This window comes from Anomaloglossus baeobatrachus, unplaced genomic scaffold (genome assembly GCF_048569485.1).
Source record: "Anomaloglossus baeobatrachus isolate aAnoBae1 unplaced genomic scaffold, aAnoBae1.hap1 Scaffold_223, whole genome shotgun sequence".
Lineage (NCBI taxonomy): Eukaryota > Metazoa > Chordata > Amphibia > Anura > Aromobatidae > Anomaloglossus > Anomaloglossus baeobatrachus.
In genome coordinates, this window is record NW_027441994.1 from 359,410 (window position 1) to 422,136 (window position 62,727).

The window sequence follows — 62,727 nt, forward strand, 5'->3', positions numbered from 1 at the left end:
CACTTAATAACTTTTTCAACTTGTCATCATATGGGAGGCCTTCCATTCCTTGTAGTAGTCTAGTTGCCCACCTTTGAACTGACTCTAACTTCTGAATGTCCTTTTTAAAATGTGGAGCCCAAAACTGGTTCCCATATTCCAGATGTAGCCTTACAAGTGATTTATAGAGGTGTAACAATACGTTGGGATCACGGGATCTAATCTCCCTTTTTATACACCCTAAAATCTTGTCCCAAGCAGCATTCCATCAGCCTCTGGAAGGTTCCTGGCGCATTGCACAGCTCGAAGGGCATGCTTTTGAACTCGCAGAGACCCATAGGGGTGGCGAAGGCGGTCTTCTCCCGGTCTGCCTCAGCAACGGACACTTGCCAATAGTGACTAGTGAGATCAAGGGTAGAAAAATAATTTGCAGTTCTCAATGCAGCTAGCGATTCCTCAATACGGGGAGTGGTGCCGTCCTTCTTTTTTAACAGGATCAACAGAGCTGCCCAAAGGCTACAACTGTCACGGATAACCCCAGCCGCCTTCATGTTGCTCAACATGTCCTTGGTACACTGGCAATGTGAAGGTGGTATTGGCTTATAGCTCTCTTTGATGGGTGGGTGTGCACCTGTGGGGATGTGGTGTTGGACCCCTTTTATTCCCCCAAAATCTAGCGGGCTTCCCACCGGTAACCCGCTCCCCAGCTTGGATGGATGCTGAGGGAGCCCCTTTTGCCCGCAGGCTCTGGCCCTGGGAACTGTAGCCTTGGCGGTGACTGTGCTTCCCTCTACGGTGTGAGCTGTTGCCTTCAATCGGGTCTTGACTGCTGGGAAACCCTGGAGGTTCCTGTCGCTAACGGATTTGACCGGTTTTACGGCGACTCCTAGCCTGGTCGGGGTCCGTAGGCCCTGCCGGATGGTGCTGGCTTCTCTTCACTCCCCGATCTGGTACCGGCGGGCCACCGCCCATCCCCGGTCCGTACGGTTCACTCCAATCAGCCTCTCCTGCAGAAGGTCACCACCGTCTGCCAACCTTGCTGAGTGCCCGGGCCACACACCCGGACACGGTCAGTCTCCTCTCCTCTTCACTTCTCTAACTCCAAAACTGATCTCTAATCTGACTCCTTTTCCCGCCTCCAGGACTGTGAACTCCTCGGTGGGTGGGATCAACCGCCTGGCCCACCCCCTGGTGTGGACATCAGCCCCTGGAGGAAGGCAACTAGGATTTGTGTTTAGCTTCGGTGTGCCTAGCCGGAGTGTAGAGTGTGTTGGTGTAGTACCTGTGACGACCTGGCTTGTCCAGGGCGCCACATTCCCCTATAGTAAAATGCAGACCGTCCGCGGGCTGCCCGTCCATCACCGGTTTTATTTTCACAACTGAAAAAGAATAAAACGGTAAAACATGTAAAAGCATCATAAACATTTTACAACGGTACAGCTTCCGCTCTTCTCCCACCCAAACAACCTGGCCCTGATGCTGCCCCTAAGAAGCGGGCAGCACCCCTTGACCCCAGTCCAGCACCAAGTTGCCCGAGCGGGTTCTGTCTCTTTCAGGGGGCCCACGTCCAAGGGGACCCCTGAACCCCCGGAGGATCGCCACCGGTTACGGTAGTGGCGGGCCTAGGCCATCCCTTTCCTCCAGGCCCATCCTCCCAAATCAGCCTCTCCGGAGGCGGTAACGGTGTCAAGCCAACAAACATTTTTATTTACATTGCACTAAGTTTGTGGTTGCCCTGCAAGTTCTCGGGCTTGTCCGTAAGCAGTTCCTTACGCAATGGTTGCACAGTCCCTACGGGGACAACAGTTGCCGGCAACGGCCGGTTTAATCACGGTTCAATCAGGTAAACTTCTTTGGTTGATCATCTTTACTTATCATTTAAAACTTTCAAACTGGTACACTCAACACATAAAGCCCCCCCCCTGTTAAAGAGTAGTTTCCCTGTACCTAAGTGGGGGTCTACCTAGGTTGGGGCGAGTGGACCTTCGGGGTCCGGTGTCAGTGGTGACAGGCAGTGGGGCAGAGGGAACAGTCAGTTCCTCCTCCCTGCTATCATGTGGGGCAGGCGGAGGCGTAGGGGAGCTGGGTACAGGTACATCCCTGGGCACTGGCTCGCGGTTAACCGTTTCCATCATTTCTTCATCCACGGGTTGTGGGAACAGTATCACTGGAAGGATCACCGCACCGTTCTGTGTAGGCCAGTCTGCTGGAAAATCACCCATCATGGTGTGGATTACCTCTTTTTCCTTCTCCACTGGACTGGGAACTGGAGCCTCATCCGCTACTCTCAATGCTGGTGGGCACTTCTTCAGGTGGTCTCGGGAAACCGTGGCCAAAGTCCCCCCCTGGTCACGGCTGATCTGGTAGGCCTTCTCATTCTCCCATCCTGTGGGCTGGACTACATACGGGGTTTTTTCCCATTGATCATCCAGCTTGTGGGCCCTTCTTTTCCGCTTCAGCACTACATCCCCAGGTTGGAAGGAACCGGCAGGCGCCTTCTTGTTGAAGCACTGCTCCTGTTGTCCCCGACTCCGGCACAAGTTCTTTTCAACATACTCCTGGACTTGTCGGTACTGTGTCCTCCGCCGAGTGTCCCATTCAGCTGTCGACAGGAGTGCTTCTGAAGCTTCCAAGCCCATTTCCAGATCCACTGGTAGCCGGCCGGGACGAGCTCTCATCAGGTATGCTGGAGTGCATTTCGTAGAGCTGGAAGGGATGTTGTTGTACATATCGACCAGGTCAGGTAGCTTCTCCAGCCACAGGTTCCGCTCTTCCAGTGGTAACGTCTTGAGGAGGCCCAGGACCAAGTGGTTCATCTTTTCACAAATGCCATTGGTTTGGGCGTGGTAAGGCGTGGTCCGGATTTTCTTGCAGCCGTACAACTGGCAGAATTCCTGGAATACCTCTGCTTCAAAGGCCGGACCCTGGTCGGTAAGCACCCTCTCCGGGTACCAATGCGGTCAACAGAAATAAGCCTGGAAAGCCTTAGCAGCGGTGCGGCCGGTTAAGTCCTTAACTGGGACAACCACCAGGAACCTCGAGTAGTGGTCTACGATGGTCAGAGCGTAGGTGTACCCACTTCGGCTGGGGGTGAGCTTTACATGGTCAAGGGCAACCAGCTCCAGCGGTTGGTGTGTAATGATCGGGTGTAGGGGTGCCTTCTGGCTGGCCTCGTCCTTCCTTCTCAATGCGCAAGGGCCACATTCTCGGCACCAGGCCTCCACAGATTCCCGCATTCCACTCCAATAGAACCGCTCTCTTAACAACATCTCTAGCTTCTTCCACCCGAAGTGCACTGCACCATCATGGTATGCTTGCAGGACGGTGGGCACGTTAGCCTGGGGAATCACCAGCTGGCGGATCTTCTCGTGAGTCTTTGGATTAATCAGCTCGCGATACAACTTCCCCTGGTGTAGGTATAGCCGGGTCCGTTCTTGCCACAGACGTTGGGCTTCGGCAGGGGCAGCAGGGTCTATCCCAGCAGAACCCTGTTCCACTAGAGTCTTGACCAGGCGGACAGCAGGTGCCTGGTCCTGAGCTTCCTGCCAGTCCTGTCGGGGCAGCGGATCCAGGTTCACCCGTTGTTGGTAGACGTGCACCTTCTCAGTGAATGGCCGGTGAAATGCAGGCAACTCGATCTCTTCGAGGTCATCATCCTCTGGCCCCTCTTCCGACAGGTGGGGCATCCGGGAGAGTGCATTGGCATTGACGTTGGTACGGCCGGCCCGGTACTTGATGGTGAAATCGTAGTTGGCTAACCTGGTCACCCACCGCTGCTCCAACGCGCCCAGCTTGGCCGTATCTAGATGGGTCAGCAGGTTATTGTCTGTGTACGCGGTGAACTTGGCTGCTGCCAGGTAATGGCGGAACCGCTCGGTGATAGCCCACACCAGTGCCAAGAGCTCAAGCTTGAAGGAGATGTAGTTCTCAGGGTTCCTCTCAGTCGGTCGGAGTTTTCGGCTAGCATAAGCTATTACCTTTTCCCTTCTGTCTTGGACCTGGGATAGAACAGCCCCCAAGCCCACATTGCTGGCGTCGGTGTAGAGGATGAATGGGCGGCTGTAGTCAGGGTACGCTAGGATTTCCTCTCCGGTCAGGGCTGTTCTCAGCTGGCGGAAGGATTCCTCATGCTTTTCTTCCCACACCAATGGGGCTACTAGGGATCTACCACCCTTGGTCTGTCCTATGAGGAGGTCTTGCATGGGGGCAGCCATCTTTGTGTACCCCTTAATGAAGCGACGGTAATATCCCACCAGGCCCAGAAACTGCCTCACTTCCCTCACTGTGGTCGGTCTCGGCCAGTCTTGGATGGCGGTGATCTTCTCGGGGTTGGGGGCGACACCTTCCGCACCAACCACATGTCCTAGGTACTGCACTCTGGGTTTCAGCAGATGACACTTTGAGGGCTTCAGCTTCATCCCATACTTGGCAAGGGACGCGAACACCTCGGCTAGGTGCTCCAGGTGGGCTTCATACGTCTGTGAGTACACAATCACATCATCCAAGTACAGCAAAACGGTCCCATAGGCAGTCTTCTCTCGGTCTTCCGGTGCCACGGCCACCTGCCAGTACCCGCTGGTGAGGTCAAGGGTGGAGAAGTAGTTAGCGGTTCTCAGCGAGGCCAGGGACTCTTTGATGCGGGGCAGAGGGTAAGCATCCTTATGCGTTATCTGGTTAATCTTCCGGTAATCCACACACATCCGCATGGTGCCATCCTTCTTCTTAACCAGCACCAACGGAGCGGCCCAGGGACTACAGCTGTCCCTAATAACCCCTGCCTCCTTCATGTTCCTCAACATGTCTTTGGCGCATTGGTAGTGCGCAGGGGGAATAGGCCTGTATCTCTCTTTAATAGGGGAGTGTGTACCGGTAGGGATGTGGTGTTGAACCCCTTTAATCTGCCCAAAATCTAGAGGGTGCTTGCTAAAAACCCGCTCATACTCCTGTACCACCTGGTAAACCCCTTCCTTGTGGTGTATGGGGGTATCATCAGTGCCGACATGTAGCTCTCGATACCACTCGCCTAACTCCCCCAGGGATGAGTGGGAACCGGCAGCAGGCGGTGTGACCGGGGGAACGGCTTCATGGATCGTGTGGGGATCTAGAGTGAGCAATTTGGCAAGGGTAGCGTACCGGGTGGTGCATGAATGCACACATATTGGTTTTATAATCTTATTGTATTACTTTATATTCTTATTTCATTTGTGCATATCTCCACCATAATCCTGGCTACGAAATATAGCTTTTTTTGGGGTACACAGGTAGTAAGGTCTTCTTTCTATTTCTTTAGGGGTGATATAGCCTGGTGGAACTCTAGACCTCTAACATTATATATGCACCCTTTTTCTTTATGGTTCTTGGACACCTTATAACATTCTTCCATACATATATATCTTTCTCATAAATTATAAATAATTAGGCATTTTTATATATTTTATTTACATTTTCATAAATAACTTTTTACAAAGCATGGGGGACATTCTCACATACATATAATTTTCATGTACGCATTCTGAAAATTTACGCATAAACCGTACACACTCCTTTTTGTAACAATTTCTATAACTCATTCGCTGAACTCTCATCCCGGATATTCATTCTTACACCGAATTTCCTGTTATAACACAACATTCATGATTTTTATTCAATTTATTTTTATTTTTTAGGTTTATTAGTAGTGATGAGCGAGTACTAAAAAGCTCGGGTGCTCGAAGCTCGGGCCGAGCCTCCCAAGATACTCGTGTACTCGGCCCGAGCACCGAGCCCAATGTTATCCTATGGGAGACCCGAGTATTTTTGTGAAATGACCACCGGCAGCATGTAGAAACCCTAAAAATGGCACAAAAGTCTCCGAAGAGTGCTCAAATGACATGGCAACAGCATGGGGAAGACCCCTTGAAGCATTTATCACTCAAAAGTCACAGCTGTGAATAATTTTGTCCGCGTTTTACGCCATTTTTACGGACTCACCAGAAAACCTTCCAAAATGACACCAAAATGATTTTTCATAGCGGAAATGTTAAGGGCACATACCCAATAGTGAGATAGAGCTAATGTATGTTACTTTTTGAGATCAATACATGAAAGATTTTACGTAAAACATTGTGTGGCACTCCGATGTCCCTGAGAAGAGACGTACATAAAGGCCTCTGAGTCTAATGTGCCCATTTTGAGGAACTGAGTCTTTGTAGTATTTTCCTTTGCCAGGGCAGTCCAAAATTGTGAGGTTCACCAATGCCCCTGCATACAGACGTGCATGATGGCCTGTAAACCTGAAGTGCCCATTGTAAGGAAGTGGGTCTATTGTAGTATAGCCCTTAGGCAGGGCAGCCAAAAATTGGGAGGCTCCACGTTGTCCCTGGATAGAGACGTGCATGAGGGCCTCAAAACATTAAGTGTCCAGTGTCAGGAAGTGGGTGTATTATAGTATAGCCCTTAGGCAGGGCAGCCAAAAATTGGGAGGCTCCACGTTGTCCCTGGATAGAGACGTGCATGAGGGCCTGTAAACCTGAAGTGCCCATTGGAAGGAAGTGGGTCTTTTGTAGTATAGCCCTTTGGCAGGGCAGCCAAAAATTGGGAGGCTCCACGTTGTCCCTGGATAGAGACGTGCATGAGGGCCTGTAAACCTGAAGTGCCCATTGGAAGGAAGTGGGTCTTTTGTAGTATAGCCCTTTGGCAGGGCAGCCAAAAATTGGGAGGCTCCACGTTGTCCCTGGATAGAGACATGCATGAGGGCCTCAAAACATTAAGTGTCCATTGTCAGGAAGTGGGTGTATTATAGTATAGCCCTTAGGCAGGGCAGCCAAAAATTGGGAGGCTCCACGTTGTCCCTGGATAGAGACGTGCATGAGGGCCTGTAAACCTGAAGTGCCCATTGGAAGGAAGTGGGTCTTTTGTAGTATAGCCCTTTGGCAGGGCAGCCAAAAATTGGGAGGCTCCACGTTGTCCCTGGATAGAGACGTGCATGAGGGCCTCAAAACATTAAGTGTCCATTGTCAGGAAGTGGGTGTATTATAGTATAGCCCTTTGGCAGGGCAGCCAAAAATTGGGAGGCTCCACGTTGTCCCTGGATAGAGACGTGCATGAGGGCCTCAAAACATTAAGTGTCCATTGTCAGGAAGTGGGTGTATTATAGTATAGCCCTTAGGCAGGGCAGCCAAAAATTGGGAGGCTCCACGTTGTCCCTGGATAGAGACGTGCATGAGGGCCTCAAAACATTAAGTGTCCATTGTCAGGAAGTGGGTGTATTATAGTATAGCCCTTTGGCAGGGCAGCCAAAAATTGGGAGGCTCCACGTTGTCCCTGCATAGAGACGTGCATGAGGGCCTCAAAACATTGTTCCCATTGCAAAGGAGCGGGTCTCCTGTCGTTGTAATGTCCATTCTGCAAAGAATGGGCGAAAAAATTTACCACTGGGGGTATACCTGAAACAAAGGCCTAACTCTTGTAACGGTCATCATGGTGGCGCATGAGGAGAAGGAGGAGCAGTCCAGCGATTATCCAAAGTCCAGAAGTGTGTACCCATGGGTGACTGGAGGTACATGGCAAATTCCCGTTACAAACTTTAAATTCCGCTCTCATTTGCTGGTGGTGTGGTGAAGTCTGGCCCAATCCAACCCTTGTTCATCTTGATCAGAGTCAGCCTGTCAGCATTTTCAGTTGACAGGCGGGTGCGTTTATCTGTAATGATTCCACCTGCGGCACTAAAAACACGCTCTGACAAAACGCTAGCGGCAGGGCAGGCCAGGACTTCCAAGGCGTAGAGAGCCAATTCATGCCACGTGTCCACCTTGGATACCCAATAATTGTAAGGCACAGAGGAATGTCGGAGTACAGTTGTTCGATCTGCAAGGTACTCCTTGAGCATCTGGGCAAACTTAGGATTTCTTGTGGCACTACCCCGCACCTCAGGGGCTGTGGTACGTGAGGGGCTGAGAAAACTGTCCCACATCTTAAAGACTGTTCCCCTACCTCTGGCGGATTGGACTTGTGCCTCTCTCGGCTGTACGCCTTGGTTGTCCACTGATTCCTGACCTATGCCGCTAGCGTTTTGTGAGGGGAATGCTTTGCCTACTTCCGTGACTATGGCCTTCCGGAACTGCTGCATTTTGGTTGACCTCTCCGCCTCGGGAATAAGAGACATAAAGTTCTCCTTGTAGCGTGGGTCTAACAGTGTTACTAACCAGTAATGATTGTCGGCCAAGATGTTCTTAACGCGAGGGTCACGAGACAGGCAGCTTACCATAAAGTCAGCCATGTGCGCCAGACTCTTAACAGCCAGGACTTCAGTAGCCTGACCAACACGTTGACTGAACATGCTGTCCTCCTCCTCCTCCTCCTCCTCCTCCTCATCTACCCTGTCCTCTGGCCAGCCACGCTGAACCGAGGATATGACTGGTGTGCATGTCATATCCTCAATTTGGCCGGAGATTTGCTCCATGTCTTCATCCTCCTCCTCGTCATAGTCCTCCACTGCACGTTGTGATGAGACGAGGCTGGGCTGTGTGTTATCACCCACACCCACTACTGTTTCTTGCTGCAACTCATCGCGCTCCGCCTGCAATGCATCATGTTTGGTTTTGAGCAGAGACCGTTTTAGAAGGCAGAGTAGCGGTATGGTGACACTAATAATGGCGTCATCACCACTCACCATCTTGGTGGAGTCCTCAAAGTTTTGGAGGATGGTACATAGGTCGGACATCCATCTCCACTCCTCAGGTGTTATGTGTGGAGTTTGACCCATTTCCCGACGGCTTAGGTGATGCTGGTACTCAACAACTGCCCTCTTCTGCTCACATATCCTGACCAACATGTGCAGAGTTGAATTCCAACGCGTGGGGACATCACACACCAGTCTGTGAGCCGGAAGATGCAAACTGCGCTGAAAGCCGGCAAGGCCGGCTGAAGCAGTAGGTGACTTTCGAAAATGTGCAGACAGGCGGCGAACTTTTACCAGCAGATCAGACAGCTCTGGGTATGACTTTAGAAACCGCTGAACCACGAGGTTGAGCACATGGGCCACGCATGGAACATGTGTCAGCTGGCCTCGCCTCAAAGCCGCCACCAGGTTCCGGCCATTGTCACACACGACCTTTCCTGGCTTTAGGTTCAGAGGTGTGAGCCAGTGATCTGCCTGCTGTTTCAGAGCTGTCCACAGCTCTTCTGCATTGTGGGGTTTGTCACCTATGCAGATTAGCTTCAGCACAGCCTGTTGCCGCTTCGCCGAGGCAGTGCTGCAGTGCTTCCAGCTTGGGACTGGTGTGGAGGGTACAGTGGATGAGGATGCGCAGGAGGAGGAGGAGGCTGAAGAGCATGACATTCCGGAGCTGTAGAGTGTGGGTGAAACACTGACTGAGGTAGGGCCTGCAAACCTTGGTGTGGGAAGGACGTGTTCCGTCCCTCGCTCAGACTGGGTCCCAGCTTCCACAATATTAACCCAGTGTGCCGTCAACGAGATGTAGCGGCCTTGCCTACAAGCACTTGTCCACGTGTCTGTGGTTAGGTGGACTTTGGGTGAAACAGCGTTGTTCAGGGCACGTGTGATGTTTTGTGACACGTGGTTATGCAACGCGGGGACGGCACACCGGGAGAAATAGTGGCGGCTGGGGACCGAGTAACGTGGGACAGCTGCCGCCATCAGGTCGCGGAATGCTTCTGTCTCCACCAGCCTAAAAGGCAACATTTCCAGCGCAAGCAGTCGCGAAATGTTAGCATTTAGAACTGTGGCATGTGGGGTGTTGGCAGTGTATTTGCGCCTGCGTTCAAAGGTTTGCTGAATGGATAACTGAACGCTGCGCTGGGACAAGGACGTGCTTGATGATGGTGTTATTTCTGAGTAGGCAACTGCAGGTGCAGGACCGGAGGAGGCTTGTTCGCAGGCAGCATGGACAGGGGATTGGCTCGCATGCACAACCAGCGAAGACGTAGCAGTGACATTAGCAAGCACTGCTCCTCGACTCTGTTGTACTTCCCACAAAGTCGGATGCTTGGCTGACATGTGCCTGATCATGCTGGTGGTGGTCAGGCTGCTAGTTTTGGTACCCCTGCTGATGCTGGCACGGCAGGTGTTGCAAATGGCCTTTTTAGAATCATCTGGATCCAACTTAAAAAACTGCCAGACTCGGGAAGACCTAACATTTGTACAGGCACCTTGTGTCGTGTTGTTGTTCCGGGGAACGGTTGCCTGACTTCTGCCTGGAGCCACCACCCTGCTTCTTACTGCCTGTTGGGATGCTACGCCTCCCTCCCCCTGTGCACTGCTGTCCTCGCTCTGCATATCCTCCTGCCAGGTTGGGTCAGTTACTGGATCATCCACCACGTCGTCTTCCTCTTCCGCACCCTGCTCCTCCTCCTGACTTCCTGACAATTGTGTCTCATCATCGTCCACCCCTTGTTGAGACACGTTGCCAACTTCGTGAGAACGTGGCTGCTCAAATATTTGGCCATCTGTACATACGATCTCCTCATGACCCACTTCAACATGAGCTGGCGAGAGGCCAGAATGTGCGAATGGAAACGTGAACAGCTCTTCCGAGTGTCCAAGTGTGGGATCATTAATGTCCGAGGACGTGTACTCAGCCTTGTGGTAGGAAGGAGGATCAGGTTCTGAAATGTGCGGTGCAGTATCACGGCTACTGACACTTGACCGTGTGGAAGACAGAGTGTTTGTGGTGGTGCCAATCTGACTGGAAGCATTATCCGCTATCCAACTAACAACCTGTTGACACTGGTCTTGGTTCAAGAGCGGTGTACTGCTGCGGTCCCCAAGAATTTGGGACAGGACGTGCGAGCGACTAGATGTGGCCCTTTGTTGTGGCAAAATTAGAGCTTGCCCACGACCTCGGCCTCTGCCTGCACCACCATCACGTCCACTTCCTTGTTCCTTGCCAACGCCCTTGCGCATTTTGCAATGCTGTGCTGACGTGTATTCACTAGACTTGGGCGTTATATCAAAGTTTGTGCAAATTGTGCACCTGTACGCTGCCACTGACAGGCACACCCGTGCGGTTTTTAAATGCAAGCACGGACGCACTAAGAACCTAACAGGTTTTAGGAGCAAAAATTAATGACGAGGACTCTGACACTATCAGCCACTGCTGACTGACGTGTATTATACACTACACTTGTGCGTTATATAATAGTTTGGTAAAAACGCACACAAGTGCACCTGTACGCTGCCACCGACAGGCACACACGTGCGGTTTTTAAATGCAAGCACGGACGCACTAAGAACCTAACACAGGTTTTAGGAGCAAAAATTAATGACGAGAACTCTGACACTATCAGCCACTGCTGACTGACGTGTATTATACACTACACTTGTGCGTTATATAATAGTTTGGTAAAAACGCACACAAGTGCACCTGTACGCTGCCACCGACAGGCACACACGTGCGGTTTTTAAATGCAAGCACGGACGCACTAAGAACCTAACACAGGTTTTAGGAGCAAAAATTAATGACGAGAACTCTGACACTATCAGCCACTGCTGACTGACGTGTATTATACACTACACTTGTGCGTTATATAATAGTTTGGTAAAAACGCACACAAGTGCACCTGTACGCTGCCACCGACAGGCACACACGTGCGGTTTTTAAATGCAAGCACGGACGCACTAAGAACCTAACAGGTTTTAGGAGCGACAATTGCTGAGAAGTCTGACACTATCAGGACTGTTTTAGACTGTGTACACCAGCCCCAGATATGATGAAGGCTGGTATACGGTCACCACTAGGAATGGCTATATACCCTGCCTGCCTGCCTGCCTGTATACTGCTACAATAGTCCTGACAAGGACTCTTTTGGTCACTAGCCTGTATTCCAACCTGGCTATACCCTGCCTGTATACAGCAACAATAGTCCTGAGAAGGACTCTGCTACTGTACTCCGACCTGGCTATACCCTGCCTGCCTGTATACAACTAGAATAGTCCTGAGAAGGACTTTTGGTCACACTGTTTGCAGCCCTGCTACGGAAATAGCTATAAAGGGCCGCAAACCTTTCCCTGAAGCAGCGACCCTCTCCCTGCACTGACTGTCTGGATAGCTGTGAGCAGAGCACAGCGCGCCCGCCGGTATAAAGGCTCGGTCACGCTGTGCAGGCCGGCCAATCACTGCAATTCCACAACTAACAGGGCTGTGGCATTGCAGTGGTCTGCCAGCCAATCCCTGCATGAGGGCTGGCTCTCAAAAGAGCGCCAACATGCAGGGATGAAGACCACGAGTACAGCACGAGTATCGCGAGATTACTCGGTCCCCGTCGAGTAGACCGAGTACAGTGATACTCGTGCGAGTACCGAGTAGTAACAAGCATGCTCGCTCATCACTATTTATTAGTAAAATGGCTTACACTCCCCTTTTTTCCACTTTTTTCTTCACTACTTTTATAAAGAAATTTTTCCTTTCTTTATTCTTAATGCAATTTTATATAGCAACACCACCATTTTTTGCCACGAACATAATTTTTCTTGTCCGTCATCCCGTTCACCCTTACAGGGTTGTGGACAGATGCACTTGTCACTACACTTCTAAGACTCAATACAGGGTCTGGAGCTCAATGCTCCCTTTTTGTTTTTTTTTTCTTCTTTTTTTTCTTTTTTTCATTTTGTCCTTCTTCTTCTTCTTTTTCTGATTTTTGTCTCAAAAAGCTGATGAAATTTGAAACACTATACCCCAGTGATTTTATAAATGTTTCTCAATATATCACTTGAGAACTTTTATGGCCGGTATTGTAACAGTTGACCATCCCGGCAGTATTTGAAATACAGCAGTCAGTCCTCTGACGTAGCTCCATATGTGTATATATAGAGGTTCTTCCTCCTTTGATTGCATACTGTTCTTTTTTTGCCCTGATGAAGGAGACAGTGATCTCTGAAACACATTGACCGGAAAAAAGAATAAAGAGATGAAATAATTAACATCAGTTTCCTTTGGTGACAGCGCGGCACGCACCCGATTTTCCTCCTATACGTTATTGCTCTTCTACTAGGGGCTGCGGCTGTCGCCATTTGTAACGTGCATTTAGGGGTTGTGACTGGCACAACCTTAATAGGTGAGTGCAACTACTATTAATTATTTGTTACCTTACCAGGTAAGACCCTAATTTGTGCGTCTGCTCCAGAGTTATTTCCCTGATTATTAATATCTGACAGGCAGTGATTGATCCTGCATTCTCACCTTCCTCTCTGTTGCACATTCTTATTGTTCCTATATGCTCTCTATTTCCATCAGACTTTTTTTGTCCTTCGGTGGGGCTCTAACATATGTGCACCATTTATTATTTATTTTTATGGATTCCTTTCTTTTTTCATGCTAGCGTTCATTATGCAGTAGTCATTCATGATATATCTTATATTTGTGAATCCATTAGGGCTCTATATGTCTGGTGCATCACATTGGGTCTTTTCAGTGCACAATAGGCACCTTTTTCTGTTATGCTCTGCTGCCACCTTATGGACATCCTATCAGTGATGCCAGAAAAAAATGGACATGTCTCCGTGCAGCAATCACGGACACGCGGGTACGCCGCACGGAGACACGTGCAGTGAAAAATCACTGATGTGTGAGCAGACCCATTCATTATAATGGATCTGCGTATCTCAGTGATTCTGTTATGTTTAAAAAAAAGCACAAACGTACCAGAATCACTGACGTGTGAAACAGGCCTTATAGTGTTTTGATTTATGTATGTATTATACAACTTCTGTGGATCTTGTATGAGTGACTTTTCTTCATTTTATTGGATTGTTTTAAAATATTGAAATAAAGTCACGCTTCCTATGCATCCTTTTGTATTCTGATTGGCTACTATAATACAGTTTTTAGGCACTGAGATCGATACCAGAGGCATGGTCTTCCGCTTACCAGAGGATAAGCTCAAAAGGCTAAGGGACATAATAGAAGGGTTTAGTGCTGTTAATAAGGTGGCATTAAGATAAATGAAATATATCTTCTCGGTCTTCTCGTTTTCTTGCTGAGTTGTGCCAATGGACAGAGTTTTTTCTAGACATATGCTATTGGAAACTCAGGGAACCAAAGCTCCTGGATAGAGTTGAGTGCGGTTCGTGGTTCGTGGTTCTCCAGTTCTAGGCTCAAGTGATTTTGGGGCATGTTCTAGATCGAACTAGAACTCGAGCTTTTTGCAAAAGCTCGATAGTTCTAGAAACGTTCGAGAACGGTTCTAGCAGCCAAAAAACAGCTAAATCATAGCTTGGTTTCTGCTGTAATAGTGTAAGTCACTCTGTGAATCAAACTATTATCACATTTCAGTGTATAGTGTGCGTGAACAGCGCCTTCAGATCACTGCTGTTTCTATAATGGCGATCGCCATTTTTTTTTTTTTTTCTTGTCTTCCTTCCCTAAGTGCGCGCGTCTTGTGGGGCGGGCCAGCATGTCAGCCAATCACAGACACACACACAGCTAAGTTGACTTTGAGCCAGAGAAGCAACGGCATGTGTGATAGGATCTGCATGTCACATGTCCCTGCATTATAAAACCGGACATTTTCTTCACGGACGCCATTATCTGCCTTCTGCGTCTTTGGTGTCAGAAATCACTGTCGCAGCTCCGTCCTCCTGAGTCCTATAGCCGATACAGCTGTATGCGCTGCATACACAGCGTTAGACAGCATAGGGAGAGCACTTTATAGCAGTCCTTTTAAGGGCTCAAACCGGCAGGGTCAGAGAGCCATAGGTGACAGGTCCTGCAAACAGCAACAGCATCTGTGTAGCCAAGGTCAGGGATTTCCTCCCTGCATTTCACCATTAGGAGGGAATAGAAAGGCAGGCTTCCATTCCTCTACCCAGAGCACCACAATCCTGCCACTGTACCCTTCTGTCCTCTGCACACTCCAACTCATTATAACTAAGCCATTATACTAGCAAACACTCAGTGTACCTAGTGGCATCCTATCTGTGGCTATTGGACTTTGCTATAGTCCCACTAGTGCAAAGACATTTGCAGAGCACGTCTGCCTGCATTGCACACTCCAACTTTTTTAAACTAAGCAATTTTACTAGCAAACACTCAGTGTACCTAGTGGCATCCTATACGTGGCTATTGGACTTTGCTATAGTCCCACTAGTGCCAAGACATTTGCAGAGCGCATCTGCCTGCGTTGCACACTCCAACTAATTATAAGTAAGCCATTATACTAGCAAACACTCAGTGTACCTAGTGGCATCCTATCTGTGGCTATTGGACTTTGCTATAGTCCCACTAGTGCAAAGACATTTGCAGAGCACGTCTGCCTGCATTGCACACTCCAACTTTTTTAAACTAAGCAATTTTACTAGCAAACACTCAGTGTACCTAGTGGCATCCTATACGTGGCTATTGGACTTTGCTATAGTCCCACTAGTGCCAAGACATTTGCAGAGCGCATCTGCCTGCGTTGCACACTCCAACTAATTATAAGTAAGCCATTATACTAGCAAACACTCAGTGTACCTAGTGGCATCCTATCTGTGGCTATTGGACTTTGCTATAGTCCCACTAGTGCAAAGACATTTGCAGAGCACGTCTGCCTGCATTGCACACTCCAACTTTTTTAAACTAAGCAATTTTACTAGCAAACACTCAGTGTACCTAGTGGCATCCTATACGTGGCTATTGGACTTTGCTATAGTCCCACTAGTGCCAAGACATTTGCAGAGCGCATCTGCCTGCGTTGCACACTCCAACTAATTATAAGTAAGCCATTATACTAGCAAACACTCAGTGTACCTAGTGGCATCCTATCTGTGGCTATTGGACTTTGCTATAGTCCCACTAGTGCCAAGACATTTGCAGAGCGCATCTGCCTGCGTTGCACACTCCAACTAATTATAAGTAAGCCATTATACTAGCAAACACTCAGTGTACCTAGTGGCATCCTATACGTGGCTATTGGACCTTGCTATAGTCCCACTAGTGCCAAGACATTTGCAGAGCGCATCTGCCTGCGTTGCACACTCCAACTAATTATAAGTAAGCCATTATACTAGCAAACACTCAGTGTACCTAGTGGCATCCTATACGTGGCTATTGGACCTTGCTATAGTCCCACTAGTGCCAAGACATTTGCAGAGCGCATCTGCCTGCGTTGCACACTCCAACTAATTATAAGTAAGCCATTATACTAGCAAACACTCAGTGTACCTAGTGGCATCCTATCTGTGGCTATTGGACTTTGCTATAGTCCCACTAGTGCCAAGACATTTGCAGAGCGCATCTGCCTGCGTTGCACACTCCAACTAATTATAAGTAAGCCATTATACTAGCAAACACTCAGTGTACCTAGTGGCATCCTATACGTGGCTATTGGACCTTGCTATAGTCCCACTAGTGCCAAGACATTTGCAGAGCGCATCTGCCTGCGTTGCACACTCCAACTAATTATAAGTAAGCCATTATACTAGCAAACACTCAGTGTACCTAGTGGCATCCTATACGTGGCTATTGGACCTTGCTATAGTCCCACTAGTGCCAAGACATTTGCAGAGCGCATCTGCCTGCGTTGCACACTCCAACTAATTATAAGTAAGCCATTATACTAGCAAAAACTCAGTGTACCTAGTGGCATCCTATCTGTGGCTATTGGACTTTGCTATAGTCCCACTAGTGCAAAGACATTTGCAGAGCACGTCTGCCTGCATTGCACACTCCAACTAATTTTAACTTAGCCATTATACTAGCAAACACTCAGTGTACCTAGTGGCATCCTATACGTGGCTATTGGACTTTGCTATAGTCCCACTAGTGCCAAGACATTTGCAGAGCGCATCTGCCTGCGTTGCACACTCCAACTAATTATAAGTAAGCCATTATACTAGCAAACACTCAGTGTACCTAGTGGCATCCTATACGTGGCTATTGGACCTTGCTATAGTCCCACTAGTGCCAAGACATTTGCAGAGCGCATCTGCCTGCGTTGCACACTCCAACTAATTATAAGTAAGCCATTATACTAGCAAACACTCAGTGTACCTAGTGGCATCCTATACGTGGCTATTGGACTTTGCTATAGTCCCACTAGTGCCAAGACATTTGCAGAGCGCATCTGCCTGCGTTGCACACTCCAACTAATTATAAGTAAGCCATTATACTAGCAAACACTCAGTGTACCTAGTGGCATCCTATCTGTGGCTATTGGACTTTGCTATAGTCCCACTAGTGCCAAGACATTTGCAGAGCGCATCTGCCTGCGTTGCACACTCCAACTAATTATAAGTAAGCCATTATACTAGCAAACACTCAGTGTACCTAGTGGCATCCTATACGTGGCTATTGGACTTTGCTATAGTCCCACTAGTGCCAAGACATTTGCAGAGCGCATCTGCCTGCGTTGCACACTCCAACTAATTATAAGTAAGCCATTATACTAGCAAACACTCAGTGTACCTAGTGGCATCCTATACGTGGCTATTGGACTTTGCTATAGTCCCACTAGTGCCAAGACATTTGCAGAGCGCATCTGCCTGCGTTGCACACTCCAACTAATTTTAACTTAGCCATTATACTAGCAAACACTCAGTGTACCTAGTGGCATCCTATACGTGGCTATTGGACTTTGCTATAGTCCCACTAGTGCCAAGACATTTTCAGAGCGCATCTGCCTGCGTTGCACACTCCAACTAATTATAAGTAAGCCATTATACTAGCAAACACTCAGTGTACCTAGTGGCATCCTATACGTGGCTATTGGACTTTGCTATAGTCCCACTAGTGCCAAGACATTTGCAGAGCGCATCTGCCTGCGTTGCACACTCCAACTAATTTTAACTTAGCCATTATACTAGCAAACAGTCAGTGTACCTAGTGGCATCCTATATGTGGCTATTGGACTTTGCTATAGTCCCACTAGTGCCAAGACATTTGCAGAGCGCATCTGCCTGCGTTGCACACTCCAACTCATTATAACTAAGTTGCATTGTCAGGGATATTTATTCTTTATTATTCTGCTGTTAATAAAGCTAGACCACCACTGCAATCTTCACCACCTCTCAATTTTTACTACCACATTTTCAGTCCACAATCTTGTCGCAATCAACATGAGTGGCAAAATGACAGATGCTGGTGGAAAGGGGAAGAGGCGTGGTGGAAAAGGCAAAAAAGGTTTTGTCTGTGGGGAAAGTGGCAAAGCTCCATTATCATCTGCTGAAGATAGACCATCTACCAGAAAAAGTAAGATGTCTACTACTTACCGTGGACAATCCGATGTGCTCCCTTTTTTACGGACACGAACAACAGGAAGAAAGGTAGATGATGGGCAAAAAAGGAAAATGCTTGAATGGATCTCAAGTGGTCCAACAAGTGCCCTCTCAGCCACTTCAAGTACCGCATCCAAAAAACACCAGTCCTCTGAGTTGTCATCCCAATCACACTTGATTTCTCCCAGCTCTGAAGTCTCCATCAGCCCTGCACAGTATGGTGGAACTGAGATGGCTGAGTCTGCAGAGCTGTTCAGTCACACTATAGCCTGGGAATCAGAGGTCTGCTCCCAAGCTACAGTGAGTACAGAACAGGAAATGGTCTGCAGTGATGCCCAGAACCTTTGTGACTCTGATTCAGGCCGTGAGGACCAAGTTTCTGAGCATAATGTTGACCCTTTGTCACAAACTGTAACACCTGTGGTTATAGACAATGAGGAACATACTGATGAAGATGAGACGCAGATACCCGATTGGGATGACAACTTAAATATTCGGTCAGGGCAAGAAGAGGCTCGGTCTGAGGGGGAGGGGAGTGCAAACACAACAATTGATGATGAAGTTCTAGATTCCACCTACTGTCAACCCCCAGTCAGGCACTCGAGGAGGTCAACAGAGGCGGTGGAGGAGGATGCAACCGACGACGAAGTTACCTTGCGCCTTCCTGGACAGAGTCGGAGCACTGGTAGCACGTCTACAACTGCATCCTCAGCCACCACTCTGCCTATGAGCATTATTCGGGGTGGATCAACAGGTCGCATGGCCTCTAAGCCTTGCCTAGCCTGGTCCTTTTTTGACATAGAAAAAGATCGCCCAAATCATGTGATATGTAAAATTTGTCATGATTCTCTTAGTAGGGGTCAAAACCTCAGCAGTTTGACAACTTCTTCCATGAATCGTCACATGAATAAATATCATAGGTCCCGGTGGGAAGCTCACTGTGCTGCAATGCTGCAAGAGCGAACCATCCACCGCCCGCCCCTTCCAGTGCATCCGCGCGCTCTTCATCTTCTAGGACTGTGGGGACAGCTGTCACACCTGTTTTTCCACGCCAAACTTCCACCACTGTAACCGCAACAGGCAGTTTGCTTGTAAGGTCGTCAGTTGGTTTGGAAGGGGAAACAAGTGAGTGTGTACAGCTCTCTCAGACATCGATAGCACCAACGTTGGATGAAGGCAACATCATGTCTCCGCCTGCACTTTCCTCACAAACCTGCATTTTTCCAGGGACACCCTACTCAACACCGTCTACACACAGCAGCCAGATCTCTGTCCATCAGATGTGGTCAAATAAAAGGCCACTTCCTCCGACCCATGACAAAGCTAAGAGGTTGACTCTATCCCTCTGTAAGCTGTTGGCTACCGAAATGCTGCCTTTCCGCCTAGTGGACACACAGGATTTTAGAGACCTTATGTCTGTCGCTGTGCCCCAGTACCAGATGCCTAGTCGCCACTACTTCTCTAAGAAAGGTGTGCCCGCGCTACACCAGCATGTCGCACACAACATCACCGCTTCCTTGAGAAACTCTGTGTGTGAACGGGTGCATTTCACCACCGATACTTGGACCAGTAAGCATGGACAGGGACGTTACATGTCGCTAACTGGGCACTGGGTAACTATGGTGATAGATGGTGAAGGGTCTGCTGCACAAGTCTTGCCGTCCCCACGACTTGTGTGTCAATCCTCTGTCTGTCCAAGTTCCGCCACAGCTTCTGCATCCTCCACCTCATCTGGGTCCTCCACCTCCGCCCCAAGCCTGCCTGGTCAGGCCACCAGCATTCTCACTGCGCAGAAGGAATCACGCACGCCTCATTACTATGCTGGCAGCAGAGCGCAACGGCATCAGGCGGTCTTTAGCTTGACATGTCTTGGGAATAAGAGTCACACAGCTGAGGAGTTGTGGTCAGCTCTGCGGTCCGAGTTTAATAAATGGTTGTCTCCACTCAACCTGCAGCCTGGTAAGGCCGTGTGCGACAATGCTGCAAACCTGGGTGCGGCACTTCGCCTGGGCATTGTGACACACGTACCTTGTATGGCTCACGTGTTGAACCTTGTCGTCCAGCAATTTTTAACACACTATCCCGGCCTAGATGGCCTTCTGAACAGGGCACGAAAACTGTCAGCTCACTTCCGCCGTTCAAGCGCCGCAGCAGAGCGACTTGCATCGCTCCAGAAGTCTTTCGGCCTGCCGGTTCATCGCCTGAAATGCGATGTGGCGACACGCTGGAATTCAACTCTCCACATGTTACAGCGACTGTGGCAGCACCGCAGAGCCCTGGTGCAATACGTCATGACGTATAGCCTGGGCCAACGAGATGCAGAGGTGGGGCAGATCACCCTGATGGAGTGGTCTCAGATCAAGGACCTATGCACCCTTCTGCACAGTTTCGACATGGCGACGAATATGTTTAGCTCTGACAATGCCATTATCAGCATGACGATTCCAGTCATTTACATGCTGGAGCACACGCTAAACACTATTCGGAGTCAGGGGGTGGGACAACATGAAGGGGAGGAACTACAGGAGGATTCATATGCGCAAGGGACAACAACATCACCAAGGTCCAGACGTTCATCATCACCAACGCAGCAGGCATGGGACCATGGGGAACAGGGATCGACAAGGGCGCATAGTAGCAGGCGAAATGTTGAGCAAGGTGCAGGAGAACATGAAGAAATGGAGGACGAACTGTCCATGGACATGGAAGACTCAGCGGATGAGGGAGACCTTGGTCAAATTTCAGTTGAAAGAGGTTGGGGGGAGATGTCAGAGGAAGAAAGAAGGGGTAGCACCTCTATGCCACAAACACAGCGTGGACTTGGTCCGCATGGCTGCGCAAGACACATGAGTGCCTTTTTATTGCACTACCTCCAACATGACAGTCGTATTGTCAAAATTAGAAGTGATGATGACTACTGGATTGCCACACTATTAGATCCCCGGTACAAGTCCAAATTTTGTGACATAATTCCAGCCATAGAAAGGGACGCACGTATGCAGGAGTATCAGCAGAAGCTGTTACTCGATCTTAGCTCGGCTTTTCCACCAAACAACCGTGCAGGTGCAGGGAGGGAATCTCCCAGTTGTAACTTGACAAACATGGGACGGTCTCGTCATCTTCAACAGTCTACCCGTACCAGTAGGACCGTATCTGGTGCCGGTAACAGCAATTTTATGGAATCTTTTCATAATTTTTTTAGACCCTCTTTTGCAAGGCCACCAGAGACAACAAGTCTGACACATACTCAACGGCTGGAGAGGATGATACAGGAGTATCTCCAAATGAACATCGATGCCATGACTGTGCAACTGGAGCCTTGCTCCTTTTGGGCTTCAAACCTAGAAAAATGGCCAGAGCTCTCCAGTTACGCCTTGGAGATTTTGTCGTGTCCAGCTGCCAGCGTTGTCTCTGAACGTGTATTCAGTGCTGCTGGGTGTGTGCTGACAGATAAGCGCACGCGTCTGTCCAGTGACAATGTGGACAGACTGATGTTCATCAAAATGAACAAGTCATGGATCCAGAAGGAATTTACTACCCCTGTGTCATCCTGGGGAGAGTAAATGCTTGTTGATTTGGAATGTGCTTGATGCAAATCAAAACATCCTGTTTGCAACTAGGGCCCAAGTGCTGTCACTGATGGGGTGGGTGTCTGTGTGGCCCAATTTTTGGAAAAAAGGGAGACTCCGCTTGGAGTAACCCTTGCTTGCTGTGTTTTTAAAAGAAGCCAAGATGAACAGAGCTGGGATCAGGAAAGACTTTGCTACCTACCCCGGTGTCATCCTGGGGACGGTTAAGAATAGCGTATTTTTGAATGTGCTTGATGCAAATGTAGCTGTGAAGTGTACAACTGGGGCACAACTGCTGCCACTGAAGGGGTGGGTGTGTGTGGGGCCCAATTTTTGGAAAAAAGGGAGACTCCGCTTGGAGTAACCCTTGCTTGCTGTGTTTTTAAAAGAAGCCAAGATGAACAGAGCTGGGATCAGGAAAGACTTTGCTACCTACCCCGGTGTCATCCTGGGGACGGTTAATTATGGCGTATTTTTGAATGTGCTTGATGCAAATCAAAACATCCTGTTTGCAACAAGGGCCCAAGTGCTGCCACTGATGGGGTGGGTGTCTGTGTGGCCCAATTTTTGGAAAAAAGGGAGACTCCGCTTGGAGTAACCCTTGCTCGCTGTGTTTTTAAAAGAAGCCAAGATGAACAGAGCTGGGATCAGGAAAGACTTTGCTACCTACCCCGGTGTCATCCTGGGGACGGTTAATTATGGCGTATTTTTGAATGTGCTTGATGCAAATCAAAACATCCTGTTTGCAACTAGGGCCCAAGTGCTGCCACTGATGGGGTGGGTGTCTGTGTGGCCCAATTTTTGGAAAAAAGGGAGACTCCGCTTGGAGTAACCCTTGCTTGCTGTGTTTTTAAAAGAAGCCAAGATGAACAGAGCTGGGATCAGGAAAGACTTTGCTACCTACCCCGGTGTCATCCTGGGGACGGTTAAGAATAGCGTATTTTTGAATGTGCTTGATGCAAATGTAGCTGTGAAGTGTACAACTGGGGCACAACTGCTGCCACTGAAGGGGTGGGTGTGTGTGGGGCCCAATTTTTGGAAAAAAGGGAGACTCCGCTTGGAGTAACCCTTGCTTGCTGTGTTTTTAAAAGAAGCCAAGATGAACAGAGCTGGGATCAGGAAAGACTTTGCTACCTACCCCGGTGTCATCCTGGGGACGGTTAATTATGGCGTATTTTTGAATGTGCTTGATGCAAATCAAAACATCCTGTTTGCAACTAGGGCCCAAGTGCTGCCACTGATGGGGTGGGTGTCTGTGTGGCCCAATTTTTGGAAAAAAGGGAGACTCCGCTTGGAGTAACCCTTGCTTGCTGTGTTTTTAAAAGAAGCCAAGATGAACAGAGCTGGGATCAGGAAAGACTTTGCTACCTACCCCGGTGTCATCCTGGGGACGGTTAAGAATAGCGTATTTTTGAATGTGCTTGATGCAAATGTAGCTGTGAAGTGTACAACTGGGGCACAACTGCTGCCACTGAAGGGGTGGGTGTGTGTGGGGCCCAATTTTTGGAAAAAAGGGAGACTCCGCTTGGAGTAACCCTTGCTTGCTGTGTTTTTAAAAGAAGCCAAGATGAACAGAGCTGGGATCAGGAAAGACTTTGCTACCTACCCCGGTGTCATCCTGGGGACGGTTAATTATGGCGTATTTTTGAATGTGCTTGATGCAAATCAAAACATCCTGTTTGCAACTAGGGCCCAAGTGCTGCCACTGATGGGGTGGGTGTCTGTGTGGCCCAATTTTTGGAAAAAAGGGAGACTCCGCTTGGAGTAACCCTTGCTTGCTGTGTTTTTAAAAGAAGCCAAGATGAACAGAGCTGGGATCAGGAAAGACTTTGCTACCTACCCCGGTGTCATCCTGGGGACGGTTAATTATGGCGTATTTTTGAATGTGCTTGATGCAAATCAAAACATCCTGTTTGCAACTAGGGCCCAAGTGCTGCCACTGATGGGGTGGGTGTCTGTGTGGCCCAATTTTTGGAAAAAAGGGAGACTCCGCTTGGAGTAACCCTTGCTTGCTGTGTTTTTAAAAGAAGCCAAGATGAACAGAGCTGGGATCAGGAAAGACTTTGCTACCTACCCCGGTGTCATCCTGGGGACGGTTAAGAATAGCGTATTTTTGAATGTGCTTGATGCAAATGTAGCTGTGAAGTGTACAACTGGGGCACAACTGCTGCCACTGAAGGGGTGGGTGCGTGTGGGGCCCAATTTTTGGAAAAAAGGGAGACTCCGCTTGGAGTAACCCTTGCTTGCTGTGTTTTTAAAAGAAGCCAAGATGAACAGAGCTGGGATCAGGAAAGACTTTGCTCCCTACCCCGGTGTCATCCTGGGGACGGTTAATTATGGCGTATTTTTGAATGTGCTTGATGCAAATCAAAACATCCTGTTTGCAACTAGGGCCCAAGTGCTGCCACTGATGGGGTGGGTGTCTGTGTGGCCCAATTTTTGGAAAAAAGGGAGACTCCGCTTGGAGTAACCCTTGCTTGCTGTGTTTTTAAAAGAAGCCAAGATGAACAGAGCTGGGATCAGGAAAGACTTTGCTACCTACCCCGGTGTCATCCTGGGGACGGTTAATTATGGCGTATTTTTGAATGTGCTTGATGCAAATCAAAACATCCTGTTTGCAACTAGGGCCCAAGTGCTGCCACTGATGGTGTGGGTGTCTGTGTGGCCCAATTTTTGGAAAAAAGGGAGACTCCGCTTGGAGTAACCCTTGCTTGCTGTGTTTTTAAAAGAAGCCAAGATGAACAGAGCTGGGATCAGGAAAGACTTTGCTACCTACCCCGGTGTCATCCTGGGGACGGTTAATTATGGCGAATTTTGGAATGTGCTTGATGCAAATCAAAACATCCTGTTTGCAACTAGGGCCCAAGTGCTGCCACTGATGGGGTGGGTGTCTGTGTGGCCCAATTTTTGGAAAAAAGGGAGACTCCGCTTGGAGTAACCCTTGCTTGCTGTGTTTTTAAAAGAAGCCAAGATGAACAAGTCATGGGTCAGCAAAGACTTTATCTACCTACCCCGGTGTCATCCTGGGGACGGATAAGAATGGCGTATTTTTGAATGTGCTTGATGCAAATCAAAACATCCTGTTTGCAACTAGGGCCCAAGTGCTGCCACTGATGGGGTGGGTGTCTGTGTGGCCCAATTTTTGGAAAAAAGGGAGACTCCGCTTGGAGTAACCCTTGCTTGCTGTGTTTTTAAAAGAAGCCAAGATGAACAGAGCTGGGATCAGGAAAGACTTTGCTACCTACCCCGGTGTCATCCTGGGGACGGTTAATTATGGCGTATTTTTGAATGTGCTTGATGCAAATCAAAACATCCTGTTTGCAACTAGGGCCCAAGTGCTGCCACTGATGGGGTGGGTGTCTGTGTGGCCCAATTTTTGGAAAAAAGGGAGACTCCGCTTGGAGTAACCCTTGCTTGCTGTGTTTTTAAAAGAAGCCAAGATGAACAAGTCATGGGTCAGCAAAGACTTTATCTACCTACCCCGGTGTCATCCTGGGGACGGATAAGAATGGCGTATTTTTGAATGTGCTTGATGCAAATCAAAACATCCTGTTTGCAACTAGGGCCCAAGTCCTGCCACTGATGGGGTGGGTGTCTGTGTGGCCCAATTTTTGGAAAAAAGGGAGACTCCGCTTGGAGTAACCCTTGCTTGCTGTGTTTTTAAAAGAAGCCAAGATGAACAGAGCTGGGATCAGGAAAGACTTTGCTACCTACCCCGGTGTCATCCTGGGGACGGTTAATTATGGCGTATTTTTGAATTTGCTTGATGCAAATCAAAACATCCTGTTTGCAACTAGGGCCCAAGTGCTGCCACTGATGGGGTGGGTGTCTGTGTGGCCCAATTTTTGGAAAAAAGGGAGACTCCGCTTGGAGTAACCCTTGCTTGCTGTGTTTTTAAAAGAAGCCAAGATGAACAGAGCTGGGATCAGGAAAGACTTTGCTACCTACCCCGGTGTCATCCTGGGGACGGTTAATTATGGCGTATTTTTGAATGTGCTTGATGCAAATCAAAACATCCTGTTTGCAACTAGGGCCCAAGTGCTGCCACTGATGGGGTGGGTGTCTGTGTGGCCCAATTTTTGGAAAAAAGGGAGACTCCGCTTGGAGTAACCCTTGCTTGCTGTGTTTTTAAAAGAAGCCAAGATGAACAAGTCATGGGTCAGCAAAGACTTTATCTACCTACCCCGGTGTCATCCTGGGGACGGATAAGAATGGCGTATTTTTGAATGTGCTTGATGCAAATCAAAACATCCTGTTTGCAACTAGGGCCCAAGTCCTGCCACTGATGGGGTGGGTGTCTGTGTGGCCCAATTTTTGGAAAAAAGGGAGACTCCGCTTGGAGTAACCCTTGCTTGCTGTGTTTTTAAAAGAAGCCAAGATGAACAGAGCTGGGATCAGGAAAGACTTTGCTACCTACCCCGGTGTCATCCTGGGGACGGTTAATTATGGCGTATTTTTGAATTTGCTTGATGCAAATCAAAACATCCTGTTTGCAACTAGGGCCCAAGTGCTGCCACTGATGGGGTGGGTGTCTGTGTGGCCCAATTTTTGGAAAAAAGGGAGACTCCGCTTGGAGTAACCCTTGCTTGCTGTGTTTTTAAAAGAAGCCAAGATGAACAGAGCTGGGATCAGGAAAGACTTTGCTACCTACCCCGGTGTCATCCTGGGGACGGTTAAGAATAGCGTATTTTTGAATGTGCTTGATGCAAATGTAGCTGTGAAGTGTACAACTGGGGCACAACTGCTGCCACTGAAGGGGTGGGTGTGTGTGGGGCCCAATTTTTGGAAAAAAGGGAGACTCCGCTTGGAGTCACCTTGCGGTGTTTTACATGATTTTAGAATGGCGTGCCATGCCTATATCTGTGTGTCCTCCTCTTTTTCCTTGTCCAGCTGTTTTGTTTTCGCATGAGTATATGTCCTTGTCACTTTCCCATGTGTTTGTGTTGTGTTGTGAGTTGTTTGTCACCTTTTGGACACCTTTGAGGGTGTTTTCTAGGTGTTTTACTGTGTTTGTGATTGCCTGCCATTGTTTCCTATTGGCTCGAGTTCGGTTCGTCGAACGTTCGACGAGCCGAACTCGAACGGGAGCTCCGTTCGGCGAACCGACCTCGAGCCGAACCGGGACCGGTTCGCTCATCTCTACTCCTGGACATAGCATTCGAATTACCAGGTCCCTGAAGGCTGAAATGCGTAGTGGCCGGAAATCATGAACAATTACAATGGGCGTATGTGCTGTAGATCCTGCGTCAGTTGTAGCTTGGAACTTTGTCTTTTCACGGATTTGCCCGTCTCTCATGGTGTTGGGCTATTTTCGGATCAAAATGGTGTGTCCCTCCTTGGCCCGTATCATGGGTTATTTCAGGGGCAAATTTAACTCTCTTAGCACTTTTCTCCTTAATTGTGGCCGTTGAATTGTGGGGTCAAGGTCTATCCAACCAGCATATTTGTTGTTTTTCAGACAATTTAGGGCTCGTGCATAGTAATAATAACACAGGTTTCCAAGGGTAAAAATTTTTGAAAGATGTGATTTTTTTCATACTTTCGATCATTGGACTCAGTAAAAATATTGAAAAATTATCATCACGTACAGTTTTTTCACAAACACTGATTCTATAGGTGTTAGGGCCAGGTGGACGGGCAGACCCAGGAGGTGGATCCACTGGGCCGAACACCTTAATGAAGGCAAGGGGTCCGGTAGCCGGAGCACTACGGGTAGCAGGACAGTCCGTGCAAAAGAGTGGAATGGAGAAGTCCCTGGGACCACGGAGTCACTGATGGTAGTCCGGGTGACGGAGCTCAGGTTCGGAGGCCGAGATGTCAGGCAGAGTCCGGAACCGATGGAGCGAGAGGACGAGTCACCACAGGGATCATAGATGGTACGGACTGACGGGATGGCAGATAGTCAGCGTTCGGGGTTCGGGAATCGGCAGGACCGGATGGCGAGGCAGGAGCGGCTCTAGAAGAGAGATAGGTAAGTATATCACAGAGACACAAGGAGACCTGACTTCTAGCTTAGGAAACACGAAGAACAGGCCCCGCCCACTTGGACATTAAACCCCTTTATACCCTGTACCTGTGTGTTCAATTTCCTGTCAGTGGACGCTGGCCCTTTAAGAGAGAGTCAATGCCCGCGCGCGCGCCCTAATGCGCATGCGCGAGGCCCGGGTGCCAGAAGCCAGGGCAGGGAGCGGTGTATAGGAAGCAGGGGAGCCGGCCTGGAGCAGGGCTGCCGACGGGCGCCGGGAGCGGGGACCGGGCCGCCTGGGGACCGCAGGTGGTGGAGGCTGGAGACCGTGGAGCGGGGGATGTCTGCCAGAGGAGCCGGGGAGCGAAGCAGGGAAGCCGGGGAGCGTGGCAGGTGAGCCGGGGGGCAGAGCAGGGGACCCGGAGAGCGTGACAATAGGTTTCCAAAAGGTTAGAATTCTGAAAAGATTCCCTCCATACTTTTCTGAAGATGGTGCTCTAGTGTATTCAAGCGATGTTCCTGTGCTGATGGAAAATGTAACATTAAGTACAATGTGAGCGAGTGGAGACACGTCATTGTTTCATCCAAAAAGTCTGAAAGCTGTGCTACTGCTCAATGGCAGTAAGTATTCTTCAGTGTGTGTAGGGCATGTGTCGCGGGCAGAGGGGCCACGCACGCTACGCTCGGGTTCGGGGACTTCTGCTGCTGCTGCTGCTCGGTGGCTCGAGCGGAGGGCCAGATCCGGGGACTCGAGCAGCGCTCCTCGCCCACGAGTGAAAAGGGGGTGGTTTGTTTGGGGAGATAGTTAGTGACGTCACCCACAGGTCGTGGTGATAATGGGCACCACCACTGCTGGTGACGGGGATCCCGGGAGCGATGGCAGGGAGCAGCTAGGATGTTGGTTCCCCCTCCGTGGGTAGGGGTTGGTGATCCCGGGGCCCGGTGGCGGTACGGGGAGGCTGGATGGCTGGGGTGTACGTACCGAGGGAGCCCGTTTGCCCGCAGGCACTGGCCCTTGGATCTCTAGCCTATGGCGGTGGCTTTTTATCCTCACAGTGTGGACGGTTGCCTTCTGTCGGGTCTTGGGTGTTAGGGAACCCCTGGGATTCCGGTCACTCTCGGATTTGACCAATGTCGGCGGCTCCTAGCCTGGTCAGGGTCCAATGGCCCTGCCTTTGTGCTTGGTACAGATCCGCTCACCGGTTCAGTTCCCCTCGGGTCACCGCCCGTCCCCGGTCCTACGGTTCAGCTGACTTGTACCACCTCCTGCAGACGGCCACCACCGTCTGCCGACCTTGCTGACAGTGCCTGGGCTCCTACCCAGACACTAACAGTTTCTGTCCTCTCACTTTCCACTACAAAACTAAACTAACTGCTTTTTCCCGCCTCCGGGCCTGTGAACTCCTCGGTGGGTGGGGCCAACCGCCTGGCTCCGCCCCACCTGGTGTGGACATCAGAGCCTGGAGGAGGCAACAAGGATTTTGTGTGACTGATGTAGACTATCCAGGGGAGGGGGTGTGTGTGATTTTGTGTTTGTGACTACCTGGCTAGTCCAGGGCGTCACACATGCTATGCACTTGGAAGAAAGCTGTGAGAATTTAGACTTTATTCTCAAGAAACTTAACTACAAGGAGCATGGATGGTCAATATGTGGTGGTCTAAAAATGTTCTCATTGCTTCTTGGGCAGCAAGGAGGATATATTAAATACCCATGCTGTTCTGCCTCATGGCAGCCTGCTAATAGTCATTCATTGAAATTTCTGTTACAATCCCTAGAGGTCATTGTTATTCTTTTGAATTGCTGAGTTTCCCTTTAAGCTAAATGTATTCTGGGTAAGGAATGCCTCCCTGAGCTGAGAAGAAGCCTGCAGCCATTTTTTCTTTGGATTTGTCAGGAAAGGACATGCCGACTTACCTCTCTGTACATTCACCCCTGCCTAGTGTAATCCGGTGAGCAAAGCAAACTACATGTGTTAGTGATAGAATCCTAGATGGAAGAGTGTAGTAAATGCATTGTACATTGTACTTCTACACCTTTAGTGTCATCCCTGTCTTGTTTGTCTAGATAAGATTTCTATGTATTGCAGATGCAGTGACCTTTCACCTACATTCTCGTAAGAACTGCATCTCATGTACTGTTATGCTATGTTAACTCTGTATTAACACTGTACTGACTGTAATCATTTTCTTGTTATAGTTTTTACCCGTATAAAACAGTATCTTGGATATACCGTATTCTGTCTTCAACTGCATCTTGGATATTCCTATATTCACTGTATATTCCATGTATACTGCAATCAAGTTCACGTTACCAGCTAATAAATCAAGGCTATTGAACTCCACAGTCTGTTTATTTGAAATGTGAACTAGGGTTTAGCTGTATGCTAGAGATTCACAGCATTACGTAAAAGAAGGCAGAACACATGCTTTTTGTGTGAATTGGAAAGCCAGGTTAGGACTCTTCACTGGAGCAAAAAAAATTGGCCAACAAGAACATCTTTGTAACCGGGACTCAAGAACATTGTTGCATAAAGCTTAGTTGATCCCACCTAAAGTTCTCTTGCCACCACTCCACTGTAAGCTTGGACTGATGAAGCTGTTTGTGAAAGCGCTACTGAAAGAAGGAGAGATGTTTAAGTACCTGTGTACCAAGTTTCAGGGACTGTCAGAATCAAGTCTGAAGGAAGGTGTGATGCCCTGGCAAAACCAGGTAGTTACAGATAGGCCCCCGCACAACACCTTTCCTCACTTAGGAAACACACAGCCGACCTGAAACCCTAGTCACCTAGGACACTGAAGCCAGGACCGAAACCAGCGGCCTAGCTAATTAAATGATTGAGGGCAGGATTATAGGTCCTATCCCACCTAAAGTCCCTCAAAGAAGACAACAGCCCACTGATAGGGATAAGGCCACCGCCAGGGCCCTTAGATCCCACGGGCCAGCGCCTGCGGGCACGGCTCCTTAGGCCATATCCAGCCGGGAGCGGACTCCTGAGTTCCAGACCAGGCAGTCCACCATACACAAAAACAAGTGCAGAGTAAAGGACAGCGAGCACCAGCCTGGGTGGGGGACCTGAATGCAACTGGCCGGGGCGGCAGGCCACCAGCACCTTTGGTTTACCGAAAGACTCGTGTGATTCATTTACTGTGAGTAACCAAACATCCCCCTGCTTGCTCAGGCGCGCCGGCCCTTGCCATCACCATACCCTGCACAAAGACACTGGGCCCCGGGGCAATCATCCCTACACACGGAGGGGTTAACATCCAGCTGCCACTACATCTCTCCCGGGTATCCCATAACGGCAGCGGTGGTGTCCCACCTCACCACACACCGTTGGTGGCGTCACAAACTTAATACGGCCTAGCCCATACATCTACATTCCTCCTTTTATTCGACATGTCCGCGAGACCCCCGGGTCGAGCCACTCTCTTAGAAGGTCTGGATCCGACCAACGGCGGCTGCTGGCACAGGGGCAGCACAAAAGCATTTTTGTGGGTTCGGATATTCAGAAACCCATGAATGAAGGATGACGTGTTTTAAACAATAATGAAAACTGTTGAAAAAAGGGCTTGGGACTCTTTGAAAGAAGCAATAAATACGTTTCTAGGTAACAACAAAGAATCAAAATTTAAGTCCATCGTGGAGAACATGCTGAAACGTTTCAAAGCCTTGGGTTGTCTAATGAATTTGAAGTTACATTTTTTACATTCCTATTTGGACTACTTGTCTGAAAACCTTGGTGCTGGTGGGAAGAACAAGAAGGTTTTCATCGGAATATCAAGGAGATGGAACGACGATACCAAAGTAAATGAAACGTGAACATGATTGCCGGATGCTTCACAGAGAAGATCCACAGGCCTTCTATAAGAGAAAAGGGGGATCTAGAGAAAAGGAAAAAGTGCAAGAATAAATTTCTAATAAAGTTGCAGAATGACTGTACAATAAATAAATGTATTTTATATATAAAATTGTGAATATTTTTGGTTACAATAAGTATTTTTCTTGTTCATGTCACTTGTATGTAACTTCACACATGGATTGTACAAAATCAATATTTGATGGTTAAAAAAAAATATTTTTTTTTTTTTTTAAATCAGGACATTAGAAAACATAATAATCAGTCACTGGATTTGAAGTTTCATAAACCAAAATTTGACATAGCTGTGTAATTTGTCGGGCACCCACCGACAATAGAATAGCGCCAGATTTAGGAAGCTGGCTGAGGTCTGCAAAGTCTGTAGCCAGGTGACAAAATTGGCCAACCTGGGTTTCTTCCTTAAGTAGTCTCTGGTATGATGATATGGTATAATCCTGGCAGCCGGAGTCGAAATCCCTAGATTGCGGTTATGATCTCCAATCGGAATTGAAGCCCCTAGATTGAAGCCATGTAGCCAAGTGATCCTCTAGTTGAAGCCAAAGTCCCTAGACCGAGTCCACAAGGCATCCTGGTTCTGATCCCCTAGCCAGCTCTTAAGAGCTTAGACTAGATCATGCAACATCCATCAACAACCTGGTGACTCCAAGAAGTCCCCTTTTATAGCCATAACCTTCCCTTAGGATATACTGTGCCCTTATCAGATTGGTTGTACAAGGTTGCTTCTCTTATTGGATGAATTTCAAGCTGCATGGATAATGTTCATTTAAATGATGTGGATAGAAAGACTGAAGATATCTACATGTAGTCTGAAATCCATCATGAATCAATACTATTTTACACAGTCATAAGCAGCCCATGGGCATTCACCTGCATTCAAACCAATAACAGCTCATAGACCAGACAATCCATCTACCACTGGACCAAAGACAGGAAGTTAAATCCACTGCCTGCGGTAACCAACTTAATCCTATAGGCTACTCACACAACAAACCCAACAGAAAGGAAAAAAACATGGCTTCGATTATCCATCCAATGAAAACGCATAACCATTGTGAGCCATTGGACAATGCAATTGGACACTTGGTGACATGGTGCACGGCCCAATGAATCAAGTCTTTACTTCATATTCACGGTTTAAGCCCTTGGGTTCTAATGTGCCCAGAGTACATATCCAGAAAGATTCTCTTTCTTTGAGCTAAACACAAGTCAACAATACATTGTAAGCAGATTCTATTACCAGTCCCACACCATTTTGTGACGCATAATCACACAGTGATCCAATTAAGATTCCAAGTCATCGAACATGTCCAAGCCATACGCAGAGGAGGCAATAGAATTAGGAAGCTCAAAGAAAGGGAATCTTTCTGGATATATACTCTGGGCACATTGGAACCCAAAGGCTTAAACCATGAATATGAAGTACAGACTTGATTCATTGGGCCATGCATGGACATAATGGACATAATTCTAATAGGCAGGACAGGTAATAAGGAGCACAAGTTATATGCTAAAATGTGTTGTGTGACAAGACAGACACAGGAAAGGACATGATAACAGGTGTAGGGACCAACAAGGTGAGACAAGGGGTATCAGGATAGGGTCAAGTAGGTATGAATGTAGTAATGGGGCAGGCATAGAGAATTGTATGTGAATGTGAATTACAATAAATCACTAAGGAAAGGAATATGTGAGTGTGTGCCTAATGTAAACTAATATTGTACTGGCAAAATTATAGATGGAAAGGGAAAAGGGGAGGGGGGAGAGAGGAGGCTGTAATTGACTACAAGGGTATGAGTTATGAGTGATCATAGGGATAGTGTTACATAAGTGGAAATACCTATGGAGGACCGGATGTGTAAGCGCATACCTTATACAAACCTATAGAGTGCTGATGGGTGAGAGTGTGATGTTAGATATAAGACATCCTATAGTGAATAGTGAGCCGTAATCAAGTGCAACAGGGATATTTCACGTGACTATGGGAACCTGGAAGGTAAAGAAAGGGGAGAAAAAACTGTTAGACAAGGTAATCAGACATAATGTAACCAGTTGATCAGACATGATCACCTGGTTTGAGACCCCCTGCCTTACACTATATAGATATCATGTTCATTCCCCATCTATCTTGCTCAGGAGAGCATCTCCCTCCCCCGGCACCAAGAGCAGCTCATACTGAATTGTTACATTGACTAGTAACACTGCACACAGAAATGCACCTTAATATTCCACTGTTAACCCTTTCCTCCCAGCAGTAACACACAACTCCTCACCTTGATATCATGGTGATTTATGGTCAGAATGACTTCAATGCGATCAGTGATTTCTATTCTAGCTCTGCTCACATAGATTTTATATCCACACTCAACTATAGGCCGTTCTTCATATTTTGGGGGCTTTTAGTCAGATATACTAGTTTGTGCCTGTATAGTATTGGTGTAGATGGGAGTGTAGGGCATGGGTTACATGGCACTGTGGTGGAATACTGATGGGAGGTATTGGTGCTGTGTTTGATGCTTCTACTGGGTATTTTCCTACAAATACTGGAACAGCTCACTGCTTAGAATGATCCTTCCCAGCTCTATAATATATTATATATACCCCACAATGCAGGCTCACACACACATTTGTCTCAAGTGTGTTGTAGGGACACAGATACAGTCTTGGTCATGTGACTAAAGGCTACTTTACACACTGCGATATCGGTCCCGATATCGCTAGTGTGGGTACCCGCCCCCATCTGTTGCGCGACACGGGCAAATCGCTGCCCATGCCGCACAACACCGACCAGACCCGTCACACATACTTACCTGCCCGGCGACGTCGCTGTGTCCGGCGAACCGCCTCCTTTCTAAGGGGGCGGTCCGTGCGGCGTCACAGCGACGTCACTGAGCGACCGCCCAATAGCAGCGGAGGGGCGGAGATGAGTGGCCGGAACATCCCGCCCACCTCCTTCCTTCCTCATAGCGGCTGGGAGGCAGGTAAGGAGAGGTTCCTCGTTTCTGCGGTGTCACACGGAGCGATGTGTGCTACCGCAGGAGCGACGAACTACATCATTACTGCTGCAGTAACGATAATCGAGAATGGAGACCCATGTCACCGATGAGCGATTTTGCACGTTTTTGCAACGATGCAAAATCGCTCATCGGTATCACACGCAGCAACATCGCTAATGCGGCCGGATGTGCGTCACAAATTCCGTGACCCCAACGACTCCGCATTAGCGATGTCGCAGCGTGTAAAGCCCCCTTTAGTGGGAGTGGTGTACAGGGTCTTAGCAGTAAAGAGTATTCCATATTTCTGCCAGATACCCACAGAGATATTGAAATTTGAAAAAAGAGACTTCTGCTCATTGAAGGTAAGAACTGCTCACATAGCGTTCAACTCCACAGCAAACGAGTGCTCTAGCACTGGCATCTCAGCAGGGATATTCCCCTACTACACATGTGTGTCTAGGTCACTGTGACAGTTTACAGGACATAACTCAGGGCACCTAGACAGAAGGCAGAGGGACTACTTTCTATTTCTGGTGTAGAGCTTAGTACAATATATATATATTTATACTATTACATGGGACACATGTACCTTGTATTACCATTATTCGCTGTATATGAACCCCTTTTCTCCGGGCATTATTTGTCTATAGCATTTTTCACGAACCTGAGGCAACTGAGAACCCTTCAGTGAAGGAATTCCACTAACCCTCACAATACCTACCAGGGGCCTCCCTGCAGTAACTCAGGTAGTTGTACCCATTCTCTTTCCGCATTCTATGTGTTCTTCTTCTTTCTTCTTTTTTTTCTTTTTTCTTCTTTTTATTTCTATCATGTAGTTCAGGGGTTTATAGATATATGTCCTGCATCTCATATTTCCTTTAGTGGTGCTTCTTACCCATTCTCATATCATTTACCCTAGTATTTCATGATCCTGAGGCGACTGAGAACCCTTTAATAAAGGAATCCTTTTTCACCTGAATTGTCAAGTGATACTTACCAGTGACTATCACGTAATGTTACAGGTAGTTCCATTTTCTTCCTCTTCTTTCTCTCCTTTCTTCTTTGTCACACGGTCCATTGTGTTATAGCCCACGTGTCATGATAACACTTGTACCATCTTTTCATTTAGATTCCACCTACAATTATTTACCGATTCCAGTTCTGGAATAGGCTTTCATCATCTACTCACTAGAATTCTCAAGTTCATAAGGTACTGAGACATATACATGTTCACACCATTATAAAGAACAAAGTATAAACATTGAGGTTTTTCTCACACCCATGTTCCTGTGTTCTTTGATATGATATGTGTTCATTTCCTTCACTATATAGGATTGCAAGTTTTCCATTTGTACCTTAATGGCAATGACGCTATACAATTGAACACATATCATCCTGTTATCCATATAGGTGTGTATTTACCTGCTTGACTATTTTTGGTTGTTTGATCCAGAATGTTTCTCCAGATAGGTCATGTGGAAATTTTCTTTCCTCAGTACAAATGTTTTCACTATGGCTTTGGAAAATTTTTTTGTATGTGCATCATGGTCATTTGACCCATTGTACTCTCAAGTAGCAATATATTGTACTGTTATGTTGTACTATGTACTAATTACGTGTTTATATGGTTTTGTAACCCTTTATGATCTTAGATAACTTTATCCTTGATAAAGACCTAAAAACAAGCTCGAAACGTTGGATGAATTATCCTTTTGCACAAATAAAGAATTTTCAGCATTCTAAGAGTTCTTTTCTTACGTTATTGATCACTATAGTGTGCCAGAGCTATTTCTATTGAATTAACTCTTATTTTTTCTGAGCACCTGCTATATACACAGTGAGCCAGACATATTCAATTTTCATTCAGAAGGCAGAGGGAAGCCTTAGCAGCTGAGCCTATATCTTGGCTTGTGAGCATTAGAACAGGCCGGCGATTACAGGGTAACATGAAAAATGTCCAGCTTGCATTATGACTAGAACATGACAATATCCTTTTAAGTACTAACCTATGATGCGTTCCTAAGCAGTTGATGTTATATGTTCTACATTTCATTTTCTGCATACTTTACAAGTAGTAGAATTTGCTTTGATATAGGCAACTGGATTTTCACAATGAAAAGGCAAAGGATAACGCCCGAAAAAGACGCCATACATTATGTCAGTGCCATCACTGACAAACCTGGATTGACCATGAAATACATCAATCCCCTTAAAGGTGAGTTAAAACAAGTTTTAACTAAATTGCCTTAATATTGTCATGCATTAGAATGACTGTCTTAGGTAATGATAAATATTTTCTACAGGAAGAGGAGTGTTTGCTGAAACTGAAATCGAAAAAGGGAGTTTTGTTGCAGAATATCGAGGTGAGCTCACGTATGCACTTACGATGGTAGACAACTACTCGAGATTTATGGTTGTGGTACAAGTCAAAGATCTAATGGCCCATACTGCAGCGAAGGTCTTCCAAGCACACTTATGCAGACCTCATGGCTACTCAGAGAGAGTCCTCACAGATCAAGGCACTGCCTTTGAAGCGGAAATCTTCAAGGACTTCTGCAGCTTTTACCGATGCAGGAAGATGCGTACTACACCCTACCATGCTCAAACCAATGGTTATCAACCTGCTCAGGACTTTACCCCATATTCCAGATGTGGCCTTACAAGTGATTTATAGAGGGGTAACAATACGTTGGGATCATCGGATCTAATCTCCCTTTTTATACACCCTAAAATCTTGTTTGCGTTAGAATAAACAATAACATCATAAAGGTATAGCAGTACCGTTTCAAAGTTTCGGTGTCCCAAGCAGCATTCCATCAGCCTCTGGAAGGTTCCTGGCAAATTGCACAGCTCGAAGGGCATGCTTTTGAACTCGCAGAGACCCATCGGGGTGGCAAAGGCGGTCTTCTTCCGGTCTGCCTCAGCAACGGACACTTGCCAATAGTGACTAGTGAGATCAAGGGTAGAAAAATAATTTGCAGTTGTCAATGCAGCTAGCTATTCCTCAATACAGGGGAGTGGTGCTGTCCTTCTTCTTTAACAGGACCAACGGAGCTGCCCAGAGGCTACAACTGTCACGGATAACCCCAGCCTCCTTCATGTTGCTTAACATGTCCTTGGTACACTGGTAATGTGCAGGTAGATTTGGCTTATATCTCTCTTTGATGGGTGGGTGTGCACTTGTGGGGATGTAGTGTTTGACCCCTTTTATTTTTCAAAAGTCTAGCGGATGTTTGCTGAAGACTTGCTCGTATTCTTGCACTAGCCTGTAGACCCCCTTCTTGTGATGTGAAGGTGTGGAGTCAGTGCCTACGTGTAATTCCTTACACCACTCCTCTGGCTGACTTGGTGAGCTGTCACTGAATGGGTGGGCTGAAGCAATGGTGGATGCTGCTGTTTGGATAGCATGTGTATCTACTGAGAACAGCTTATCAATGGTGGCAAATCGGAGCAGCTTAATCTTTTGCTCTCCGCAGTTCAACACTCTCATGGGCACTCTTCCCTTCCATATTAATGAATAAAACTATGATGTAAATAGCATATAGATACCCCACAAATGCAGATAAAAGTAGGTTATGGGAAAAGGGGGAAGAGAGAAACAGGAAAATAGTGGAATAAAGTATAACTTCCAGGTGGGAGAGGAAATGGCAGCACAGCCAGTGGAGGTGAAGCAAGGGGAGCCTGCAACTAAAGAGTTGAGAGCGTTATCACATGGTGACTGAGCCTGATTGTAACGGGAGCATAGAGGTGCCGATCCTGTCTTACCTGCGTTGGTGTAGAAGTGGGTGTCCTGTGGTGGAGTCAGCTATGTGCAGTGGTGGCCGTGGGTTCTTTTATGTGCGACCGTAGTAATAGCTGTGCCCACTTCCTGTATGGGAATGGAATGCAGTGAGGCTAATGGAACGCACGCCTGCGCATTTGTGTTTAACGTCGCGCATGTGCAGAACGGAGAAAAGGCTGCGCTCACTTCCTAATGAAAGGGAGTGAGACGCAGCTGGGAAGGGAAGGGAAAAGATTAGGGTTTGGGGATGATGAAAGGGCTTTCTACGGGCAAGGATGGCAAAGGGTGGCAGTGACGGAAAGTCAGGCAGATGGTCCTGTCCTGTCCTGTCCGTCCGTCTTTTTGTATCATGAATTGGAAAGACTGCAAGGGGGAGGGGAGGTGCTTGTGCCCAAAAGGAGGAGTTATTCAGATTCATTGCAGTGGGCGGCGGCTGCAAAAAGTACCATTCTCCTTGTTTTTGCTCTGCAAAACAGCCTTTTCAAGGGTTTGGCTTGGGTGACAAAATGTCTTCTGTAGGCGTGGGTTTGTCTCCCTCTCCCTAAGATGTGTCCGGTATAGGCCAGGGTGCCACTCAAGGCCGTAACCAATTCGGGTTATAGCTTCTCGGCCTTTTGGCTAAGATCAAGTGTAGTTTCGGAGGACGCTACCTTGGTCGGTACTGGAAGGTGCCTGGGATTGCACGTCTGCCGGCCTTGAGGGAGTGTGTGCGCCTTCTGGTGACACATAGCCCTCTTGTGCCTGGACGGTTCCCAGGCAACGGGAGGCGATCACCTTTGTTATTTTGAAGTCCTACTGATAAACAGAAAAAAAAAAAATTAAATCTGTTCTTATCAGTTTAATATCTGATACGTCCCCTCTCTAGGGACCATATATTAAATGGATTTTTAGAACAAGGAGATGGAAAAAATCTTGCTCTGTCCACTCCACGCATTGACCTGGTATTGCAGTACCTCCAGGACCGGTGCACCCCTTCTTAACCGAGTTTCCAAAAGCAGAACTCAATTCACCTGATTCAAATGAGCCTCATTAGTGAATTGAAAGAAAGCAAAAACTTTATATGCACCTCAATTTGGCCAATTCACTTTTCACACTTTCACCCTTTTTTTTTATCTTTCACACCTTTTACTTGCTTTATTGATGCAAAAGCTGTGCCAAATAGCAAACTCATCTCCACTCAACTTGACCAACTCTGCTATGTCCCGTGCAGTATCTTATTCTCAGTCTTATCTAGATCATTTGCAATTGAATAGAATAGATCCCTTTTGGACACATTGGATTCAGCTGCTGCAGTGACTGCAGGTGTTAGAAGATGCAGACTTGGCATCAGGTGCTGTCTATCAGATTCCACTCCAATTAAAGCTTCCATTGTTTTTCGGTGTTTTCTTTGAGCAATGATGATGTCTTTAGTGATCTGTTGGCTCCCTCTCCTGGAGGAAGAGTTTGCTTGCTCTTGGACTTTCAAAAAGAGAGGTCATGATAGACATTTAGCTTCTGAGCCCAATTGGGGACAGTCATGGGTGATGAATGTTTTGCAACCTGCTGCGAAGCCTGATACCGCAATATAAGGAACGTCAAATACTAAGAATGGGCGGCCTATGAAAGAATTAGTACTTTCATTAAGCATACTTAAACGGCTAATTGGGAATAGACAAACTGTAAAAAGCCCTCTGAGAAAGCCCCTCTCTATCCTTTGTCAGTAAGCTTTTCTGTAGTCTGCCTGTTGATGTATTTTCCGTTTGAACAGTGCACAACATGAAGTGACGGAACACTGGCTTGTCACAATGTCCCCCGCTGACATCACAATAGCGCTGCTGCCTAGAAAGCCAGCTGCGCAGCAGAAGTTGCTCTTTGGGTGGGATGGTGGGCTAATGTATCTATTCCTGCTTGGTGAGAGTTTGACATGATCTAGAGCAACGAGTTCCAGCGGCTAGCGGTTGATTATTGGCTGTAATGGGGCTTTCTGGCTGGTGCTAGCCTTTCTTCTTAGCACACAGGAACCACAATCCCTACACCATGCTTCGATGGATTCTCTCATCCCAGCCCAGTAAAACTACATATTTCACACAGTTATAGGCAGCCCATGGGCATTCACCTGGATTAAAACCCATAACAGCTCATAGACCAAACAATCAATCTACCACTGGACCAAAGACAGGAAGCTAAATCCACTGCCTGCGGTAACTAACTTAATCCTATAGGCTACTCACACAACAAACCCAAGAGAAAGGAAAAAAACATGGCTTCGATTATCCATCCAATGAAAACGCATAACCATTGTGAGCCATTGGACAATGCAATTGCACACATGGTGACATGGTGCACGGCCCAATGAATCAAGTCTGTACTTCATATTCACGGTTTAAGCCCTTGGGTTTTAATGTGTCCAGAGTACATATCCAGAAAGATTCCCTTTTTTTGTGCTAAGCACAAGTCAACAATACATTGTAAGCAGATTCTATTACCAGTCCCACACCATTTTGTGACGCATAATCACACAGTGGCCCAATTAAGATTCCAAGTCATCGAACATGTCCCAGCCATACGCAGAGGAGGCAATAGAATTAGGAAGCTCAAAGAAAGGGAATCTTTCTGGATATATACTCTGGGCACGTTGGAACCCAAGGGCTTAAACCATGAATATGAAGAACCGACTTGATTCATTGGGCCGTGCACATTTTTTCTAACGCCCGGTTCTTTTTCGTGTTCACACTATATATGGTTCCACTATGTATGGAGTTCCATTCTTCCTTGTTTTTTATTTGTCATGTTTGTCATGTCTGATCAACTGGTTACATTATGTCTGATTACCTTGTCTAACAGTTTTTTCTCCCCTTTCTTTACCTTCCATGTTCCCATAGTCACGTGAAATATCCCTGTTGCACTTGATTACGGCTCACTATTCACTATAGGATGTCTTATATCTAACATCACACTCTCACCCATCAGCACTCTATAGGTTTGTATAAGGTATGCGCTTACACATCCGGTCCTCCATAGGTATTTCCACTTATGTAACACTATCCCTATGATCACTCATAACTCATACCCTTGTAGTCAATTACAGCCTCCTCTCTCCCCCCCTCCCCTTCTCCCTTTCCATCTATAATTTTGCCATATATACTAGCAAACACTCAGTGTACCTAGTGGCATCCTATTCGTGGCTATTGGACCTTGCTATAGTCCCACTAGTGCCAAGACATTTGCAGAGCGCATCTGCCTGCGTTGCACACTCCAACTAATTATAAGTAAGCCATTATACTAGCAAACACTCAGTGTACCTAGTGGCATCCTATACGTGGCTATTGGACCTTGCTATAGTCCCACTAGTGCCAAGACATTTGCAGAGCGCATCTGCCTGCGTTGCACACTCCAACTAATTATAAGTAAGCCATTATACTAGCAAACACTCAGTGTACCTAGTGGCATCCTATCTGTGGCTATTGGACTTTGCTATAGTCCCACTAGTGCCAAGACATTTGCAGAGCGCATCTGCCTGCGTTGCACACTCCAACTAATTATAAGTAAGCCATTATACTAGCAAACACTCAGTGTACCTAGTGGCATCCTATACGTGGCTATTGGACCTTGCTATAGTCCCACTAGTGCCAAGACATTTGCAGAGCGCATCTGCCTGCGTTGCACACTCCAACTAATTATAAGTAAGCCATTATACTAGCAAACACTCAGTGTACCTAGTGGCATCCTATACGTGGCTATTGGACCTTGCTATAGTCCCACTAGTGCCAAGACATTTGCAGAGCGCATCTGCCTGCGTTGCACACTCCAACTAATTATAAGTAAGCCATTATACTAGCAAAAACTCAGTGTACCTAGTGGCATCCTATCTGTGGCTATTGGACTTTGCTATAGTCCCACTAGTGCAAAGACATTTGCAGAGCACGTCTGCCTGCATTGCACACTCCAACTTTTTTAAACTAAGCAATTTTACTAGCAAACACTCAGTGTACCTAGTGGCATCCTATACGTGGCTATTGGACTTTGCTATAGTCCCACTAGTGCCAAGACATTTGCAGAGCGCATCTGCCTGCGTTGCACACTCCAACTAATTTTAACTTAGCCATTATACTAGCAAACACTCAGTGTACCTAGTGGCATCCTATACGTGGCTATTGGACTTTGCTATAGTCCCACTAGTGCCAAGACATTTGCAGAGCGCATCTGCCTGCGTTGCACACTCCAACTAATTATAAGTAAGCCATTATACTAGCAAACACTCAGTGTACCTAGTGGCATCCTATACGTGGCTATTGGACCTTGCTATAGTCCCACTAGTGCCAAGACATTTGCAGAGCGCATCTGCCTGCGTTGCACACTCCAACTAATTATAAGTAAGCCATTATACTAGCAAACACTCAGTGTACCTAGTGGCATCCTATACGTGGCTATTGGACTTTGCTATAGTCCCACTAGTGCCAAGACATTTGCAGAGCGCATCTGCCTGCGTTGCACACTCCAACTAATTATAAGTAAGCCATTATACTAGCAAACACTCAGTGTACCTAGTGGCATCCTATACGTGGCTATTGGACCTTGCTATAGTCCCACTAGTGCCAAGACATTTGCAGAGCGCATCTGCCTGCGTTGCACACTCCAACTAATTATAAGTAAGCCATTATACTAGCAAACACTCAGTGTACCTAGTGGCATCCTATCTGTGGCTATTGGACTTTGCTATAGTCCCACTAGTGCCAAGACATTTGCAGAGCGCATCTGCCTGCGTTGCACACTCCAACTAATTATAAATAAGCCATTATACTAGCAAACACTCAGTGTACCTAGTGGCATCCTATACGTGGCTATTGGACTTTGCTATAGTCCCACTAGTGCCAAGACATTTGCAGAGCGCATCTGCCTGCGTTGCACACTCCAACTAATTATAAGTAAGCCATTATACTAGCAAACACTCAGTGTACCTAGTGGCATCCTATACGTGGCTATTGGACTTTGCTATAGTCCCACTAGTGCCAAGACATTTGCAGAGCGCATCTGCCTGCGTTGCACACTCCAACTAATTTTAACTTAGCCATTATACTAGCAAACACTCAGTGTACCTAGTGGCATCCTATACGTGGCTATTGGACTTTGCTATAGTCCCACTAGTGCCAAGACATTTTCAGAGCGCATCTGCCTGCGTTGCACACTCCAACTAATTATAAATAAGCCATTATACTAGCAAACACTCAGTGTACCTAGTGGCATCCTATACGTGGCTATTGGACTTTGCTATAGTCCCACTAGTGCCAAGACATTTGCAGAGCGCATCTGCCTGCGTTGCACACTCCAACTAATTTTAACTTAGCCATTATACTAGCAAACACTCAGTGTACCTAGTGGCATCCTATACGTGGCTATTGGACTTTGCTATAGTCCCACTAGTGCCAAGACATTTGCAGAGCGCATCTGCCTGCGTTGCACACTCCAACTCATTATAACTAAGTTGCATTGTCAGGGATATTTATTCTTTATTATTCTGCTGTTAATAAAGCTAGACCACCACTGCAATCTTCACCACCTCTCAATTTTTACTACCACATTTTCAGTCCACAATCTTGTCGCAATCAACATGAGTGGCAAAATGACAGATGCTGGTGGAAAGGGGAAGAGGCGTGGTGGAAAAGGCAAAAAAGGTTTTGTCTGTGGGGAAAGTGGCAAAGCTCCATTATCATCTGCTGAAGATGGACCATCTACCAGAAAAAGTAAGATGTCTACTACTTACCGTGGACAATCCGATGTGCTCCCTTTTTTACGGACACGAACAACAGGAAGAAAGGTAGATGATGGGCAAAAAAGGAAAATGCTTGAATGGATCTCAAGTGGTCCAACAAGTGCCCTCTCAGCCACTTCAAGTACCGCATCCAAAAAACACCAGTCCTCTGAGTTGTCATCCCAATCACACTTGATTTCTCCCAGCTCTGAAGTCTCCATCAGCCCTGCACAGTATGGTGGAACTGAGATGGCTGAGTCTGCAGAGCTGTTCAGTCACACTATAGCCTGGGAATCAGAGGTCTGCTCCCAAGCTACAGTGAGTACAGAACAGGAAATGGTCTGCAGTGATGCCCAGAACCTTTGTGACTCTGATTCAGGCCGTGAGGACCAAGTTTCTGAGCATAATGTTGACCCTTTGTCACAAACTGTAACACCTGTGGTTATAGACAATGAGGAACATACTGATGAAGATGAGACGCAGATACCCGATTGGGATGACAACTTAAATATTCGGTCAGGGCAAGAAGAGGCTCGGTCTGAGGGGGAGGGGAGTGCAAACACAACAATTGATGATGAAGTTCTAGATTCCACCTACTGTCAACCCCCAGTCAGGCACTCGAGGAGGTCAACAGAGGCGGTGGAGGAGGATGCAACCGACGACGAAGTTACCTTGCGCCTTCCTGGACAGAGTCGGAGCACTGGTAGCACGTCTACAACTGCATCCTCAGCCACCACTCTGCCTATGAGCATTATTCGGGGTGGATCAACAGGTCGCATGGCCTCTAAGCCTTGCCTAGCCTGGTCCTTTTTTGACATAGAAAAAGATCGCCCAAATCATGTGATATGTAAAATTTGTCATGATTCTCTTAGTAGAGGTCAAAACCTCAGCAGTTTGACAACTTCTTCCATGAATCGTCACATGAATAAATATCATAGGTCCCGGTGGGAAGCTCACTGTGCTGCAATGCTGCAAGAGCGAACCATCCACCGCCCGCCCCTTCCAGTGCATCCGCGCGCTCTTCATCTTCTAGGACTGTGGGGACAGCTGTCACACCTGTTTTTCCACGCCAAACTTCCACCACTGTAACCGCAACAGGCAGTTTGCTTGTAAGGTCGTCAGTTGGTTTGGAAGGGGAAACAAGTGAGTGTGTACAGCTCTCTCAGACATCGATAGCACCAACGTTGGATGAAGGCAACATCATGTCTCCGCCTGCACTTTCCTCACAAACCTGCATTTTTCCAGGGACACCCTACTCAACACCGTCTACACACAGCAGCCAGATCTCTGTCCATCAGATGTGGTCAAATAAAAGGCCACTTCCTCCGACCCATGACAAAGCTAAGAGGTTGACTCTATCCCTCTGTAAGCTGTTGGCTACCGAAATGCTGCCTTTCCGCCTAGTGGACACACAGGATTTTAGAGACCTTATGTCTGTCGCTGTGCCCCAGTACCAGATGCCTAGTCGCCACTACTTCTCTAAGAAAGGTGTGCCCGCGCTACACCAGCATGTCGCACACAACATCACCGCTTCCTTGAGAAACTCTGTGTGTGAACGGGTGCATTTCACCACCGATACTTGGACCAGTAAGCATGGACAGGGACGTTACATGTCGCTAACTGGGCACTGGGTAACTATGGTGATAGATGGTGAAGGGTCTGCTGCACAAGTCTTGCCGTCCCCACGACTTGTGTGTCAATCCTCTGTCTGTCCAAGTTCCGCCACAGCTTCTGCATCCTCCACCTCATCTGGGTCCTCCACCTCCGCCCCAAGCCTGCCTGGTCAGGCCACCAGCATTCTCACTGCGCAGAAGGAATCACGCACGCCTCATTACTATGCTGGCAGCAGAGCGCAACGGCATCAGGCGGTCTTTAGCTTGACATGTCTTGGGAATAAGAGTCACACAGCTGAGGAGTTGTGGTCAGCTCTGCGGTCCGAGTTTAATAAATGGTTGTCTCCACTCAACCTGCAGCCTGGTAAGGCCGTGTGCGACAATGCTGCAAACCTGGGTGCGGCACTTCGCCTGGGCATTGTGACACACGTACCTTGTATGGCTCACGTGTTGAACCTTGTCGTCCAGCAATTTTTAACACACTATCCCGGCCTAGATGGCCTTCTGAACAGGGCACGAAAACTGTCAGCTCACTTCCGCCGTTCAAGCGCCGCAGCAGAGCGACTTGCATCGCTCCAGAAGTCTTTCGGCCTGCCGGTTCATCGCCTGAAATGCGATGTGGCGACACGCTGGAATTCAACTCTCCACATGTTACAGCGACTGTGGCAGCACCGCAGAGCCCTGGTGCAATACGTCATGACGTATAGCCTGGGCCAACGAGATGCAGAGGTGGGGCAGATCACCCTGATGGAGTGGTCTCAGATCAAGGACCTATGCACCCTTCTGCACAGTTTCGACATGGCGACGAATATGTTTAGCTCTGACAATGCCATTATCAGCATGACGATTCCAGTCATTTACATGCTGGAGCACACGCTAAACACTATTCGGAGTCAGGGGGTGGGACAACATGAAGGGGAGGAACTACAGGAGGATTCATATGCGCAAGGGACAACAACATCACCAAGGTCCAGACGTTCATCATCACCAACGCAGCAGGCATGGGACCATGGGGAACAGGGATCGACAAGGGCGCATAGTAGCAGGCGAAATGTTGAGCAAGGTGCAGGAGAACATGAAGAAATGGAGGACGAACTGTCCATGGACATGGAAGACTCAGCGGATGAGGGAGACCTTGGTCAAATTTCAGTTGAAAGAGGTTGGGGGGAGATGTCAGAGGAAGAAAGAACGGGTAGCACCTCTATGCCACAAACACAGCGTGGACTTGGTCCGCATGGCTGCGCAAGACACATGAGTGCCTTTTTGTTGCACTACCTCCAACATGACAGTCGTATTGTCAAAATTAGAAGTGATGATGACTACTGGATTGCCACACTATTAGATCCCCGGTACAAGTCCAAATTTTGTGACATAATTCCAGCCATAGAAAGGGACGCACGTATGCAGGAGTATCAGCAGAAGCTGTTACTCGATCTTAGCTCGGCTTTTCCACCAAACAACCGTGCAGGTGCAGGGAGGGAATCTCCCAGTTGTAACTTGACAAACATGGGACGGTCTCGTCATCTTCAACAGTCTACCCGTACCAGTAGGACCGTATCTGGTGCCGGTAACAGCAATTTTATGGAATCTTTTCATAATTTTTTTAGACCCTCTTTTGCAAGGCCACCAGAGACAACAAGTCTGACACATACTCAACGGCTGGAGAGGATGATACAGGAGTATCTCCAAATGAACATCGATGCCATGACTGTGCAACTGGAGCCTTGCTCCTTTTGGGCTTCAAACCTAGAAAAATGGCCAGAGCTCTCCAGTTACGCCTTGGAGATTTTGTCGTGTCCAGCTGCCAGCGTAGTCTCTGAACGTGTATTCAGTGCTGCTGGGTGTGTGCTGACAGATAAGCGCACGCGTCTGTCCAGTGACAATGTGGACAGACTGACGTTCATCAAAATGAACAAGTCATGGATCCAGAAGGAATTTACTACCCCTGTGTCATCCTGGGGAGAGTAAATGCTTGTTGATTTGGAATGTGCTTGATGCAAATCAAAACATCCTGTTTGCAACTAGGGCCCAAGTGCTGCCACTGATGGGGTGGGTGTCTGTGTGGCCCAATTTTTGGAAAAAAGGGAGACTCCGCTTGGAGTAACCCTTGCTTGCTGTGTTTTTAAAAGAAGCCAAGATGAACAGAGCTGGGATCAGGAAAGACTTTGCTACCTACCCCGGTGTCATCCTGGGGACGGTTAAGAATAGCGTATTTTTGAATGTGCTTGATGCAAATGTAGCTGTGAAGTGTACAACTGGGGCACAACTGCTGCCACTGAAGGGGTGGGTGTGTGTGGGGCCCAATTTTTGGAAAAAAGGGAGACTCCGCTTGGAGTAACCCTTGCTTGCTGTGTTTTTAAAAGAAGCCAAGATGAACAGAGCTGGGATCAGGAAAGACTTTGCTACCTACCCCGGTGTCATCCTGGGGACGGTTAATTATGGCGTATTTTTGAATGTGCTTGATGCAAATCAAAACATCCTGTTTGCAACTAGGGCCCAAGTGCTGCCACTGATGGGGTGGGTGTCTGTGTGGCCCAATTTTTGGAAAAAAGGGAGACTCCGCTTGGAGTAACCCTTGCTCGCTGTGTTTTTAAAAGAAGCCAAGATGAACAGAGCTGGGATCAGGAAAGACTTTGCTACCTACCCCGGTGTCATCCTGGGGACGGTTAATTATGGCGTATTTTTGAATGTGCTTGATGCAAATCAAAACATCCTGTTTGCAACTAGGGCCCAAGTGCTGCCACTGATGGGGTGGGTGTCTGTGTGGCCCAATTTTTGGAAAAAAGGGAGACTCCGCTTGGAGTAACCCTTGCTTGCTGTGTTTTTAAAAGAAGCCAAGATGAACAGAGCTGGGATCAGGAAAGACTTTGCTACCTACCCCGGTGTCATCCTGGGGACGGTTAAGAATAGCGTATTTTTGAATGTGCTTGATGCAAATGTAGCTGTGAAGTTTACAACTGGGGCACAACTGCTGCCACTGAAGGGGTGGGTGTGTGTGGGGCCCAATTTTTGGAAAAAAGGGAGACTCCGCTTGGAGTAACCCTTGCTTGCTGTGTTTTTAAAAGAAGCCAAGATGAACAGAGCTGGGATCAGGAAAGACTTTGCTACCTACCCCGGTGTCATCCTGGGGACGGTTAATTATGGCGTATTTTTGAATGTGCTTGATGCAAATCAAAACATCCTGTTTGCAACTAGGGCCCAAGTGCTGCCACTGATGGGGTGGGTGTCTGTGTGGCCCAATTTTTGGAAAAAAGGGAGACTCCGCTTGGAGTAACCCTTGCTTGCTGTGTTTTTAAAAGAAGCCAAGATGAACAGAGCTGGGATCAGGAAAGACTTTGCTACCTACCCCGGTGTCATCCTGGGGACGGTTAATTATGGCGTATTTTTGAATGTGCTTGATGCAAATCAAAACATCCTGTTTGCAACTAGGGCCCAAGTGCTGCCACTGATGGGGTGGGTGTCTGTGTGGCCCAATTTTTGGAAAAAAGGGAGACTCCGCTTGGAGTAACCCTTGCTCGCTGTGTTTTTAAAAGAAGCCAAGATGAACAGAGCTGGGATCAGGAAAGACTTTGCTACCTACCCCGGTGTCATCCTGGGGACGGTTAATTATGGCGTATTTTTGAATGTGCTTGATGCAAATCAAAACATCCTGTTTGCAACTAGGGCCCAAGTGCTGCCACTGATGGGGTGGGTGTCTGTGTGGCCCAATTTTTGGAAAAAAGGGAGACTCCGCTTGGAGTAACCCTTGCTTGCTGTGTTTTTAAAAGAAGCCAAGATGAACAGAGCTGGGATCAGGAAAGACTTTGCTACCTACCCCGGTGTCATCCTGGGGACGGTTAAGAATAGCGTATTTTTGAATGTGCTTGATGCAAATGTAGCTGTGAAGTGTACAACTGGGGCACAACTGCTGCCACTGAAGGGGTGGGTGTGTGTGGGGCCCAATTTTTGGAAAAAAGGGAGACTCCGCTTGGAGTAACCCTTGCTTGCTGTGTTTTTAAAAGAAGCCAAGATGAACAGAGCTGGGATCAGGAAAGACTTTGCTACCTACCCCGGTGTCATCCTGGGGACGGTTAATTATGGCGTATTTTTGAATGTGCTTGATGCAAATCAAAACATCCTGTTTGCAACTAGGGCCCAAGTGCTGCCACTGATGGGGTGGGTGTCTGTGTGGCCCAATTTTTGGAAAAAAGGGAGACTCCGCTTGGAGTAACCCTTGCTTGCTGTGTTTTTAAAAGAAGCCAAGATGAACAGAGCTGGGATCAGGAAAGACTTTGCTACCTACCCCGGTGTCATCCTGGGGACGGTTAAGAATAGCGTATTTTTGAATGTGCTTGATGCAAATGTAGCTGTGAAGTGTACAACTGGGGCACAACTGCTGCCACTGAAGGGGTGGGTGTGTGTGGGGCCCAATTTTTGGAAAAAAGGGAGACTCCGCTTGGAGTAACCCTTGCTTGCTGTGTTTTTAAAAGAAGCCAAGATGAACAGAGCTGGGATCAGGAAAGACTTTGCTACCTACCCCGGTGTCATCCTGGGGACGGTTAATTATGGCGTATTTTTGAATGTGCTTGATGCAAATCAAAACATCCTGTTTGCAACTAGGGCCCAAGTGCTGCCACTGATGGGGTGGGTGTCTGTGTGGCCCAATTTTTGGAAAAAAGGGAGACTCCGCTTGGAGTAACCCTTGCTTGCTGTGTTTTTAAAAGAAGCCAAGATGAACAGAGCTGGGATCAGGAAAGACTTTGCTACCTACCCCGGTGTCATCCTGGGGACGGTTAATTATGGCGTATTTTTGAATGTGCTTGATGCAAATCAAAACATCCTGTTTGCAACTAGGGTCCAAGTGCTGCCACTGATGGGGTGGGTGTCTGTGTGGCCCAATTTTTGGAAAAAAGGGAGACTCCGCTTGGAGTAACCCTTGCTTGCTGTGTTTTTAAAAGAAGCCAAGATGAACAGAGCTGGGATCAGGAAAGACTTTGCTACCTACCCCGGTGTCATCCTGGGGACGGTTAATTATGGCGTATTTTTGAATTTGCTTGATGCAAATCAAAACATCCTGTTTGCAACTAGGGCCCAAGTGCTGCCACTGATGGGGTGGGTGTCTGTGTGGCCCAATTTTTGGAAAAAAGGGAGACTCCGCTTGGAGTAACCCTTGCTTGCTGTGTTTTTAAAAGAAGCCAAGATGAACAGAGCTGGGATCAGGAAAGACTTTGCTACCTACCCCGGTGTCATCCTGGGGACGGTTAATTATGGCGTATTTTTGAATGTGCTTGATGCAAATCAAAACATCCTGTTTGCAACTAGGGCCCAAGTGCTGCCACTGATGGGGTGGGTGTCTGTGTGGCCCAATTTTTGGAAAAAAGGGAGACTCCGCTTGGAGTAACCCTTGCTTGCTGTGTTTTTAAAAGAAGCCAAGATGAACAAGTCATGGGTCAGCAAAGACTTTATCTACCTACCCCGGTGTCATCCTGGGGACGGATAAGAATGGCGTATTTTTGAATGTGCTTGATGCAAATCAAAACATCCTGTTTGCAACTAGGGCCCAAGTCCTGCCACTGATGGGGTGGGTGTCTGTGTGGCCCAATTTTTGGAAAAAAGGGAGACTCCGCTTGGAGTAACCCTTGCTTGCTGTGTTTTTAAAAGAAGCCAAGATGAACAGAGCTGGGATCAGGAAAGACTTTGCTACCTACCCCGGTGTCATCCTGGGGACGGTTAATTATGGCGTATTTTTGAATTTGCTTGATGCAAATCAAAACATCCTGTTTGCAACTAGGGCCCAAGTGCTGCCACTGATGGGGTGGGTGTCTGTGTGGCCCAATTTTTGGAAAAAAGGGAGACTCCGCTTGGAGTAACCCTTGCTTGCTGTGTTTTTAAAAGAAGCCAAGATGAACAGAGCTGGGATCAGGAAAGACTTTGCTACCTACCCCGGTGTCATCCTGGGGACGGTTAAGAATAGCGTATTTTTGAATGTGCTTGATGCAAATGTAGCTGTGAAGTGTACAACTGGGGCACAACTGCTGCCACTGAAGGGGTGGGTGTGTGTGGGGCCCAATTTTTGGAAAAAAGGGAGACTCCGCTTGGAGTCACCTTGCGGTGTTTTACATGATTTTAGAATGGCGTGCCATGCCTATATCTGTGTGTCCTCCTCTTTTTCCTTGTCCAGCTGTTTTGTTTTCGCATGAGTATATGTCCTTGTCACTTTCCCATGTGTTTGTGTTGTGTTGTGAGTTGTTTGTCACCTTTTGGACACCTTTGAGGGTGTTTTCTAGGTGTTTTACTGTGTTTGTGATTGCCTGCCATTGTTTCCTATTGGCTCGAGTTCGGTTCGTCGAACGTTCGACGAGCCGAACTCGAACGGGAGCTCCGTTCGGCGAACCGACCTCGAGCCGAACCGGGACCGGTTCGCTCATCTCTACTCCTGGACATAGCATTCGAATTACCAGGTCCCTGAAGGCTGAAATGCGTAGTGGCCGGAAATCATGAACAATTACAATGGGCGTATGTGCTGTAGATCCTGCGTCAGTTGTAGCTTGAAACTTTGTCTTTTCACGGATTTGCCCGTCTCTCATGGTGTTGGGCTATTTTCGGATCAAAATGGTGTGTCCCTCCTTGGCCCGTATCATGGGTTATTTCAGGGGCAAATTTAACTCTCTTAGCACTTTTCTCCTTAATTGTGGCCGTTGAATTGTGGGGTCAAGGTCTATCCAACCAGCATATTTGTTGTTTTTCAGACAATTTAGGGCTCGTGCATAGTAATAATAACACAGGTTTCCAAGGGTAAAAATTTTTGAAAGATGTGATTTTTTTCATACTTTCGATCATTGGACTCAGTAAAAATATTGAAAAAATATCATCACGTACAGTTTTTTCACAAACACTGATTCTATAGGTGTTAGGGCCAGGTGGACGGGCAGACCCAGGAGGTGGATCCACTGGGCCGAACACCTTAATGAAGGCAAGGGGTCCGGTAGCCGGAGCACTACGGGTAGCAGGACAGTCCGTGCAAAAGAGTGGAATGGAGAAGTCCCTGGGACCACGGAGTCACTGATGGTAGTCCGGGTGACGGAGCTCAGGTTCGGAGGCCGAGATGTCAGGCAGAGTCCGGAACCGATGGAGCGAGAGGACGGGTCACCACAGGGATCAGAGATGGTACGGACTGACGGGATGGCAGATAGTCAGCGTTCGGGGTTCGGGAATCGGCAGGACCGGATGGCGAGGCAGGAGCGGCTCTAGAAGAGAGATAGGTAAGTATATCACAGAGACACAAGGAGACCTGACTCCTAGCTTAGGAAACACGAAGAACAGGCCCCGCCCACTTGGACATTAAACCCCTTTATACCCTGTACCTGTGTGTTCAATTTCCTGTCAGTGGACGCTGGCCCTTTAAGAGAGGGTCAATGACCGCGCGCGCGCCCTAATGCGCATGCGCGAGGCCCGGGTGCCAGAAGCCAGGGCAGGGAGCGGTGTATAGGAAGCAGGGGAGCCGGCCTGGAGCAGGGCTGCCGACGGGCGCCGGGAGCGGGGACCGGGCCGCCTGGGGACCGCAGGTGGTGGAGGCTGGAGACCGTGGAGCGGGGGATGTCTGCCAGAGGAGCCGGGGAGCGAAGCAGGGAAGCCGGGGAGCGTGGCAGGTGAGCCGGGGGGCAGAGCAGGGGACCCGGAGAGCGTGACAATAGGTTTCCAAAAGGTTAGAATTCTGAAAAGATTCCCTCCATACGTTTCTGAAGATGGTGCTCTAGTGTATTCAAGCAATGTTCCTGTGCTGATGGAAAATGTAACATTAAGTACAATGTGAGCGAGTGGAGACACGTCATTGTTTCATCCAAAAAGTCTGAAAGCTGTGCTACTGCTCAATGGCAGTAAGTATTCTTCAGTGTGTGTAGGGCATGTGTCGCGGGCAGAGGGGCCACGCACGCTACGCTCGGGTTCGGGGACTTCTGCTGCTGCTGCTGCTCGGTGGCTCGAGCGGAGGGCCAGATCCGGGGACTCGAGCAGCGCTCCTCGCCCACGAGTGAAAAGGGGGTGGTTTGTTTGGGGAGATAGTTAGTGACGTCACCCACAGGTCGTGGTGATAATGGGCACCACCACTGCTGGTGACGGGGATCCCGGGAGCGATGGCAGGGAGCAGCTAGGATGTTGGTTCCCCCTCCGTGGGTAGGGGTTGGTGATCCCGGGGCCCGGTGGCGGTACGGGGAGGCTGGATGGCTGGGGTGTACGTACCGAGGGAGCCCGTTTGCCCGCAGGCGCTGGCCCTTGGATCTCTAGCCTATGGCGGTGGCTTTTTATCCTCACGGTGTGGACGGTTGCCTTCTGTCGGGTCTTGGGTGTTAGGGAACCCCTGGGATTCCGGTCACTCTCGGATTTGACCATTGTCGGCGGCTCCTAGCCTGGTCAGGGTCCAATGGCCCTGCCTTTGTGCTTGGTACAGATCCGCTCACCGGTTCAGTTCCCCTCGGGTCACCGCCCGTCCCCGGTCCTACGGTTCAGCTGACTTGTACCACCTCCTGCAGACGGCCACCACCGTCTGCCGACCTTGCTGACAGTGCCTGGGCTCCTACCCAGACACTAACAGTTTCTGTCCTCTCACTTTCCACTACAAAACTAAACTAACTGCTTTTTCCCGCCTCCAGGCCTGTGAACTCCTCGGTGGGTGGGGCCAACCGCCTGGCTCCGCCCCACCTGGTGTGGACATCAGACCCTGGAGGAGGCAACAAGGATTTTGTGTGACTGATGTAGACTATCCAGGGGAGGGGGTGTGTGTGATTTTGTGTTTGTGACTACCTGGCTAGTCCAGGGCGTCACACATGCTATGCACTTGGAAGAAAGCTGTGAGAATTTAGACTTTATTCTCAAGAAACTTAACTACAAGGAGCATGGATGGTCAATATGTGGTGGTCTAAAAATGTTCTCATTGCTTCTTGGGCAGCAAGGAGGATATATTAAATACCCATGCTGTTCTGCCTCATGGCAGCCTGCTAATAGTCATTCATTGAAATTTCTGTTACAACCCCTAGAGGTCATTGTTATTCTTTTGAATTGCTGAGTTTCCCTTTAAGCTAAATGTATTCTGGGTAAGGAATGCCTCCCTGAGCTGAGAAGAAGCCTGCAGCCATTTTCTCTTTGGATTTGTCAGGAAAGGACATGCCGACTTACCTCTCTGTACATTCACCCCTGCCTAGTGTAATCCGGTGAGCAAAGCAAATTACATGTGTTAGTGATAGAATCCTAGATGGAAGAGTGTAGTAAATGCATTGTACATTGTACTTCTACACCTTTAGTGTCATCCCTGTCTTGTTTGTCTAGATAGGATTTCTATGTATTGCAGATGCAGTGACCTTTCACCTACATTCTCGTAAGAACTGCATCTCATGTACTGTTATGCTATGTTAACTCTGTATTAACACTGTACTGACTGTAATCATTTTCTTGTTATAGTTTTTACCCGTATAAAACAGTATCTTGGATATACCGTATTCTGTCTTCAACTGCATCTTGGATATTCCTATATTCACTGTATATTCCATGTATACTGCAATCAAGTTCACGTTACCAGCTAATAAATCAAGGCTATTGAACTCCACAGTCTGTTTATTTGAAATGTGAACTAGGGTTTAGCTGTATGCTAGAGATTCACAGCATTACGTAAAAGAAGGCAGAACACATGCTTTTTGTGTGAATTGGAAAGCCAGGTTAGGACTCTTCACTGGAGCAAAAAAAATTGGCCAACAAGAACATCTTTGTAACCGGGACTCAAGAACATTGTTGCATAAAGCTTAGTTGATCCCACCTAAAGTTCTCTTGCCACCACTCCACTGTAAGCTTGGACTGATGAAGCTGTTTGTGAAAGCGCTACTGAAAGAAGGAGAGATGTTTAAGTACCTGTGTACCAAGTTTCAGGGACTGTCAGAATCAAGTCTGAAGGAAGGTGTGATGCCCTGACAAAACCAGGTAGTTACAGATAGGCCCCCGCACAACACCTTTCCTCACTTAGGAAACACACAGCCGACCTGAAACCCTAGTCACCTAGGACCCTGAAGCCAGGACCGAAACCAGCGGCCTAGCTAATTAAATGATTGAGGGCAGGATTATAGGTCCTATCCCACCTAAAGTCCCTCAAAGAAGACAACAGCCCACTGATAGGGATAAGGCCACCGCCAGGGCCCTTAGATCCCACGGGCCAGCGCCTGCGGGCACGGCTCCTTAGGCCATATCCAGCCGGGAGCGGACTCCTGAGTTCCAGACCAGGCAGTCCACCATACACAAAAACAAGTGCAGAGTAAAGGACAGCGACCACCAGCCTGGGTGGGGGACCTGAATGCAACCGGCCGGGGCGGCAGGCCACCAGCACCTTTGGTTTACCGAAAGACTCGTGTGATTCATTTACTGTGAGTAACCAAACATCCCCCTGCTTGCTCAGGCGCGCCGGCCCTTGCCATCACCATACCCTGCACAAAGACACTGGGCCCCGGGGCAATCATCCCTACACACGGAGGGGTTAACATCCAGCTGCCACTACATCTCTCCCGGGTATCCCATAACGGCAGCGGTGGTGTCCCACCTCACCACACACCGTTGGTGGCGTCACAAACTTAATACGGCCTAGCCCATACATCTACATTCCTCCTTTTATTCGACATGTCCGCGAGACCCCCGGGTCGAGCCACTCTCTTAGAAGGTCTGGATCCGACCAACGGCGGCTGCTGGCACAGGGGCAGCACAAAAGCATTTTTGTGGGTTCGGATATTCAGAAACCCATGAATGAAGGATGACGTGTTTTAAACAATAATGAAAACTGTTGAAAAAAGGGCTTGGGACTCTTTGAAAGAAGCAATAAATACGTTTCTAGGTAACAACAAAGAATCAAAATTTAAGTCCATCGTGGAGAACATGCTGAAACGTTTCAAAGCCTTGGGTTGTCTAATGAATTTGAAGTTACATTTTTTACATTCCTATTTGGACTACTTGTCTGAAAACCTTGGTGCTGGTGGGAAGAACAAGAAGGTTTTCATCGGAATATCAAGGAGATGGAACGACGATACCAAAGTAAATGAAACGTGAACATGATTGCCGGATGCTTCACAGAGAAGATCCACAGGCCTTCTATAAGAGAAAAGGGGGATCTAGAGAAAAGGAAAAAGTGCAAGAATAAATTTCTAATAAAGTTGCAGAATGACTGTACAATAAATAAATGTATTTTATATATAAAATTGTGAATATTTTTGGTTACAATAAGTATTTTTCTTGTTCATGTCACTTGTATGTAACTTCACACATGGATTGTACAAAATCAATATTTGATGGTTAAAAAAAAATATTTATTTTTTTTTTTAAATCAGGACATTAGAAAACATAATAATCAGTCACTGGATTTGAAGTTTCATAAACCAAAATTTTACATAGCTGTGTAATTTGTCGGGCACCCACCGACAATAGAATAGCGCCAGATTTAGGAAGCTGGCTGAGGTCTGCAAAGTCTGTAGCCAGGTGACAAAATTGTCCAACCTGGGTTTCTTCCTTAAGTAGTCTCTGGTATGATGATATGGTATAATCCTGGCAGCCGGAGTCGAAATCCCTAGATTGCGGTTATGATCTCCAATCGGAATTGGAGCCCCTAGATTGAAGCCATGTAGCCAAGTGATCCTCTAGTTGAAGCCAAAGTCCCTAGACCGAGTCCACAAGGCATCCTGGTTCTGATCCCCTAGCCAGCTCCTAAGAGCTTAGACTAGATCATGCAACATCCATCAACAACCTGGTGACTCCAAGAAGTCCCCTTTTATAGCCATAACCTTCCCTTAGGATATACTGTGCCCTTATCAGATTGGTTGTACAAGGTTGCTTCTCTTATTGGATGAATTTCAAGCTGCATGGATAATGTTCATTTAAATGATGTGGATAGAAAGACTGAAGATATCTACATGTAGTCTGAAATCCATCATGAATCAATACTATTTTACACAGTCATAAGCAGCCCATGGGCATTCACCTGCATTCAAACCAATAACAGCTCATAGACCAGACAATCCATCTACCACTGGACCAAAGACAGGAAGTTAAATCCACTGCCTGCGGTAACCAACTTAATCCTATAGGCTACTCACACAACAAACCCAACAGAAAGGAAAAAAACATGGCTTCGATTATCCATCCAATGAAAACGCATAACCATTGTGAGCCATTGGACAATGCAATTGGACACTTGGTGACATGGTGCACGGCCCAATGAATCAAGTCTTTACTTCATATTCACGGTTTAAGCCCTTGGGTTCTAATGTGCCCAGAGTACATATCCAGAAAGATTCTCTTTCTTTGAGCTAAACACAAGTCAACAATACATTGTAAGCAGATTCTATTACCAGTCCCACACCATTTTGTGACGCATAATCACACAGTGATCCAATTAAGATTCCAAGTCATCGGACATGTCCAAGCCATACGCAGAGGAGGCAATAGAATTAGGAAGCTCAAAGAAAGGGAATCTTTCTGGATATATACTCTGGGCACATTGGAACCCAAAGGCTTAAACCATGAATATGAAGTACAGACTTGATTCATTGGGCCATGCATGGACATAATGGACATAATTCTAATAGGCAGGACAGGTAATAAGGAGCACAAGTTATATGCTAAAATGTGTTGTGTGACAAGACAGACACAGGAAAGGACATGATAACAGGTGTAGGGACCAACAAGGTGAGACAAGGGGTATCAGGATAGGGTCAAGTAGGTATGAATGTAGTAATGGGGCAGGCATAGAGAATTGTATGTGAATGTGAATTACAATAAATCACTAAGGAAAGGAATATGTGAGTGTGTGCCTAATGTAAACTAATATTGTACTGGCAAAATTATAGATGGAAAGGGAGAAGGGGAGGGGGGAGAGAGGAGGCTGTAATTGACTACAAGGGTATGAGTTATGAGTGATCATAGGGATAGTGTTACATAAGTGGAAATACCTATGGAGGACCGGATGTGTAAGCGCATACCTTATACAAACCTATAGAGTGCTGATGGGTGAGAGTGTGATGTTAGATATAAGACATCCTATAGTGAATAGTGAGCCGTAATCAAGTGCAACAGGGATATTTCACGTGACTATGGGAACCTGGAAGGTAAAGAAAGGGGAGAAAAAACTGTTAGACAAGGTAATCAGACATAATGTAACCAGTTGATCAGACATGATCACCTGGTTTGAGACCCCCTGCCTTACACTATATAGATATCATGTTCATTCCCCATCTATCTTGCTCAGGAGAGCATCTCCCTCCCCCGGCACCAAGAGCAGCTCATACTGAATTGTTACATTGACTAGTAACACTGCACACAGAAATGCACCTTAATATTCCACTGTTAACCCTTTCCTCCCAGCAGTAACACACAACTCCTCACCTTGATATCATGGTGATTTATGGTCAGAATGACTTCAATGCGATCAGTGATTTCTATTCTAGCTCTGCTCACATAGATTTTATATCCACACTCAACTATAGGCCGTTCTTCATATTTTGGGGGCTTTTAGTCAGATATACTAGTTTGTGCCTGTATAGTATTGGTGTAGATGGGAGTGTAGGGCATGGGTTACATGGCACTGTGGTGGAATACTGATGGGAGGTATTGGTGCTGTGTTTGATGCTTCTACTGGGTATTTTCCTACAAATACTGGAACAGCTCACTGCTTAGAATGATCCTTCCCAGCTCTATAATATATTATATATACCCCACAATGCAGGCTCACACACACATTTGTCTCAAGTGTGTTGTAGGGACACAGATACAGTCTTGGTCATGTGACTAAAGGCTACTTTACACACTGCGATATCGGTCCCGATATCGCTAGTGTGGGTACCCGCCCCCATCTGTTGCGCGACACGGGCAAATCGCTGCCCATGCCGCACAAACACCGACCAGACCCGTCACACATACTTACCTGCCCGGCGACGTCGCTGTGTCCGGCGAACCGCCTCCTTTCTAAGGGGGCGGTCCGTGCGGCGTCACAGCGACGTCACTGAGCGACCGCCCAATAGCAGCGGAGGGGCGGAGATGAGTGGCCGGAACATCCCGCCCACCTCCTTCCTTCCTCATAGCGGCTGGGAGGCAGGTAAGGAGAGGTTCCTAGTTTCTGCGGTGTCACACGGAGCGATGTGTGCTACCGCAGGAGTGACGAACTACATCGTTACTGCTGCAGTAACGATAATCGAGAATGGAGACCCATGTCACCGATGAGCGATTTTGCACGTTTTTGCAACGATGCAAAATCGCTCATCGGTATCACACGCAGCAACATCGCTAATGCGGCCGGATGTGCGTCACAAATTCCGTGACCCCAACGACTCCGCATTAGCGATGTCGCAGCGTGTAAAGCCCCCTTTAGTGGGAGTGGTGTACAGGGTCTTAGCAGTAAAGAGTATTCCATATTTCTGCCAGATACCCACAGAGATATTGAAATCTGAAAAAAGAGACTTCTGCTCATTGAAGGTAAGAACTGCTCACATAGCGTTCAACTCCACAGCAAACGAGTGCTCTAGCACTGGCATCTCAGCAGGGATATTCCCCTACTACACATGTGTGTCTAGGTCACTGTGACAGTTTACAGGACATAACTCAGGGCACCTAGACAGAAGGCAGAGGGACTACTTTCTATTTCTGGTGTAGAGCTTAGTACAATATATATATATTTATACTATTACATGGGACACATGTACCTTGTATTACCATTATTCGCTGTATATGAACCCCTTTTCTCCGGGCATTATTTGTCTATAGCATTTTTCACGAACCTGAGGCAACTGAGAACCCTTCAGTGAAGGAATTCCACTAACCCTCACAATACCTACCAGGGGCCTCCCTGCAGTAACTCAGGTAGTTGTACCCATTCTCTTTCCGCATTCTATGTGTTCTTCTTCTTTCTTCTTTTTTTTCTTTTTTCTTCTTTTTATTTCTATCATGTAGTTCAGGGGTTTATAGATATATGTCCTGCATCTCATATTTCCTTTAGTGGTGCTTCTTACCCATTCTCATATCATTTACCCTAGTATTTCATGATCCTGAGGCGACTGAGAACCCTTTAATAAAGGAATCCTTTTTCACCTGAATTGTCAAGTGATACTTACCAGTGACTATCACGTAATGTTACAGGTAGTTCCATTTTCTTCCTCTTCTTTCTCTCCTTTCTTCTTTGTCACACGGTCCATTGTGTTATAGCCCACGTGTCATGATAACACTTGTACCATCTTTTCATTTAGATTCCACCTACAATTATTTACCGATTCCAGTTCTGGAATAGGCTTTCATCATCTACTCACTAGAATTCTCAAGTTCATAAGGTACTGAGACATATACATGTTCACACCATTATAAAGAACAAAGTATAAACATTGAGGTTTTTCTCACACCCATGTTCCTGTGTTCTTTGATATGATATGTGTTCATTTCCTTCACTATATAGGATTGCAAGTTTTCCATTTGTACCTTAATGGCAATGACGCTATACAATTGAACACATATCATCCTGTTATCCATATAGGTGTGTATTTACCTGCTTGACTATTTTTGGTTGTTTGATCCAGAATGTTTCTCCAGATAGGTCATGTGGAAATTTTCTTTCCTCAGTACAAATGTTTTCACTATGGCTTTGGAAAATTTTTTTGTATGTGCATCATGGTCATTTGACCCATTGTACTCTCAAGTAGCAATATATTGTACTGTTATGTTGTACTATGTACTAATTACGTGTTTATATGGTTTTGTAACCCTTTATGATCTTAGATAACTTTATCCTTGATAAAGACCTAAAAACAAGTTCAAAACGTTGGATGAATTATCCTTTTGCACAAATAAAGAATTTTCAGCATTCTAAGAGTTCTTTTCTTACGTTATTGATCACTATAGTGTGCCAGAGCTATTTCTATTGAATTAACTCTTATTTTTTCTGAGCACCTGCTATATACACAGTGAGCCAGACATATTCAATTTTCATTCAGAAGGCAGAGGGAAGCCTTAGCAGCTGAGCCTATATCTTGGCTTGTGAGCATTAGAACAGGCCGGCGATTACAGGGTAACATGAAAAATGTCCAGCTTGCATTATGACTAGAACATGACAATATCCTTTTAAGTACTAACCTATGATGCGTTCCTAAGCAGTTGATGTTATATGTTCTACATTTCATTTTCTGCATACTTTACAAGTAGTAGAATTTGCTTTGATATAGGCAACTGGATTTTCACAATGAAAAGGCAAAGGATAACGCCCGAAAAAGACGCCATACATTATGTCAGTGCCATCACTGACAAACCTGGATTGACCATGAAATACATCAATCCCCTTAAAGGTGAGTTAAAACAAGTTTTAACTAAATTGCCTTAATATTGTCATGCATTAGAATGACTGTCTTAGGTAATGATAAATATTTTCTACAGGAAGAGGAGTGTTTGCTGAAACTGAAATCGAAAAAGGGAGTTTTGTTGCAGAATATCGAGGTGAGCTCACGTATGCACTTACGATGGTAGACAACTACTCGAGATTTATGGTTGTGGTACAAGTCAAAGATCTAATGGCCCATACTGCAGCGAAGGTCTTCCAAGCACACTTATGCAGAGACCTCATGGCTACTCAGAGAGAGTCCTCACAGATCAAGGCACTGCCTTTGAAGCGGAAATCTTCAAGGACTTCTGCAGCTTTTACCGATGCAGGAAGATGCGTACTACACCCTACCATGCTCAAACCAATGGTTATCAACCTGCTCAGGACTTTACCCCATATTCCAGATGTGGCCTTACAAGTGATTTATAGAGGGGTAACAATACGTTGGGATCATCGGATCTAATCTCCCTTTTTATACACCCTAAAATCTTGTTTGCGTTAGAATAAACAATAACATCATAAAGGTATAGCAGTACCGTTTCAAAGTTTCGGTGTCCCAAGCAGCATTCCATCAGCCTCTGGAAGGTTCCTGGCAAATTGCACAGCTCGAAGGGCATGCTTTTGAACTCGCAGAGACCCATCGGGGTGGCAAAGGCGGTCTTCTTCCGGTCTGCCTC

At 47.3% G+C, this 62,727-nt stretch overlaps 1 pseudogene; it reads left to right on the forward strand.

Annotated features, from left to right (window-relative positions):
- Positions 1 to 39,124: 39,124 nt before the first annotated feature.
- Positions 39,125 to 39,330, forward strand: LOC142261450 (U2 spliceosomal RNA; annotated as a pseudogene).
- Positions 39,331 to 62,727: the final 23,397 nt, after the last annotated feature.